Consider the following 72,089-nt stretch of genomic DNA (forward strand, 5'->3'; position numbering starts at 1 on the left):
ATAGTAGGCAATTTCAGGGACCCTAAGGCTTCTACTCACAATGATGCAGCTAGTGTCATCTGATAAGACCGTAATGGCAACATTGAGTCCTGAAAATGTGTCTCCATTTGTGAAGAAAGCCTTTGATAATCTGGAGAATGGGCAAATTGACCAGTGTAACCTCTAACAACATCCCATAAATATGACCTTCACCAAGAGAATAAAAGAGCCCACTTGCAGCAGGAGAATTGTGTCTGGACAGCAGTGGTGTTTCCTACAACAGAAACATCAAGTTTTTAAGTTTGTCAGCTCAAATCTGATTGTGGCTATGTTGTTGCTTACATTAGCAGTCTGGGGTTCAGATGGGCTGGTTCAGCAGCTTGTTTCCAGCTCTCTTATCACACAGTGGGTCTTACCGTGATCATCTTAACAAGGTTCTATACTGATAAGTCAAAAGCTACAGTTTACTTTCAAAATTAGAAATTCTAAGGAAGAATATTATTTGTTTGTCCATCTGTAGTTTTCTACCTGGGAAAAGCTAGACTATTGGCAAAAGTACAAAAGTTGGCTGATGCTTTGAAAATTATACTCTGAGCTCTGCCCACTGAATTCTTCCCACTAAATACTACAAATCTCTCTATCACTGTGTGTGTGTGTGTGAAGATGGATTGTTAAGCAGTAACTACGTTTGTCTTAGTTGAGTTATCAGTGAATTTTTCCTCTGCACCTGTCAGAATGTCTGTGAATTAAGAGTTTCATTGAGCCACCAGATTTTCTTCAGATTAGGGAGAGGTAGATTATATTTTTCCCTGTATACTAATTGTTACCTGTTCATTGAATCCAGAGCTGATGCAAGGGCCAAGCCACTGAATCCTTGAATTGGACTGAGGCATATACATTCTGCAGTCCCCAGAGCCCAGCACTGGACTGTGTCTTCTTTTTAATTTAAACTTATGTCTAAGTTTTTTTCTTTTAATTCTCATTGTTGACACAACTTACTTTGGCTTTGAACACCCGTTGACTAATTTATAGGGACTGGAACACTGACTTATTCCCGTTCACCTTGAAATTGCAATAAACTTTTTTCTTTGTATTACCTGGAATAGAGTGAGCATAGTCATCATTTTGAGAGCAGTCCTCAGTCCTAATAATGCAGAAATTTGCACTTCTTTGCCAGCACTTGAGCAAGAATATTTGTTGTGTATCTGAGGGATTATCCTCACATACCCTAATGCAACCATGAGAAAACACCACATTGTTATTGAAAATCAAAACTTTGTCAGTATTGCATTCCCATTGCAAAACAGTTAAGAATTGTAGGAGTTATGAGATTTAACCATGCTGAGATTTTTTGCAACCTAGCGTGTTCATTTCCTACAGATGCTGTCGGGGAGTTGAGACCATTGGTCACAGACATTGAACTTTATCACTCACAACAAGAGCAGCCAGTTTTAAATTTGTATCCATTCCCTAATCTCAGATGAATACACAGAGTGAAATTTTGATGCCTACAGAAGCAGTGGGCTAAGATGAAGAAAACTTAAAGCATGGTAAGACCCTAATTTTATTAGTATCTTTATGTATAATTTATTTGAATCATTTATTTATTAGTATATTTACCTATGATAAGTATATCTTGACTCAAGTTTTCTTGCTGCAAAACAAATCATGAAAAATGACATGGGAAACCATGATCATTAAATTTCCATTTTTACTAACGCTTTTATTGACATATAATTGGCATAAAAGATTGTGTGAGTTTAGGTGCACAGGATAGGGATTTGATTTATAAGTATTAAGAAATAAATATCATAGCAAGTTTAGGGAGAATTCATTATCTAATTTAGATACAATTTTAAAGAAATACAATTTGTCTTTTGGTTGTGATGAGAAATCTTATGGTCTATCCCCTTAACAACATTCATATAGAACATAAAGCAGTAATAATTGTAATTTTCATGTTTTTACAGGGCATCCCTAGAACAGGTTTATTTTACTGCTGGAGGTTTGTAGCTTTTGAGTGCATTAATCAAATTCTCCTTTCCCAACCACTGCCTCTGTTATGTACAAATCAAATTATTTTTTCTATAAGTGTGTTTGTTTGTTTTTGAAGTGCACTTTAATCTATAACTCTGTGTTAGTTTCTCTTACATAACATAATGTTTGCTATTTTTAATACATGTCAAACTGATCACAACAATAAATATAGTTTTGATAGTTGCTATTTAAAGATAATTCATAGTTATTGACTATTCCCCACATAGTAAATTTCTTGTCCCTGATCTTTTAATTTGCAACTGGATAATTTTCTCTCTTAATTTTCCTCAACTATTTGTTTTTCTTCACCACATTTCCCTCCTTCATGTGAGCAACCTTTTATTTTCTATATATATAACTTCTTTTCTGTTTTGTTATGTTCATTTCTTTAAATTCCAAATATGAGTAAAACTATTCTAAATTTGTCATTCTCTGTCTGACATTTTTCACCTAACATATTACCCTCTTGTTCTACCCATTTTTTGCAAATGACAAAAACTTATTCTTTTTATAGCTGAGTGATAACCCATTGTATTTTTATGTGTGTGTGTGCATATATAAATATATATATATATATATGTTTAGTGTGCATATATATATATAAATATAGATAAATCTGTAGTTAATAGATGGGTAGATATATATACTATAAACACACATTTCTTTATCCATCATCTATTGAAAAGCAATTAATTTGCTTCTATAGCCTGGCTATTTTAAATAATGCCACAGTGAATATAGGGGTGAATTTATCTTTTCAAATTTGTGTTTATGTTTTCTTGGGATAAGTATTTAGTTATGGAAATGTTGGTTCATTTTTAATTTTTAGATAAAACTCCATACTCTTTTCCACAGAAGCAGCACAAATTTACATTCACTCAAGCAGTGCAGCAGGGTGCTTTTTCTTACATCCTCAACAATATTTATATTTGTTTCATTTTTGATCATAGGCATTCTGACAGGAGTGACATAATATCTCATTGAGTTATGGTCTTGCTTTTTTCTCATGATTAGTCATGTTGACCATTTTCATGTGTCTTTTGATTACCTTTCCCCCACTGTATATTCATTTTTTTGTAATGGGCTAAATGACCACAACTGTCTGATTTCATTTTTAGGCATTCTGTTGTGTTCCATTATTCTGTTTGTTTTATGCCACTACCATATTCATTATTGTATCTTTGTATTAAAGTTAAAAATCAGGGAAAGTGTTACATCCTGTTTGTTCTTTGTCAAAGTTGTTTGTGTTTTTAGTTTGTTTGTTATCTTTACTTTTGTTTTTTTTGTGATTTCAACTCTTTTGTGTTTACATGTAAATGTAATAATTATTTTTTAAAAGTGTCTGAAAATGCCATTTTTATTTTGAAAAGCACTGAATTTAATTTGTGTATTTTCTTGGCTAGTATTGTCATTTAAACAATATTTTTCTCCTAATCTATGAACACTGTATATCCTTTCATCTGTTTTCATTATCTTCAATTTCTGTTATAAATATATTATAGTTTTTTGAGTACAGGTTTTTTACCTCCTTTTTTGTATACATTTCTTGATTTTTTTTTGTAATGCAACTGTAAATGAGACAGTTCCCTCACTTTCTGTATCTGTTAACTAGTTGTTAGTGTGTAGAAATGCAAGATTTCTGTATGTTAATTTTACATTCTGAAATTTTACCAAATGCATTGAAAAGCACTCATAGCATTGTGGTGTCTTTTTTACGATTTCTGTTTAAGTATTTCATCTGCAAACAGATTCTTATACTCCTTTTCAGAAATACCTATATTTTATTCACTTTTATTTTGGATAGCTATGGCTAGAATTTCCAATACTATACTGAATAACAGTGGCAAGTGTGAACATTCTTGTCTTCTTCCTGCTATTACAGTAGATGCTTTCAGCTTTTAATCAGTGAGTGTCATGTTAGCTGAGTTCTTGTCATATGCGACCTTAAATGTGTTGAGGTATGTTTCCTCATACCCTTTTTGAGGAGAAATATAATCATAAATAGATACTGAATTTGTCAAAACATTTTATGAGACTTTTGAGGTTACCATATAATTTTTATTTTTCAATTTGTTAGTTTGGTGTATCATATTGATTAATTTCTGGGTGATGAATCACTTTTGCATCAGTGGGATAAAAGGGACTTAATCATACTATATAATTCTTTTAATGTTTTGTTTGCTTTGCTAATATTTATTGATTTTTTTTCATGTATGCTTATCAGTAGTATTTAAACTGTAATTTTATGAGATATTTGTTCCTGTTTTAGTAATAGTGTGATACAGAAAGGTGGGGTAGGAAACCTTCTTTCCTTTGCAAATTTTTTGAATTCTCTGAGAAGTAAAGGTGATAACTCTTCTGTATATGTTTGGCAGAAGTCACCTGTGAAACTGTCAAGTCCTGGAATTTTGTTTCTTGGGAGATTTTGTTTAATTACTTATTCAATTTCATTAGTGATAATCAGTTAATATTTTCTATTTCTCATTCCATTTTGGAGATTAGATCTTTCTAGGAAATTGTCCATTTCTTCTAGGGATTCCATTTTAATTGGCATATAATTTGTTGTATCATCTTATGATGCTTTCTTTTCCGTTGACATAAGCTGTAACTTCTCATATATTTTGCAGCTTTTTAACCTGCATTCTCTTTTTTGCTCATGAGTCTCATTAAAGTTTATCAGTTTTATTTATCTTTCAAAGGCCATTATGTAGTTTCTTTAGATATTTCTACTTTTAATCTTTATTTTATGTATTTATGTTCCAAACTATCAGCTTTCTTTCTTTCTACTAACAAGTTTGTTTATTATTTTGCTTCATCTTTTGTTTGTAAGATTATGTTATAAGAGATAGATATTTCTTATTTGTATAAGTGGGATTGTTTTCCTATAAGCATCCCTATTAATACTGCTTTTGCTATATCTCAAGGTCTTTGTTTTTGTTGTTATATTTCTTTTTGTATTTTTTTATTTATGCAGCAATCCATTGCTTGTTTAATGTTGCATGATTTATCCTCCACACTTTACAATTTTTCTCATGTTTTTCTTTTTAGTAAATTGCTATTCTCACAGAATCCATATGTTTCTTCACAAAACAAGGAGAAAAATAATAAAATTTACACTAAATTCTGAAAGGCACAAATTTTCAAAAATTATCCTTGAAAAATGAACAAAGCTGTGAGTATTATCCTCCCTGACTTTAGAACATACTACAAAGCTACAGTAATCAAAACATCAAAATATGTCACTAATAGAGTCACAAAGATCAATGGAACAAAATAAAGAGCCCTAAAATAAACACACACACATATGGTCAATTAGTCTACAATGAAGGAGGCAAGAGTATACAGTGGAAAAAAGGCAGTCTCTTCAACAAGTAGTTTTGGGAAAACTGGAAATTACATGTAAAAGGTAAATGGAAGAGCCCTTCTTTCCATAGAATACAAAATAAAATAGAAATGGATTAAGTTCCTAAATGTAAAACTTGAAACTGTACAATCTCTGAAAAAAACAGGAGCAGAAGTGCCTTTGTGATAAATCTTTGCAATATGTATTTTTGATCTATCTACTAAGTAAAAAAAAAGGAAAACTAACAATAACTTTTTAATTATACTGAGGAAAAAATAGATGTGATATGGGATACAGTGATTCCACTTCTTGTATAATTGTGAAATGCAAAACCATTTGCAGAGCAAAGGAAACCTTCAGCAGGACTTACGACAATACACAGAATAGAAGGAAGTTTCATACTATGAAACCAACAAGGTGTTAATATCCATTATGTATATATAGCATATTAAACTCATTATTAAAAAAAAAAGACCACAACTTAAAAACAGTTGAAGGATCTTCATGGAAACTTTTCAAAAACAGACATGTGGATGATTTTCATGTACATAAAAAGAAACATAATGTTGCTATTAATTAAGAAACCATAAATCAATACCAGAATGAATTATAATCTCACAGCAACCAAAATGGCTATTAAAAAAAGTCTTCAAATGACAAACATTAATATGAATGTCAATAAAAGGGAACCGAGGTACACTGTTGGTGGAAATATAAATTGATGCATCCACTATTAAAAAACTGTGGACAGTGCTAAGGAAACTAGAAATAGGAACATTATATGTAGCCACAATTCCAGTTTTTGTTATAAATCTGATAAAAATGAAAACATAAAATTTAAAGGATATATTATCCCCAATGTTCTTAACATCTTTATTTATAATAGCCAAGGATAGAAGCACAAATCAACTGCCCATCAACAGATGATTGACAGAGATAGATGTGAGATATAGATAACATAATAAAAACTTAGTCATTGTCATATCAAAAAATAAAATTCTGCCATTTGGAACAATGTGACTGGACCCAGATAGTGTTGCATATAGCAAAATAAGTCATACAGAGAAAAACACTCTATGTTACCACTTTCATGAGGAAACTAAATGTATAAGAGAAATTATCATAAAAAAACAGAAACAGAATCATATATATATGTGTAGTGTACCAAGTAGTGATTTACACTGGGGACAGGGAAGAAGGATGGGGAATACAGAAATATGCAAGCTACTAATAATAAGTTAGAGAACCAACAGGGTTATATTTACAGCACAGAGAAATATTTTAATAATTTAACTGATTTTAAAGAGATTATAGGCATATATTATACTAAAATGTGCATGCATGTGGGAAAATATTGAAGAAAAAACCCAGGAAAAACAAAGTATTTTGTAGTACTCTGATATTAAGGGAGGTGATTAGTTCACTTTCTTTGCTCTTCTTATAATGTCCTTATTAGAATTTAAGATTTTAAACGTAAAAGTATATTCTTTGAGAAGAGTGTCATAAGTTTCAACTATTTCTGTCTCTCCCCTTAAATCTACAGTCAGTGAAACGATCACATCTCAAGAAAAATAACTACAACACAAAACAATACTCCAGAACACATGTGTACAGCTGACGTTTGGTGGGCTAAAACACATAAAGGTGGCTGAACTGAGGGAAGAGCAGAGTTTGTGCCTGCAACCATGGTCCACTTACTAGGGTTTCTGAGCCCAGAGTTTCAGAGTTCTCAGTAGAATCAGGGTCTCATTGGTTCACACAGCATCAGCCTCCAACTGCACCAGTACTCATGGTCACAGGTAACTTGGAGGGAGCCAAAATGGAGACAGAATTTCCAACCTTTTGACACTCAGACATTCATGACACTCTGTCTACTTCCCATTCACAGTGGTGGAGACAATGTACCTTGCAACATTGGACATGGGAAAGGCAGTTGCCTGAGTTCAACTACCCATCTGTCTTTACACCTTTCCTCAATGTGTGCACTGTGTCTTAAGGGATATCAGATAAAAGGAAGGGTTCACCGGCCAAGTGACAACGGTGGCATTAACTACCAGAGAAGTCTAAGAAGTGACAATGTAAACAATCTTTTATCCAGACAGTAGCGACTAGAATGTGCCATTTTGAAATATTTTCAGAGGTAGCTCAGTTAAGCAAAACCAAAAATTGTGCAATATTGCAAACTACCAGAAAACAAAAGCAAGGACTCCAAATACCAATCTGCTTTTCAGTGTCATCAGAGCAATAATTTACCAGGACCATGACCAATCACAGTAACATTATAGGGCACGCACACCCACAGATACACACACACAGACACTGACACAGACAAAGACACACATGCACAGGCAAATGCATACACACACACACACACACACACACAAACATCAACACTGCAGCAAACAAATTTAAAGTCATGGAATATTGCCGTATAACTAATAGAGAATCCAAAGAGATGCCATACAAAAACTCAATACAAAAAACAAAACTCAGAAAGCAGTTTAGTGAGCTCAGGAATAAAATAAATGTTGATAATGTATACATTACCTAAGAGACTGAAACTATGAAAAACCAAACATTATTGGAGGACCACATGAACTTAATAAGTGATATGAAGAATGCAACAGAAAGTATTGGATGAAGACTCTCTTGTGGAAGAGAGATTAGCAAACTCACCAATACAAAACAAGAAATGATAGGAGAGGGCAGAGATTCAAGATATTAAAAAGTGAGGATATTCTACAATAGCCATCAGACTTCTTCAGGAAGTGCATATTAGAGTGAAATCCTGGAGGGGGAAGAAAGTTAGAAGGCAGTTGATGGTTTATTTAAAGTTGATATAGTTGATAACTTCTTTAACCTGGGTAAGGAACTGATATACAAGTCCGTGAGCCAACAAAACACCAATAACTTTAAGACAATGGGACCTTCTTCAAGATACGTCATATGCAAATTGGCAAGTCAATGACAGAGTAAAATTTTAAAAGCAGCCAAGAAAAGTTATGTTAATCTACATAGAAACCCCCATTAGGCTATCAGCAGTTTGCTGAGCAGAAAACATACGCCAAGGGTAATTATAAAGACATTTTCAAACTACTGAAATAAGAAATCTCCCACCCAAAAATACTCTAAATTGCACAGTTATCACTTATTTGTAAAGTGAAAATAAAGACTTTACCAGACAAAGAAACCTGAATGAGATGTAAAAAACAAAACCTAGACACCTTACAAGAGGTTCAGGAAAGAGCTATTCTAAGAAAAATAAAATGGCAAATATACGCAAAATATTGAACAAAATACTAAGCAAAGACCATGACAATGTTGCAACTGTTTCCTTAGGTATGTTTTTAAATGCTTCTATTTTATATGATTTAAAAAGAGAAAAATAGTAATTCACTTGCAATAAATATAGGTACATCAATCTGGTAACATGTTCAAAACAGAAATAGAAATAATTTGAGTCAGTATTCATAAAAGGTAAAGACTAAAATTGAAACAATATTAAAGGAAGATGCTATCAGCAGAAAAAGGACTAAATTATACATGAGATGTTTTATTTTTAATTGAAGAACAGTAGATGTACTATATTGTGTAGTTTCTGATGTACAGTATAGTGACTCCAACCACTTTTTAGATTAGATTGCATTATAAATTATTACAATAATTGTAACATACAATTATTTTAAGTTATTGCTTGTAATTCCCTGATCTATACAGATTATCCTTGATGCTTATCTCCTTTTTGTATACTACTTTTTATCTCTCAATGTCCTACCATTAAATTGTCTTTCCCTTCCCCTTTGGTAAATATAAATTATTTCCCATATCTTTCAGTCTTGCCTATCTAATCTCTCTATCGCTCTACGATGTCTCTATCTATCTATCTATCTATCTATCTATCTATCTATCTATCTATCAATCTAACTGTCTAGCTATATGTCTATCTATCATGTGTCTATGTATCTATCCTTCTATGTATCTACTTATCTGTCATCTATCAACAGATATCTATATATAGATGTACACATATATTTGTTATTCTTTAGATTCCACATATACATCATATTATATACTTTTGTCTTTGTCTAAGTTACTTCACTAAGAACAATATTTACTAGGTCCAATCATGATGCTGAAATAGCCATGTGTTATACTTTTTCATGGCTGAGTAATATTCCATTGCATATTTCCAGAATCATCATATCTTCTTAAGTCCATAGTCTACTGTGGACACTTGGATTGCTTCCCTGTCTTGCATATTATAAACAGTACAGTTGTGAACATTGGTTTTACTCATTTAGGGTTTCTTCTCTAGATATTTCCAAGGAGAGGTGTTAGTGTTTCAAATGGTAGTTCTGTTTTAGGTGTTAAAAAAATCTGAATATTGTTTTAAAAAATAGTTGTACAAATTTACATTCCTACCAAGTGTATACAAGTGATTTGTTTCTTCAAAGTCATCTCCAATAGTTTCTATTTTACGACTTTTTGATAATAGCCATTTGACCAGTGTGAAGTGATACCTCATTGTGGTTTTGAACTGCTATTAACTAATAATTAGTAATGTTGAGCATTTTTATCACTAGCATGTTACTTATCTGTAGGTTTGCTTTGGAAAAATATTAACTCAGGTACTCTGCTCTTTTTTTGATTGGGTTTTTCTTTTTCACATTAAGTTGTGTAACCTAAATCCATGTTACATCTATTAACTTGCATCTATTATCCCCTGGTCACTTGCATTATTTGCAAATATGTTCTCCAATTACACAGGCAGTGTTTTCATTTCATTCAAATTTTCCTTATCTGTGCAGAAGTTTTCAAGTTTATTTAGGTCTCACTTGCTTATTTTTGCTTTTATTTCTTTTGCCTTAGGAGACTGAAACAAGAAAATATTCCTGTGATATATATCCTATAGTGTATCACCTATATCCCCTTCTAGAAGTTTTATAGTATCAAGTCTTACATTTAGGTCCTTAATACACTTGGAGTTTATTTTTATATATGATGTCAGGGAATGCTCTCATTTCACTGTTTTACATGTAGACGTCCAGGTTTCCAAACACCATCCATTGACAAGACTGTCTTTTCTCCATTGTGTACTCTTGCCTCATTTATCATTTATTCAGTGCTCATAGGTGTGTGGAATTATTTCTAGGATCTCTATCTGATTTTATTGATTATACCTCTGTGCCAATGCCATGCAGTTTTTATTACTGTAGCTTTGTACTATAGTAAGGAATCTGGGAGGTTTATTCCTCCAGATTTGTTGTCTTTACTCAAGATCACTTTGACAATTTTTAATGGTTTCATGTAAAACTTAGAGTTATTTATTTTCTGGTTCTGTGGGAAATACTACAGCTTCATAAGAGGAATTGCACTAAATCTGTAGGTTTCTTTGTGCAGTTCGGCCATGTTAACAATATTAACTCTTTCAATCCAAGAGCACAAGACATCATTCCATTTTATTGAAACATTTTTAATTTCTTTGTCAATGTTTTTTAATTTTCAGTGTTTAGATCTTTCATATATGTGGTTACATTTATTCCAAGATATTCGGGAGACTGGGATTTTAAATAGTATTGCTTTCAACGTCCATTTTAGGGTATCTCATGATTAACGTGTAGAAATGCAAGAGACAACTTTACATTAATATTGTACCCTGCTCCCTTGTTGAAATAACTTATTGTTGATATTAGTCTGTGTGGAGAACTTAGGACTCAATGTAAATTGTTATGTCATCAGTACTAGTGCCAACTTTGCTCTTTCTTTCCATTTTGCATTTCTTTTTCTTCCCTTTTCCTTTCTTCTTTTACTATGGAACAAAAGTGCTGAGAGTAGGAATCCTTGTCTTATTTCCGAATTTACCCAGAAGGCTTTCAGCTTTTCCCCTAAGTATTATAAATTGTTATCAGTGACCTATAGTATGTTGAGAGATGTTCCCATTATACTCTCTTTCATGAGAGTTCTGATTATGAATGTATGTTGAATTTTGTCTAATGCTTTTTCTGTGTGTATTGACATGGTCCTGTTAATTTTGTACTTCCTTTATAAAATATGTGTCATGCTGATTTACTTGTGTATGTTGAAACATCCCTGTGACTCTGGACGGAGTCCAACTAATCATCGTGTATAATAAATTCTATGTATTGCTGGATTAATTTGTTGATGTTTTGTTGAGAATTTTTTAATGTATATTCATCAAGGATATTGGCTTTACATTTTCATTTCTTTTATTTGGTAGTGTCTTTGACTGGTTTTGTTATCATGTTATTAGTGGCCTCATAGAATAAATTTGGGAATTTTCCTTCCTAATACATTTTTTGAAATAGTTTAGAGGAAAGAGGTTTTAGTGAAGACATCCAGGCATTTTGTTCAAAGGATGTTTTTAAAACTATAGATTTTATTTAAATTATGCTGATTGCTCTTTTCAAGTTTTCAGTTTTCTTTTTATTCAGTGTTGACAGGCTGTACTTTTAAAGAAATTTGTCCATTTCTTTAAGGTCATCCAGTTAGTTGTCACGTAACTGCTCAGAGTGATTTCATAATCTTTGTTTGCATTTCTGTACTATCAGAAATTATTTCTAACATTTCATTTCTTATTTTGTTTGGGTTGACTCTGTATTTCTTTATAATCCTGGCTAAATGCTTATCAATTTGTTAATATTTTTAAGAAAAAAACTGTTGATTTTATGAATTTTTATTTAATTTTTAATTTTTATTTTATTTATTTTCAACCTAATCATTAAACTTTACTCACTCTACTGTCTTTGTGTTTTGTTTATTCTTATATCTATTTATTTTGGCTGGTTAACATTTTCCTTTGTGTGAGGTTTTTCTTTTTCTTGTAGAAGCCCTCAATTTTTCTAAACTTCCTTCTTAGATTTGCTTTGCTGCATCCCATATATTTGATAAAGCTGTGTTTTCATTGTAATTTGTCTTCAGGTATGATTTTATTACCTCTTTGTTTTCATCATTGACCTTGTTTTATTTTATTTTTTAAAGGATGAGGTTTAATCTCATATTTGTGCTTATCTTGTTCTTCTTTCTAGAGTTGATGCATATTTCCATAATTTTATGTATGGAGAAATATTTGCTGTAATCTGTATTTGCTTAAAGTTCCTGAGGCTCAATTTATGACATAATATGTGGTTAATTCCTTAGATAACATCCTGAGCACACTTGAGAAGTTTATGTGTTCTCCTTTTCTGATGCAATGTCCAATACCTGAGTTAGGTTCAAATGATCTAATATGCCATTAATACCTTTGTTTCCTTACAGATATTCTTTTGTGATGATATGGCCATCAGAATAGTGAGTTGTTCAACACATCTACTATTATTGTTTTATAATAAATTAATTCCTTCATGTCTAATATTTCTTTTTATTCTTAGGATCTACGGTGTTGGGTCCATATATAATTTAATGAGTGTAATACTGTATTTTTATATTGATCTCTTTTTTTATATAATCTCATATTTCACTTTCACTGGGGCCCTTATTTTAAAACGTATTTTGTGAGTTGAGCACTGCAAACTGCACTTTCTTGTCATTTCCATGAAACATCTTTTCCATCTATTTACTGATTGTGTTTAACTTCCACCATAAAGTGAGAATTTTTGGGGGGATGCGAAGATGGTTGAGAAGAATGATGCTTGTAGCTCACCCTTTCCAACAAATTCATCAAGACTCACATCCACAGACCTACTCAACTAACCAGAGAACCTGCAGAACTATGATAGAACATTGTCCTCTTCAAAGATAAAGATGCAAAAAATCTGGTAAAAAAAAATGAATTAAGAAGAAAAGGCAAAACAGATTGGGACAGGTCGCAAAAGGTAAAGATGCAAAAAATCTGGAAGAAGACAATGAAGAAAGAAAGAAGAAAAGGCAAAACAGATTGGGACAGGTCCCACAGTGAGGGAGCAGCAAAGAAGGACTGGTGCTCATTCACTGAGTTTCCCCTCTCCAACTGAGAGGTCGGCAGGATGGAGGAGGAGCCTCCAAGAATTGAACCTCTATATGTTATAAGTTGACTGACAGTACTAAGTTAAACAGGCACAGAGGATCCCTATGACACCAAGCCCAAGAGGCAACCTGGCAGCTGGGGGCAGGGCCATGCTGCCCGACCTGGGTGGAAGATGATGATGGTTGCACTGAGGCAGCCCAGGGGAATGGAGGGGGCTGTGTGCCATTTCTGTGGTTGCAAAGGGAAAACAACCTGGGCCCTCCATTAAACAACAAGGAAGACTAGCCCTGTGAGGGGAAAGGTGCATTCCAAATCTCTGAAAATCCACAAAAGTATCTAGGACAAGAGACCTGGGGTTCAGACACAGCCACCATAGCCTCTGGTGCTTTGCACCCTGGCAGCAGCGAGAGCAAAACCTCCATTCACTCCTAAGGACTTAGCAGCCTTAAGCGCCTAATGGGGACTTGTCAACAGTCTGAGACATATAAGATATTACTGTCCTATTCCCTCAGAGAACTTGCTCTGACAATGCAAACAAGGAGCTGGGTTTTGACCCAGACCAGTGACAGGGCACATAGCTGTGGAGAGACTGGCACCCTGAGGGGGCTGATGGCCCGCCAAATTTTGGGCTGTAATGCAGCCCCTGACCATGTGGCTGGGAGAGGGCTTGATGCCCACTACTGCCTGATCTGTCTGAAACATGTGACTGAGGTATCAGTCAGGGCAGTGACAAGACAGCCCAGAGTAAAGAGAGCTGCTCCGGAACCAGTGTTGGGAGTAGGAGTGTTCTGCTTGTTGACAGACCCTGGAGCTGCACAGATGTGGGCTCCAATGGAGGGCTTATGGAAAAAGCAAGCTGAGCTTCCAAACCAGGATGAATACAGAAAGAGTTCACATTTACAGTACACAGTATCCAGGACACTCTGACCACCCCCTTGTTTTAATCTGTTTTTACCTATTCCATTTTTTATTATCCTATTAATTATTATTTCTTGGGCACTTGTATATACCCCCCCTTTTAAATCCCAGTTAAATTTATAAAAATAATTTTATTATTATTATCATTTTTCAAAACTCTGTTTCAGCTTGTTCTTCTATTATGTATTATACAATGTTCTCAAACATTTATTACCACTTCTTTAAAATTCTTTGCCTCTCTCTCTCTCTTTTCTCTTTCTTAGTTGTATTACTACATAGGCATTAGGTAGATAAACTCCTTTAGGACCACAGTAGTTAACATATACTCCATAAACCACAGTGTCAGAGAGGTAGGAGCAAGATATAGAAGCAGACAAACCATTCCCAATTAAAAGAACAAGAGAAATCCCCTGAAAGTGTGATCAGTGAAATAGACATCAATATCATACTAGATCAAGATTTCAAAAGAGGAGTGATCAAATTACTGGAGGAAATAAAAGATAGTGTTTAGAGATGTAAAATATGTTAAAAATGAAATGGAAGCTATAAAGAAGAGCCGAGTAGAATAGGAAAACCCGTTGACTGAGATGAGGAATGATCTAAAGATGTTGCAAAGCTGACTAGATAATGCAGAGGAATGAATTAGTGATCTAGAAGGCAGGAAAATAGAAAGCACCCAATCAGAACAGCTACATGAGAAACAACAAGAATCAAATTAAAAAAGCACAAGAGACCTATGGGATAATAGAAAGCATGCCAAACTTGGCGTGGTAGAAGTCCCAGAAGAGGAGGGAAGATCAAAGTAGATTGCAAAGGTGTTTGAAAAAATCATGACTGAGAACTTCCCAAACTTAAAGAAGGAATCAGATATCCACGTACAGGAAGCTCAGAGTGTCCCAGACAGGAAGAACTCAAACCCACAGCAAGACATATAATAAAGATGGCCAGATTCAAGGATAAATAAATGATTCTAAAGGCAGCAAGTGAATCTCAAACAGAGAGTTACAAGGAAATCCCCATAAGGCTCACAGCTGATTTCACAAAACAAATACTACAGAACAGAAGGGAGTGGCAAGATAAATTCAAAGTCCTGAATGAAAACAATTATATACATTAGGATACTTTAACCATCAAGGCTATACTCTATGATAGAAGAAGACATAAAAGATTTCACAGATAAAAAAAGCTACAAGAGTTTAGCAACACTAAACCCATGCTAAAAGATATATTGAAAGTTCTACTCTAAAAAGAAAAGCAGCAGGATGCTACAGAAATGTGAAACTCACAGCTGGAAAAGAGATAACTCATAAGCTACTAATAAAATAAACACAAAATTTTAAAACAAGACATAGAAATCATTGAGAGTGGGAGAGGAAGGCAGGAAAATAGAGAATTTTTCTGGGGGTCTTTCATTTTAAAATATTTTGTTCTTGGTAGGATGGTTTTGAGATCATGTTACTATCAGTTTAATAAAATCAGTTATAGTAATGGTCTAATAGACTGTATAAAAGGGCAAAAACAAGACAAAAACATATTCAGGGAGTCACTAAAACTAAATAAAATTCATGATAATACAAAGGAAAATGACCAAACCAGAAAAGGAAGATTAAACGAACAAAGAGGAAACAACAAATCAACTGGAAAGATAAGGTCAAAATGGCAATAAACACAAACATATCATCGATTATTATAAATGTTAATGGACTAAATGCTCCAGTCAATGTCATTGAGTTGCAGGCTGGATAATAAAGCAAGAACCTTCAATATGCTGCATACAAGGGACCCACTTCAGCGAGAAGGGAACATATGGATTGAGAGTGAAAGGATGGATAAGGGTATTCCATACAAATGGAAAAGCCAAAAAGCAGGTGTTGCAGTACTGAATTCAGACAAAACATTCTAAAACAAAGGTCATAAAGAAAGATAAAGAAGGACATTTTATAATAATTGATGGAGTGATACAAGATGAGGCTAGCACACTCGTTAATACATAGGCAACAAATAGAAGACTACCTAAGTACATGAAATAATTAATGACAGATATAAAGGGGGATAGTGATGGGATTCTAATTATTGTTGGAGATTTCAACACTGCATTAACATCACTGGACAGATCATCGAGATCAAAAATAACTTAAGCAACAATGAAGTTAAATGATACAATAGAAATATTACACTTGGTGGATATTTTCAGAGCATTGTACCCCCAACAAAATAGTACAAACATTCTTTTCAAGTGCACGTGGAACTTTTCCATGATTCATCATATACTTGGGCATAAAAGAAACCTCAGCAACTTTAAGAAGATAGAAATTACCTCAAGCATCTTTACTGACCAGAATGCCATGAAGCTAGAAATCAACAACAGAGAAACAAAGGAGAACAAAAGGAAAACATGGGGATTAAACAATATGTTATTAAAAAATTATGGGTCAAAAAAGAAATCAAAGCTGAAATGAAAATTTACCATGGGACAAAAGAAAATGAAAGCAAAACCACACAAAATTTATGGGACACAGCAAAAGTAGTGTTGAGAGGGGAGTTTATAGCAATAAGGACCTCAGAAATGAAGAACAACCACAAATAAACAATTTAACCTATCAGGAGAATGAACTAGAAAAAGAAGAAAAAAATACCCAAAGGCAGCAGAAGGAAGGAAATCATAAATATTGGGGAGGAAATTAATAAAATAGAGTTTAAAATGACCATAGGAAAAATTCAACCAATCCAAAGGCTGGTTTGTCTAAAAAGTAAGTAAAAAGGACAAACCTCAGGCCAAACTCAAAAACAAGAAAAGAGAGACAGCACAAATTGCCAAAATATGAAAGGAGAATGTAGAATTTACAACTAATAAAATAGAAATACAGAATATCATATGAGAATATTATGAAAAGTATATTGAACCAAACTTTATAACCTAGAGGAGATGGACAAGTTTCTGGAAACATACTGTGCACCAAGACTGAATCAAGAAGAAACTGACCCCTTGAACAAGCAGAGCACTAGAAATGAAATCAAAATAGCAATATAAAACCTCCCTACAAATAACAATCCAGGACCGGACGGCTTCACTACGGAATTCTACCAAACATGCATAGAAGAACTCATACCTGTCCTTCTCAAACTCTTCCAGAAAATTGAAAAAGAAGGAATACTCCCAAAGTCATTCTATGAAGCCACAATCACCCTGATACCACAACCAGGCAAACACAATACCAAACAAGACAATTATTAGCCAATATCACTGATGAATACAGACGCCAATATCCTCACCAAAATAGTAGCGAAAAGAACCCAAAAACACAGAAAAAATTATACATTATGACCAAGTGGGGATCATGCCAGGGACACAAGGGTGGTCCAACATAGGCAAATTAATCAATGTAATACAGCACGTCAACAAGAGAAAGGACCAAAACTGCATGATCATCTCAATAGATGCAGGAAAAGCATTTGATAAAATTCAACACACACTTATGATAAAAAATCTCACCAAATTGGGCATAGAGGCAACATATCTCTGCATCATAAAAGCTATAGATTACAAACCTACAGCCAGCATTGTACTGAATGGTGAGAAAGTCAAAATCTTCACACTAAAATCTAGGACAGTAAAAGGATGCACACTATCACCATTCTGACTCAAATAGTCTGGGAAGACCTAGCCACAGTAATCAAACAAGAGAAACAGTTAAAATGATTGCAAATTTGAAAGTAAGTGGTAAAAGTCTCACTATATGCAGAAAATATGTTACTATATATAGAAAACCGTACAAGATCCAGGCAAAAACTACTACAGCTGATCGAAGAATTCAGCAATGTAGCAGGTTACAAGATTAAGTTTCAAAAATCAGTGGCATTTCTTAACGCTAATGATTCAGATAATACTACAGAACTACAGTCAACATGACAGCATTGTATTGGTAGGAAATGATACATACAGTCCAACGGAACAGAATTGAGAACCAGAAATAATCCCACAAACTTTTGGTCAATTAATCTTTGACAAAGGAGACAAGAAAATACAATGGAAGAGAGACAATCCCTTCAGCAACTGATGTTGGGAAAACTGGACAGCAGCATGTAAATCAATGAACGTAGAACACTCCCAATGAAGCTAGAACACCATACACAAAAATAAACTCAAAATGGATCAAAGACTTATACATAAGACAAGATACAATAAACTTCCTATTGGAAAATATAGGCAAAACAGTATCTGACATACGTCTCATAAATTTTCTTCTAGAAAAAATAAAAGCAAGGATAAACAAATGAGACCTAATGAAACTTACAATCTTCTGCACAGCAAAGAAACTGGAAGTAAAACAAAAATACAAATTAAGGAATGGGAAAATATCTGAACATGAAACCGACAAAGGCTTGATCTCCAGAGTATATAAGCAGCACATCCAACTGAATAAGAAAACATAAATCACCCAATGCAAAAATTGGCAGAAGACCTAAACAAGCAATTTTCCAAGGAAGACATACAAATGATCAAAAGACACATCAGAAAATGCTCAATATCACTGATTATCAGAGAAATACAAATCAAAACTACAAAGAGGTATCACCTCACACCAATCAGAATGGCCATCATTCTTAAATCACAATGACAAATGCTGGAGTTTCTGTGGAGAATAGGGAATCTTCCTTCACTGCTGGTGGCAATGCAGATTGGTGCAGCCACTGTGGAAAACAGGATGAAGATTCCTCAAAAACCTAGGAATAGGCTTACCATATGACCCAGGAAACCTACTCCTGGCCATAAATCATGATGGAACCCTAGTTCTGGATGACACCTGTACCCCAATATTTATAGCCAGCACTATTTACAATAGCCAAGACATAGAAACAGCCTAAATATCCATCGACAGTTGACTAGATAAAGAAGAGGTGGTATATTTATACAATGGAATACTGGTCAGCCATATAAAGTGAAAACATTACGCCATTTTCAGCAACATGGATGGTCCAGGAGAAAATCAGTCTAAGTGAAGTAAGCCAGAAAGAGAAAGTAATATACCATATGATATGGCTCATCAGTGGAATCAAAAAAACAAACAAAACAAAACAAAAAAAGCACAAATACAGAACAGAAATAGACATGCAGACGTAGAATACAAGCTTTTGTTAGCCAAGGGGGCGGGGTGTGGGAAGGGATAGACTAGGAGGTCTAAATTTTATAATAGATAAACAGGATTGTACTGTATAGCACAGGGAAATATATAAAAGTTCTTATGGAAGCCCACAGTGGAAAAAATGGGACAAAAAATGTATTTTTGTTCATTGCAACTGCAAAACTGTGCTCTACACTGGGATTGGAGACAATTTTGTAAAATGACAGTAAATCGATGAAAATTTAAAAAAATTAAAAAAAATGATCCTAAATATTACAGGTGTAAATATACATTAGAGACAAAAAGAAAACTATGCAAAAGAGCAGTAAAACCAAAGATTATTTTTGTTTTTTTTAAGATAAGCAAAATAAAAAAAACCTCTAGGTAGGTGCATCATGAAGAATAAAGAGATACCCCAAAGAAATTAAGTAAGGAATAAAAGAAGAGAAATAACAATTGTTACCTCAGATATACAAAAAAGGGATCATTTTGTCAACACTTACATTCGAATAATCTTGACAACTTTGAAGAAATAGACAAATGTCTAGAAAGAGACAGAAATAAGGAGAAACAAATAATTTGAACAAACTATTTTCTAGAAGAAAGTATCTGCATTTAAAAAATCGTTAAATAGAAGTGCAGATTTAAACAAATTGTGTGGAGAACAAAAATACAAAGCATAACTTATACTCTTCAAATTATTCAAAAATAGTGAAGATGTGGGAAACTCCCAAATTAATCCTATGAAGAATTTATCACCCTGATAGCAAAGCCAACAAACAAACTACAGGCAAAGGGAACTTCAAGCCAATAAATTTGACAGATTTTGATGCAAAAATTCTACAAAATATTATTAGCAAACTAAATCCAGCAATGCCAAAAATCAATCATACACCATGATCAACTTGGACTCATGGCAGGGTCACAAGAGAGGTTCAACATGCACAAATCAATCAGTTTGATACACCACGCTAACAAAAGGAAAAGAGAAAATGATGTGGTCATCTCAAAAAATACATAAAAAGTATTTCAGAAAATTGAACATTTTATTCATTAAAACAGCAACAACAGCAACAACAACAACAACAACAATAGGAACAACAGAAGCCTCTTACCAAAGTAGGATTCAGGAAACATATCTCAACATAACTAAAGTCATTACTTACAAACCCACAGACAATATAGTATACAAAAGTGAATAACTGAAAGCCAAATTAAGGAATAAGACAAGGATGCCCAATCTCACCATTTCTATTATACACAGTATGGGAAGTCCTAGTAACAGCAATAGGACAAGAAAAAAAGTTATTCAAGTTGAATTGAATGCAGTAAAACTGTTATTATTTTAGATGACATGATAATCTATATAGAGATCCCTAAAGATTCTCCACACCAGAACAACTAAAACTAATAAAGACATTTAGCAAAGTAGCATGATTCATGATTAATATAAAAAACTGTCACATTTCTTTACACTAACAATAAAATATTCCATTATTTTAAAAAATCCATATGAAATCAGGTCAAAACATGAAAAACCTCAGGAAAATCCAACATAATAAAATCTATAGGACACTTATAAAGAAATTTGAAGATGATGCAAAGAAATGGAAAGAAATCTCAAGGTCTTCGTTTAGAGGAATTAATATTGTTAAAATATACATACTACAAAATATGTCTACAGATACAAATTGATTCAGATCGAACTACATGATATTTTCCACAGAACTAAAAACAGTCCTATGATTTGAATGGATCTTAAAAAGGACCAGAACTGCAAAAGAAACAATGAGGAAAAAGAACAAAGTTGGATTCATAACCCATAACCCTTCCAGATCTCAGACTATATTACAAAAATTCAGCAATCAAAACAGCACAATACTGGAAAAGAAACAAACATCTATATCACTGGAAAAGAACACAGATGCAGGAATAAAACATCACAACTATGGTCAACTAAAATATGACAAAGGAAACAAAAATATACAATGCCTTAAAGACAGTCTCCAGCAAGTGATGTTGAGAAAGCTAGACAGCCACATGAAAATCAATGAAATGAGAACAATCCCTCACACTGTACAAGAATAAATTAAAAATGTTTTAAATATATGAATCTAATGTGTGACACAATAAAACTTCTGGAATCAAACATAGGTTAAACAAAACAAAAATTGTAGCAAAATTTACTTATGTCACACTCCCAAGCTGAAAACAATAAAGTTAAAATAAACAAGTAGGTCCTAATTAAACTTAAAACATCTACACAGAAAAATAAACAGAATCAATAGATGAGCTTCCAAATGGGAGAAAACATTAGGAAACATTGCAATCAACAAGAGGCTAATTTCTAAAATACACAGAATGTTCATGCAACACCATTTTGAAAATCTACAAACAACTCAGCCAGAAAATGAGCAGAAGACAATTCTCAAAAAGAGACACACAGATGACAAACAGGAATATAAAAACGTGCTCACAATGCAAATCATTATACAAAGACAAGACAAAAATAAAATAATGTTTTACCTCACACTAGCGAGAAGGGCTGTCATTAAAATGTCTACAAATAATAAAGACTGGGGAAGGTTGTGGAGAAACAGGGACTCTCCAATGCTGTTGTTGGGAAATAAAATTGGTGAAACAACTTTGGAAACAGTATGGAAGTTCCTTTGAATAATAAAAATAGACCTATCATATGACACAGCAATCCCATTCATGGGCACATAAAGCATAAAACATGAAATTAAAGAATCCTAGGGTAAAACATAAGAAGTACACTCTGATATTGGACTTAATTTGATTCTGCATATGCCTCCTCTGTCAAGGAAAGCAGAAATAAAACTAACAAAATATGATTGTGTCACACTAAACAGATTTACACTGCAGAAGAAATGATCAATAAAATTAAGTCAACCAACACAATGGTAGAATATATTTTTAAGTGATAATTTACAATCAAGTGTTAATATCCAAAATATATGGCAAACTCTTACCCCAAAACAACATAAAAAAGAGCAAACAATCCAATTTAAAAAAAGTCCATAGGAACTAAATAGATAGATCTGAATCAATTTTCTGTAGAAAACATAGAGTAGGCTTTATGACACATAAAAATGTGTTCAGAGTTACAAATTATTAGGAAAGTCATAAACCTAATATGAGACAAGACCTCACACTTTTCAGAAGGCTCTCATCAAAAAGAAAACAAATAGATGTTGGTGAGATTGTGGAGAAAAAGCAACAGCGTGTACACTGTTGATAGGAATGCAAAGTATTGATTCCATTGCATATATACATCAAATTTTCTTCATCCAGTTTTCTGTCAAGGGATGTTGGGTTTGTAGGCCCCTGTCTGAAGGCTCTAGAAAATAAGCCCTTGGGCTGAACTGATAAACAAGCTGTGAGGAATGTCACGTATCCAGGCTGGATAAGTAATGGCCTACTCAATGTATCCAGTATGGAAAGCTGGATAGCCTATGCTGGGTAAGATCGTCAGAGGAGGACAACCTAAGACAGGCAAAGCCAGCTGGATAAGAGATGGCCTACTTAATGAAGATCCGTGGTGAACTTTAAAACAATTCTTGATCATTTAACATCCTGCGCTTACTGCAGGAGCATGGGAACATAAATAGCTTAAGATTATTAACATTGTTATAACCTAGATTATATGTGTGGCATTGTGCATGTCCTATATAAACCCTTCTTCTAAGAATCAAAAAACAGAGAACTGCTTCGCTTCTATCCACACAGTGTTTGTGTGTAAATTATATCGTGCCACTGACAGGGTTAATTTAATTTGTTGGAAGTATCTTAAAAGGATGTTGTATTATATACAATGCTCTTTCCGCACTTATTGTGATGATTGTGTGAGTTTTATTTCTCATTCAATTAGTGTGGCATGTCATCTTTATCGATTTGAATATTTTGAAGTATCCTTAAACCCAGGGATATATACCTTTACTCATGTATGTTTATGATACATTAAATGTGTTGTTGAATTCATTTTGCTTGTGTTTTGTTGAGAATTTTGGCACATATGTACATCAGGGATAATATTCTATTTATTGCATATAATGTCCTTTCTAGTTTTGTTAAGCAAATAAAGCTCGCATCATAAAATATGTTTGGAACCTTTCACCCCCTTCAAACTCTTGGAAGATTTGGGGAAGAATTCGTGAAAAATTGTCTTCAAATGTATGACAGAATTCACCAGTAAAGTCGTTTTGTAAATTTTTTCTGGCTTTGGAAGTTAGAATTATTGACTTACTCAAACACATTTTTGCTCTATTATCTTTCTAATTACTTCTTGATTCAGTATTGGAAGACATATGTTTCTGGGTATTTGTCTTTAGTTCTAGGTCATTCAAATCATTGGCTAGTGGTAATTTCTTATGATGCTTTGCATCTCTACAACATCAGTGGTAATATCTTATCTTTTATTTCTAATTTTATTTGAGTCTGTATTTTATTAGCCAACCTAAACATTTGTCCAGTTTATGTTTAAAAGAAACAGACTTAGGTATATTTTTTTCTAGCTTTCCAATTGCATCTCTTGTTATTTGCCATAATCTCATTCATTCAATTTTCTTTTTATTCTTTCTGATTTCTCCTAAATCCATAAGGTGTAAAGTTAAGTAGTGTGAATCTTTGTATTTGATTTATTATTAAATATTTTTTATTTAGTTATTATTTATTTATTTATTTATTTATTTATTTATTTATTTATTTACATGTTTATTCATTTACTTATCATTGAATTATTGTCATTTACAATGTGTCAATCTGTGGTGTATAGCACAGTGTCCCCCTACATGCATATATTTATGTGCCTATTAAACATTACTTCACAATATTTAACTTACTGCCCTGTGTCATAAAGAGAAATTTTGAAAAAATTTACTTTTATATATAGAGGAAAAAATTTATGAATCTACAGCTCCCAAATATATCCTCTCACAGCCCCTTTCCGTTGTAATCATATAATTGCTTAGTAGATCTGTGAGTTTCTTTCAATTTTGTAGATGAAATCATAGTGTTCTCATCCAAATTTTTTTTTAAGGTTCCCCATATGTCATGTCATGTATTATTTTTCTTTATTTTTCTGGCTTACTTCAATTAGATGACACTTTTTGGGGACATCCATTTTGCTGCATATGTCATTGTTTTATCATTTTTTATTGCAGAAATGTATTCCATTGTGTAAATACGGGATAACTTCTGAATACTGTTATCTGTTGTTGGACAATTAGGTTGCTTCCATGTCGTGGCTGTTGTATATAGCACTGCAAAGAACATTGGGGTACAGGTGTCTTTTTGAATTTGGGTTCACTTTGGTTTATACCCAGAAGTGTGATTGCTGGATCGTATGTTAAGCCTATTTTTATTCTTTTGAGGAATCCCCACCCTGGTTTTCACAATGACTGCACCAAACTACATTCTTTCCAACAGTGAAAGAGGGTCATCTTTCTCCACAGATACCCCAGGATTTAATGTTTGTGGAATTTTGAATGATGACCATTGTGTCTATTGTGAGGTGATACTTCATTAGAGTTTCGAATTGCCCTTCTCTGATAATGATAGTGAGCAATTTTTTTTTCATATATCTATGTGGCATTTGTATGTCTCTATTGGAGAATTGCTTGTTCAGGGCTTCTGCCCATTTTCAATTTGGGTTTCTTGTTTTTTTTAAGTATTATTATTAGTTTGTATGAACTCTTTATATTTTGGAAATTAAGCCTTTGTCAGTTGCACACTTCTACATATTTTCTTTAATACTGCAGGTTGTCATTTTGCTTTGTTTATGGTTCCCTTTGCTGTGCAAAAGCTTATAAGTTTTATTAGGTCCCATTTATTAATTTTATTCTTACATTCATTACCTGGGTAGTCTGTTCTAAGAGATCATTCCTGAGATTTATTTCAAAGTGTTTTGCCAATATTTTCTTCTAGGAGATTTACTGTGTCTTGCCTTACATTTAAGTCTTCAAGCCATTTTGAGTTTATTCTTGTGTATGGAGTGAAGGAGTGTTCTAACTCCATTGCTCTGCATGCTGCTATCCAGATTCCCAAAACCAGTTGGTGAAGAGATGGTCTTTTCTCTGTCATATTCCTGGCTACTCTGTCAAAGATTAATAGAACGTAGGCCTGTAAATTTATTCCTAGGCCTTCTATTCTGTTCTTTTGGTCCATATGCCTCTTTCTGTATGAATATCTTGTCATTTTGTTCATTGTGGCTCTGCAATAGTGTATGGAGAACAGGTAGTTTATTCCTCCAGCCTCTTTCTTTTTCATTAATATTGCTTTGGAAATTATGGATCTTTTATGACTCTATGTAAATCTTAGAATCAGTTGTTTCAGTCCCAAAAAGAAAATTTTGGCATAATTTGATAGGAAATCACATTAAGTCTGGGGATTGCCTTGGGCAATATGACCATTTTAACAATTTTGTTTCTTCCATTACGAGACCATTGGGCATCTTTCCTATTCTTCATTCTTTTTTGATTTCCTCAATCAATGTTTTCTAGTTCTCCATGTATATTTCATCACCTCCTTGGTCAGAATTTTTCTTAAGCATTTTTTTGCTTTGGGTGCAGTTATAAAAGCGGTTGTCTCTATAATTTGTTTTCCTGTTGATTCAATGGTAGTGTAAAGAAATGTAATTGGTTTTTTTACATTGCTCTGGGTACCATGCCCAGTTCCTTTTTCAGCCTAAGTAATATTTTGTGAAGCTTTTACAGTTTTCTATATATAGTGTCATGTCTTCCTATCATGACAATTTTACCTCTTCTATTCCAGTCTGAATCCTTTTATATATTTTCCTTGCCTGATCATTGTGGCTAGGAATTCCAAGACTATATTGTATTGAAATTGTGAGAATGGGCAACCTTGTCTTGTCTCAGGTTTTTGTGGGAAGGGTTTCAGTTTTTCACCATTGAGTATTTTGCTGGCTATATGTTTGTCATAAATAGTTTTCATTATGTTGAGATATGGTCCCTCTATGCACACTGTTACAAGAACTTTTACTGCAAATAGGTGTTAATTTTTCTCAAATGTTATTTCTGCATATACTGAGATGATCATGTGTTATTTTGTCCTCTCAGTTATTGATATGGTGTATTACAATTGATTTATTTGCATAAGTTAAACCATCCTTGTTTTCCTGGAATGAAGTAACATTACCATGGTGCATAATCTTTTTTTACATGCTGTTGGATTCTGTTTGTTAATACTTTCTTAAGGACATTTACATCTATATTTATCAATGATACTGGACTATAGTGTTCTCTTGGGGTAGTGTCTTTGTCTGGTTTTTGTATCAGGTTGATGTTGGCCTCACAGTGTGAGTTTGGGTGTACTCTTTCCATATCAATCTTTTGGAAGAGTTTGAGGAGGACTGGTATGTATTTTTCTCTGTATGTTTGGTATAATTCCCCAGTGAAGCTAGTTGGGTTTCAATTTTGTTTGCAGATATTTTTTATTTTATTGATAATTCTATTCAATTTCTGGTGATCTGACTGTTCAAATGGTTAATTTCTTCTTGATGCAATATTGGTGGGCTGAATGTTTTCAAAAACTTCTCCATTTATTCCTGGTTATCCATTTTGTTTCCATACTGTTGCTCATGTTACTCACTTATGATAATATGCAAATTTGTTGTACTCTTTTTAGTTTCTCCATTTTCATTTCTTATATTATTTGTGTTCTCTCTCTTTTCTTGTTGGTGAGCCTGTCCAGAGTTTTGTCAATTATGTTTACTATTTCAAACAAGACTTTGATTTTTTTTTTCTATTTTTTAATGTGTATTTCAATTCTTTCTTCCTTGATCATTCTTATTTCTCTCTTTCTGCTGAGTTTTGGTTTTGTTTGCTCTTCTTTTCATGATTAGTGTACATAGAACCTTTGATTAGTTTTTTGAAATTGCTCTTCTACTTTGAGGAGTGTTGTCACAATAAACTTACCTCTTAAGCCTGCTTTAAATGTATTCAATAGATTTTGTGTAGTATTTTGACATATTTCTGAAGATATTTTTTAATTTATTCTTTTACATCTTCACCTCCCCTACTTGTTATAGTACCATGGTGTTTAAATTTCATGCTGTCATTTTTTCACAATGTTTTTCTGTGAAGGATTACTATTTTCATAGTATAATACTCAGAAAAGATGCTTCAAATTAGTTTTATTTTCTTAAATTTGTTGAGGCTTCTTCTGTGCCTGAGGACATAATCTTTTCTAGAAAATATTCCAGGTGAACTGGAAAAGAATGTATATTCTGTTTTGGGGAAGAGTACTGTTTTGAAAATATCACCAACTCTAATTATTTTATCGTATCTTTTTGTATCTTTCTTCCCTTAATAATTTTCTGCCTGAAACACCAGTCTAGTGATGGTAAAGGGGAGATATAGTCTCCGAATGTGATTGTGTTCCCATCCATTTCTCCCTTTTCATCTATTAGTATTTGCTATATGTATTTAGGTGCTCCTATATTGAGTACATATATATTAATGAGTTTAATACCCTCATTTTTTATTGCTCCTTTAATCATTATTTCATGTCCTTGTTTATCTTTCTCTATGACCTTTCTTGTAAAGTCTATTTTGTGTGAAGTCAGTACTGCTAGTCCTGCTTTCTTGTCATGTCCAGTTGCATGCAATATATTTTTCATCTTCTGAGTTTCAATTAATTTGTGTTCCTCTTACAAATGTGGGACTCTTTTATGCTTCATAATGTAGGGTCTCATTATATTATCCCATCTGACAATATATATCTTTTGATTGAAGCACTAAGTCCATTAACATTTATGATAATTATTGATAGACTGGTGTTTATTTCCATTTTGAACTTCATTTTCCAGTTGATTTGGTATTTCCTTTTTGTTCATTTCATTTTCTTTCTGTTGCTTGATAAGTTTTCTTTTATTATCTTGGTTTCTTTTTGGCTTTGTTACTTCATTGTAAGTTTTGACTTATGGCCACCCTGTCTTGTATGTATATTGACACATTACTATATCTTTTTCTTTTAACTGATAAGAATAGAAATTCTAACCCCTCCTATAGAGAACAGAAACAAGAAGAAAATACTCTGTATTGTCCTGTTTCACTCACTGACTCTTAAAATTTTTGATGTACTGTACTGCAACATCATGTTTATTCTATTGTAAGACATTGTAGCTATTGCCTTTCTAATTATGCCTTTCTCCTTTCTATAGAATCCTGCTTCTTTTTTTTTTAGAGTCGATTTACATTATTTCTTTTTCTGTTGCTAAATTCTTTTAGTACTTGCTTTACTGGAAGTTATTTATCTCTCCTTCTATTCTAAAGAATAGCCTTGCTTGATAAATTATCTTAGATTACAGCTTTCTTTCCTTCAGAACTTTGAATATGTCATGCCACTGTCTTCTGACTGTTGTATTTGTGTAGGAAACATGTTTACAAATATAATACATATAATTACATATATATGAATAGAATACATAGAAATGAAGTTAGGAAATAAGGAGAAAACCTATACGTTAAATAATAGAAAACATTGATGAAGGAAATTAAAACTGATCCAAAGAAATGAAAATTTCTCTTATGTTAATGATGTGATACAATGTGGTTGAAACAAACATACTACACAAAGCAATCTACATTTAGTGTGATTCATGTCAAAGTAACCATGAGATTTTTCCATTTAATAGAACAGGTAATTTCAAAATCTTTATGTAACCACATAGACCATGAGTTGCAAAAATAATCTTGAAAAAGTGTATTAAATCTAATAGTGTATAGTTCTCTGAAGTTAAACAGTCCAACAAAGCTTTAGTAATTTAAACAACATGAAACTAGCTCAAAAACAGACACCAATCAACAGAAGAGGATAGAGCAACCAGATATAATCCCTCACACCTATGATCAATTAACCCATGAAAAAGGAAGCAAGAGTATAAAATGAAAAAGACATTCTCCTCAATAATTAGTGCAAGGGAGATTGAACATATAAAAGTTTGATTAGAATAGATCCTCACATTGTTTACAATCCATAAGCAGAGAATATCTTTCTATTTATTTGGTTTACTTTTATTTCTTGCACCTGTAATTTATAGATCTATATTTAGATCTTTTATTTCACTTATCAAATGTATTCCTAGTTTATTCTTTTTGGTATAAATATATACACAATTGTTATCCTAATTTCTCTTGCTGATAATTTGTTCTTAATATATAAAAATGCAACGGATATTTGTATATTGATTTTGTATTCTGCAAGTTTATTAAGTTTGTTCATTATTTCTAACAGTCACTGGAGGAGTCTATGGAGTTTTCTATCTATGCATAATTATGCCATTTCTAAAAATTTTACTGCTTTTTTACAAGTTATATGCCTTTTTTATTTTTTTCTTGACTAGTTGTTCTGGCTAGGTCTTCAAATAGTGTAATTTAGTACTTGTGAGAATGGGCTACCTTTTCTTATTAGTGGACCAGAGGAAAAGTTTCCTGTATGTTAACATTGAACTTGATGTTAGTCATGGGCTTTTCATATATGACTTTTATTATGTTTAGTTGAAATGTATTAAAAGTGAATTTGTTAAGAATATTTTTATAAAATGTAAAGATCAGATCGGTCAATAAATTTCCTACAATTTTTGAGATTGATGTTTTTGAATTCTCTGCTATTTAAGGGATTGTATCACATATATTGATTTGAATTTGATAAGTAATATTTATGAATCAGGACTAAATCCCTCTAAACTATAGTTTATAATACTTGTAATATGTAATGAATTCAGGTTGCTAGTGTTTATTTAGAATGGAATGTTCACATACTGAAAGAAAAATTTACATTACAGCTTGAGTTTACATTTATTTATTTAAAAAATTTATCCCTCATTTTGAATTTGGCTTATGTTTAATGGAATTTATTTTTAAAAAAAGAATATAATTTTGGTAGAACTGGATTTACTACAGTTTACTGATACAGAACATAGCTATTATTTACATTTAGTGAACAAAACACTTGCCTTAAAATGCCGTATTTTACCAACAATGTCAACTGTTTCAGGACTGAGATACATATTCCTTCCAAAAATGCATTACCTGGCCTTTTCCACCCCAAATCACATATAGTGTTATTTCTTTGTTTTTTGATTGTTTGTTTGTTTGACCCTTAATGGAGACACTGCTTATTGAACCCAGGATCTTGTGCATAATTGTACTTATCAACATCATTTTGGAACACTTAACAGAAGACACAAGTGAATGGATTATAAAGATGTAAAGAAAATTTATTGCTTCTAGGGAATGAAAAACCTCTGATTGAAAGAATGGCAAAAATAAACATTTGTAAATATACAATAAGATTTTCTCTTATGTAATTTTAGAGTAGATTATTAAATTAAATTTGTTTTACTTATAGAAATGAATTACAATTTAAAACAAAAATTCCGCCTTATGGGATTTCTTAATTTGATGCATTATTTTATCTTATTTTATTTCATAATTATTAAACATTTATTTATATACAAAACAAATAAACTGACATTTAATCTGCTCATGTTTTGAATATTGAATTACTTCTTATATAGTACACAGATAAATACGTATTTCAATTTCCTAATCAAATTATGTTTCACTTTAATTACAAATGATATAGAAATAGATATATATTCTCTGTACATGTTTTACACGAATTTCACTTTAAATTCCAAAACTTTAAAATTATTCTATATATTTTGTGCAATATTTATACTCTGTTCACAAATCTGGTATAAATTTTAATACAAAAGGATGGAGATTGGTTTTATTTCATAGACCCCAAAATTAAATTATTTAAAAAGATTTTGTTGGGATAATATTTGCAAATCACACTTTAAAAATAAGCATCATATATGTTTCATTTTAACTGGATGAATGACAAGTAAACACGGGCTGAATGTTACACTTGAGTTGCTAGGATACCAGTCGTTTTGTGATGTCACAGCTACTCAGGTTGAGAACCATTTTGAAGGCCTAGCAGTTTATCTATGCAGGCCTGCCAAAGCAGCATATGAAACTCAGTGGTCAAAATCATGCAGATTAGAAAAGGAGCTGTAGAAAAAGTTATTTGAGATGGCACATGTTTCTTCAGAAATTCAAGATGTGTCTCATAAAGATGGACCAAGTGGCTCAGGAAACTCCAGTAGATCTCTATTGTGTGATCAAACATTCTCTGGGGATTTGGACATGAGTTTTATGATTGAAGAAAATGCTTTCAGACTTTGTCTGAAGAATCCTTGATAAAAACACCATGTTACACATATTGTGTCTCTGAACCAGAAGAAGATAATGATTTTCGTTCTCTGACATTTCCAAGAAAACTCTGGAAAATAGATTGTAGTGACCAATTTAAATCCATCTGGTGGGGTGTTCATGGGGTCTTCCGTAGTGATTGATGAAGATGTCTTGAAGAAGGAAGTTTTGGAAAGAAAGGCCCCTTTCAGAATATTTGAAACTGGAAGCATGAAAAGTTTACTTAGACAGCTTAACTTTTATGGGTTTAGGAAAGTGAGGCAGAATTTTCAAATGTGTGCTTGTCTAGCTGACTTTCCAGCAGAAGAAAAAGACGTGTCTGTATTAAGAAAGATATAAAAAATTTTAGTTACCACTTGGTAACTTATATATAAAATTTTATTTTGCACATCAATCAATGGTAATATAAAAGTAAAGCAAGATTTTGAAAATTGTATTAAACTATTAAGTCTAAAATTCTTTATTTATTCTAAAAAATGAGGACAGTGACTTAAGTATTCAAGATTATGAGAAACTTTGCTTACAACTATGAATCATTCCAGAAATCCATATAAAGGTAATAAAGCTGCTTTTCAAAAGTGTCATTCACCGTTACCGCAAATGCTAACATTTAAATTTGATGACTGTAATATTTAAATGTGTATTTTCCAAATAAGGAACTTCAAAATATTGTTAGCAATGTTCATATTTTGATGATATTATCCTTACATAGTAAACGTGGAATCAGGTTTTATACTTTAGGCTTATTGTAGTCTTGTATTTTGGTATAAATATTACTAAAATGTTTCTCCTTTGGTTGTAGCTGCACTTTTATCATAATCCAAATTTTAAACGAGGCTGTCCCCAGCTTTTAGTGAGAATAAAAAAAAAAGTTGGGATTAAAAATGCCTCTCTGGTGTCTTCATTGGCTGAAGACTTCAAAGAGCAGCACTTTAAAGCAGGGTATAATGTGGATAATAATAATTCTGGATTTGTGGCTGACACTATTGGAGAAAGTCCATGATTACCTTCTGCAAATTTCTAAAAAGAAAGCCCTCTACTAGCCACATAATTGGTGATACAACTACCCCGATCAGAGGTGATTTTTCTCCTCCATCATCAATGTCAGACCACCAGAACAAATTGCAGTGGGTCAACGAGCTATTCTAAATAAGTTGACCACTCTCCACTGGCACTCTCAAAGCAGTTACAATGAAACAAGTGGCCGTGTTGTGAACTCCATTTAAACTACAACTTCTATTTCTCAGTAGAGTATCTTATCTCCCATACAGGGCAATTATTATGGACTGATGCTGGAGCCTTCTACTTTTCCAAATACATATCACAACATATCTGCAAATGAAGGTCGTTTTCCTAAACTTCAACCAGGGTGTAACCCACGCTTTCCAGTGCCAGTGATAGCTGATACATCAGCTAACTCTCTTTCAAGGCCAACTCATCAGCCATCTTCAGTTTATGAATGTCATCCTAATTACAACTGATCTACCAGAGAACTACCAGATTATGTAGGAAACAAAAATTATAAATGATGTTGGCAAATGTCGACAACTATCTGCTATTTTCTTATTTGAACAATAAACATAGATGTGTACCTGTATTTTCCTTAATATTTCTTAATAGAGTTAAGATTTAAACAGGAGACTAACTTGCCATTTAAAAAAAAGAGATATTTGATTGATAAAATCTTTTGATGGAACAATATGGGAGTAAATTTAAATAATTTCTTGTAAGGAAGAAGAAAAAAATGGAAGAATTTGGAAAAATAATAAAACATGGAGAGAGGGAAAAGTAATAAGTGGTTTTTGGTTCTTCCTGGAAAGTATTAAATGTGTTAAGTTAGGATAGTTTGGAACAGGAGATACATGCAGGAACCACCCAGGGATCATGTTCTCTAATATGTCATCCCTGGAATCAAAAAGGTCACATGATGTAGTCTCAGATGGCACATTCAGCATGTGGTAAAATTTAAGTAGTAATTTATCTATGGTCTTCTTTGTGCTGTTCTCAAAGCATTCCAGTTGGTGCTTTCATTTCCTGCCCTCAACAGTCTACACTATATTTTCTAGTTAATAATTTATGTTGCTATTATCTTCCAGCCAAAGAAAAGCTTACGTTCTCAGGATGGCACTTAATGCATTTCCAACTCTAATCACACAAAATTAACTCAATTTAGTTTAGTCATTTCTTTATAAATCTGGCATCTGACTACCTTGGCATATCTTTATGTTTCACTGTATCTGGATATATATCCAGCCAAATGTTTCTCAACAATGTTAGCTCCAAACTCAACAGTTTTATTCCAGCTCATCCTTGGACGTTGGGTGTCCTCCTTTTACCTACTTAGACTATCCTCCTCTCAGCACAGAAACCACCTCCTCCAGATGTTTTATGTCTATCCCGCTTTCCTTGTCGGCCTTGGATACCAGCACAGTAAGCACAGCACATGCCACAGGATGCATTTTAGTATTTAGTGAATGAAAAATACATGTTGACTTTAAGCAAAATCTACTTTCCTGAAAGATCAAAACTGTCATGGTTTTCAAACTATTTCGTTATGGACTTTACTCTATACCACAAACTAGCTCTTTTCACAGCGCAAGGACTAGTCACTCAAGACAGTAATTGGAGGTAGGTACAGAAGACAAAGTATCATTGTCTTCTCAATTCATACTTCCATAAGTCTAAATCATTCCTTTCTCATTTGCTGGATATTTTCCTGTCTTTTCATCACCCACCCATCCCAAAATAGCTGATTCTCTTCCCCATACCAATAACTATACTGACTCCAAATTAATTTACTTCTTAGAATCAGAGTTTTTTCCAGAAGAGACAGTGCCATTGCAAACATTTAATGTAGGTTTATATACCCCACATAACATTTGCCCCTTCTTACCTTCACACGGTAAATTTCTAAGATGTACTAGACCCTTGGATGGGGTGGTGGTATTCAGTAATCAAATTGCGATGTAAAATGTATGGACTAGAAGGAGGTGAGGGTAATAGAATTAAAAATTTGTCCAACTGCAAGAATACCAAATTTCTGCAGATATTAGGAAATTTAAAATATTCATGGAAGTCTTTGACTCTTTCCCATTAATTTAAAAAAAACACGAAGCATTTTCAGAATGTGAAATGCCCTGAATTACTGGAAAATTGTAGGTAAGGTCAGGGACCCTAAGACTTCTACTCACGATGATGCAGCCAGTGTCAGCTGATAAGTCTAGAATGGCAGAATTGTGTACTGAAAATTTGTCACCTGTTGTGAAGAAAGCTTTTGATATTCTGGAGAATGGGCAAATGGGCCAGGGTGAACTCTAGCAACATCTCACCAATATGACCTATACCAAGAGAACAATAGAGACCACTTGCAGCTGGAGAACTGTGTCTGGACAGCCGTGGTTCTTCCTACAACAGATACATCAAGCTTTTAAGTTTGTCTGCTGATCTCTGATGGTGGCTATGTTGTTGCTTACATTAGTCGTCTGGGGTTCAGATGGGCTGGTTGAGCAGCTAGTTTCCAGCTCACTTATAAGACAGTGGGTCTTACCGTGATCATCTTAACAAGGTTCTATACTGATAGGTTAAAAGCTACAGTATACATTCAAAATTAGATATCGTAAAGAAGAATATTGTTTGTTTGTCCATCTGTAGTTTTCTACCTGGGAAAATTAGAGTTTTGATCAAAGTACAAAAGTTTGCTGTTGCTATGAAATCTATTCTCTGAGCTCTGCCCATTGAATTCTTCCCACAAAATACTACAAATCTCTCAAACACTGTGTGTGTGTGTGAAGATGGATTGTTAAGCAGTAACTAAGTTTGTCTTAGTTGAGTCATCAGTGAATTTTTCCTCTGCATCTGTCAGAATCTCTCTGAATTAAGACTTTCATTGAGCCACCAGATTTTCTTCCGATCAGGGAGAGGTAGATTATATTTCTCCCAGTATACTAATTGTTATCTGCTCATTGAATCCCGAGCTGATGTTAGGGCCATGCCTCTGAACCCTTGAATGGGATTGAGGCATACGTATTCTCCAGTCCCCAGAGCCCAGCACAGGACTGTATCACCTTTTTAATTTAAGCTTATGTCTAACTTTTTTTCTTTTAATTCTCATTGTTTACACAACATATTTTGGCTTTGAACACACGTTGAATACTTTGTAGAGTCTCAACCACTGAATTATTCCCGTTCACACAGAAATTGCAATAACTTTTCTTCCCTTGGACTACCTGGAATAGAGTGAGCATAGTCATCATTTTGAAAGCAGTCCTCAGTCCTAATAATGCAGAAGTTTTACACTTCTTTGCCCAGCACTTGAGCAAGAATATTTGTTGTGGATCTCAGGGATTATCCTCACATTCCGTAATGCAACCATGAGAAAACACCACATTGTTATCCAAAATCAAGTCTTTGTCAGTATTGCATTCCCATTGCAAAACAGTTAAGAATTGTAGGAGTTCTGAGATTTAACCATGCTGAGATTTTTAGCAACCTAGCATGTTCATTTCTTACAGATGCTGTCGGGGAGATGAGACCATCGGTCAGAGACAGTGAACTTTATCACTCACAGCAAGAGCAGCCAGTTTAAAATTTGTATCCATTCCCTAATCTCAGATGAATACAAATTGAAATTTTGATGCCTACAGAAGCAGTGGGCTGTTAAAATGAAGAAAGTTTAGGCACAGTAAAACACTAATTTTATTACTATCTTTATTTATAACTTATTAGAATCACCTATTTATTAGTATCATTATCTAGGATAAGTATATCATGACATAAGTTTACTTGCTGCAAATACGAACATGAGAAATGACATGGGAAAAATTACCATTGAATTTCCATTTTTCCTTCTGCTTTTATTGAGATATAATTGGCATAAAAAATTGTGTAAGTTTAGGTGCACAGGATAGTGATTTGATATACAACTATCATGTAATAAATTTCATAGCAACTTTAGGGAGAATTCATTATCTCATTTAGATACAATTTTAAAGAAATATAATTTGTCTTCGGTTATGATGTGAAATCTTATGGTCTACTCTCTTAACAACATTTATATTGAACATAAATCAGTATTGCTTGTAATTTTCAAGTTAATATGGGGCATCCCTAGAACACGATTATTTTACGGCTGGAGGTTTGTAGCTTTTGAGTGCATTAATCAAATTCTCCTTTTCCAACCCCTGCCTTTGTTAATTAGAAATCTATTTTCATTTACCGTAAGCATGTTTGTTTGTTTTTGAAGTGTACTTTAATCTATAACACTGCGTTAGTTTCCCCTACACAACATACTGTTCACTATTTTTAATACATTTCAAACTGTTCTCCAGAATATATGTAGTTATGATTTGTTGCTATTTAAAGATATTTCATAGTTATTGACTATTCCCCATACAGTATATTTCTTGTCCGTGTTTCATTTAATTTGCAACTGGAAAAATTTCTCTCTTAATTTTCCTCAACTTTTTCTTTTCCTTACCCCATTTCCCTCCTTCTTGTGAACAAACTCTTTCTTTCTATATGTATAACTCCTTTTCTGTGTTGTTAAGTTCATTTGTTTAAAATTCCAAATGTGAATAACATCATTCAGTATTTGTAATTCTCTTTCTGACTTATTTCACTTAGCATATTACACTCTTGGTCTACCCATTTGCTGCAAATGACAAAAACTTAATCTATTTGGAGTTGAATAATAACCCATTGTATTTTTATGTGTGTGTGTATATATATATATATAGGTGTGTATATATATATATATATATATATATATATATAGGTAAATCTGTAGTTAAATGGATAGATACATATTTTATAAACTCATATCTTCTTTATCCATCATCTATTGAGCAATTAATTTGCTTGTATATCCTGTCTTTTGTGAATAATGCTGCAGTGAATATATGGTTGAATTAATCTCTTCTAATTAGTATCTTTATTTTCTTGGAATTAGTATCCAGATATTTAAATGTAGAATTATATTTCATTTTTTATTTTTAGATAAATCTCCATGTTGCTTTCCACAGTGGCAGCATATATTTCCATTCACTCCAGCAGTGCATCAGGGTTGTTTTTCTTAAATCCTCACCAATATTTACGTTTGTTATCTTTTTGATAATAGTCATTCTGACAGGAGTGACATAAAATCTCATTGGTTTTTGGACTTGCATTTTTCTGATGGTTAGTGATGTTGATCGGTTTCATGTGCCTGTTGGTTTCCTTTCCCCCACTGTATATTCATTTTTTGTAATGGGCTAAATAACCATAAGTGTCTGTTTCCAATTTCAGGCATTTTTGTGTTCTATTATTCTGTTTGTTCTGTGCCACTACCATATTCTTTTCATTACTGTAGCTTTGTATTATAGTTTAAAATGAGGGACAGTGATATATCCTCTTCGTTCTTTGTTAAAGTTGTTTCTGTTTTCAGTCTGTTTGTATTCTTTTCTTTCTTTTTTTTAGTGATTTCAATTCTTCTGTGTTTACATGTAAATTTTAGAATTATTTATTTTAAGTGTCTGAAAATGCCCTTGGTATTTTGATAGGCACTGAATTTAATTTGTGCATTTTCTTGGCTTATGCTGTCATTTAAAAACTATATTTTTCCTCATCTATGAACACACTATATCCTTTCATCTGTTTGCATTACCTTCAATTTCTGTTATAAATATTTTATAGTTTTCTGAGTACAGGTATTTACCTCCTTGGTTGGATACATTTTTTGATTTTTTTTGTAATGCAACTGTAAATGAGACAGTTCCCTCACTTTCTGTATCATTTAGCTTCTTGTTAGTGTGTAGAAATGCAAGATTTCTGTAAGTTAATTTTACATTTGAAAATTTTACCAAATGCATTGATAAGCCCTAGTAGTATTGTGGCACCCTTTTTAGGATTTCTGTTTAAAGTATGTCATCTTCAAACAGATACTTTTACTCCTTTTCTTAATTAGCTAAATTTTATTTACTTTTATTTTGGATAGCTATGGCTAGAATTTCCATACTATACTGAATAAAAGTGGTAAGAGTCAGCATTCTTGTCTTCCTCCTGCTCTTATTGGAGATGCTTTCTGCTTTTAATCAGTGAGTGTCATGTTAGATGAGTTCTTGTCATATAAGACCGTAACTGTGTTGAGGTATGTTTCCTCATGCCCACTTTGAAGAGAAATATAATCTTAAATAGATACTGAATTTGTCAAAACACTTTATGAGTCTATTGAGGTGACCATATAATTTTTATTCTTCAGGTTGTTTGTGTGGTGTATCATACTGATTAATTTTTGGGTATTCAATCACTTTTGCATCCCTGGAATAAAGTGGACTTAATCATAATGTATAATCTTCTTAATGTATTGTTTGATTTGCTAACAATTTAGTGGGGATTTTTGCTTCTATGCTTATCAGTAGTATTTAACCTGTAATTTTTTGAGGTATTTGTTCCAGCTGTAGTAGCAATGTGATACAGAAATGTCCGGTAGAAAGCCTCCCTTCCTCTCGAAATTTTTGGAATTCTCTGAGAAATATAGATGATAGCTCTTCTTTAAATGTTTGGGAGAAATCACCTGTGAAGCTGTTAGGCCTGGAATTTTGTTTCTTGGGAGATTTTGTTTAAATACTTATTCAATTTCATTAGTGATAATCTGTTCATATTTTATTTATCATTCCATTCTGGAGATTAAGTCTTTCTAAGAATTTGTCCATTTCTTCTAGGGTTTCCATTTTAGTGTCATATAATTTGTTGTATCATCTTATGATGCTTTGTATTTCTTTGATATAAGCTCTAACTCCTCATTTATTTCTCAGCTTATTTATCTGTAACTCTCTTTTTTGGTCATGTGTCTGGTTAAACTGTACCAACATTATTTATCTTTCAAAAGCCATTATTTAGATTGATCAAATATTTATATTTTTAATCCGTATTTTATTTAATTATGTTCTGTCCTTTCAGCTGTCTTTCCTTCTACTAACAAGTTTTTTTTTATTATTATGTGACATCTTTTGGTTGTAAGAATATAAGAGAGAAATTGTTCTTATTTGTATAAGTGGGATTATTTTGCTATAAGCATCCCTTCTAATACTGCTTTTGTTATACCCCATGAATTTTGTTTTTGTTGTCATTTTTCTTTATATATTTTCTTTGATTTATACAGCAATCCAGTTGTTGTTAATATTGAATAATTTATCCTCTACAATTTAGTATTTTTCTCAGGTTTTTTCTTTTAGTAAATTTCTATTCTCACAGAATCCATAAGTTTTTTCACCAAACAAGGAGAAAAATAATAAAATTTATACATATATCTGAAAGATCCAAATTTTCCAAAATTATTTTAAAAAATAAACAAAGCTGTGGGTAATACCCTCCCTGAATTTAGAACATAATACAAAGCTACAGTAATCAATACATCAAAATATGGCAATTAAAGAAACACATAGATCAATGGAACAAAATAAAGTGTCAGAAAATAAACCCACAAAAATATGGTGAATTAGTGTACAAAGAAGGAGGCAAGAGTATACAATGGAAAAAAGACAGTCTCTTCAAAAAGTCATTCTGAGATAACAGGACAGTACATGTAATTGGTAGATGTAAGAGCACTTCCTTCCATAGTATAAAAAGTGAGATAGAAATGGATTAATTTCCTAAATGTAAAGCCTGAAAATTTACAATTTTTGACCAAGAACATGAGCAAAACAGACTTTGAGATAAATCATAGCAATCTTTATTTTTGATCTGTCTCCAAATTAAAGAAAAAAACACTAATAGTTACAATTTTTAGTTTACTGAGGAAAAAATAGATGTACTATGCGATACAGGGATTCTATTTCTTGTATTAGTGTGAAGCGCAAAATCTTTTGCAGAGCAAAGGAAACCTTCAACAAGACATATAACAGACAGAATAGAAGGAAGAATTTCACACAATGGGACCAACAAGATGTTAATATCAATAATATATATATATATATAGCATATTAGACTCGATATTTAAAAATAAAGACCCCAAAGTAAAAACAGTTAAACAATCTTTATGGAAACTTTACAAAAACAGACATGTGGATGATTTTCATGCTCATAAAAAGAAACACAACATTGCTATTAATTAGGAAACATAAATCCAAACCAGAATGAAACATAATTTTACAGCAACCTAAATGGAAATTAACAAAATGTCTACAAATGACAAACATTAATAAGAATGTCGATAAGAGGGAACCCAGGTACACTGATTGTGAAAACATAAATTGATGCATTCACTATTATAAAACTGTGGACAGTGCTCAGAAAACTAGAAATATAAGCATTGTCTGTTGCAGCAATTCCTGTTTTCAATATAAATCTGTGAAAAAAATGAAAAGATTATCTTAAAAGGTATATTACCCCAAATGTTTTAACATCATCATTTATAGTAGCCAAGGGTAGAAGCACAACTCAACTGCCCATCAACAGATGATAGACTGAAATAGATGTGAGATATTGATAACATAATAAATACTTCATAATTGTATATTAAAAAGTAAAATTCTGCCATTTGAAACAATGTGACTGGACCCAGAAATTGTTGCATATAGGAAAATAAGTCATACAGAGGAAAACACTCTATGTTGTCACTTAAATGAGGAAAATAAAGATATAAGAGAAATAATCATAAAAAAACAGAAAAAGAATGACATATATATGTGTAGTGTAACAAATAGTGGTTTCATGTGGGGAAAGGGAAGAAGGATGGAGAAGACAGAAATGTGCAAGGTACAAATAATAAATTAGAGAACCAAAAGGGCTATATTTGCAGCACAGAGAATTATTTTAATAATTTAATTGATTTTAAAGAGATTATAGGGATATATTTTAGTAAAATGTGCATGTAGGTGGGAAAAACATTGAAGAAAAAACCCAGGAAAATCAAAATATTTTGTAGTACTATGATATTAAGGGAGGTGTTTTGTTCACTTTATTTAGTGTTCTTATAATGTACTAATTAGAATTTAAGCTTTTAATTGAAAAGGTATATACTTTTAAAACTGACATAAGTTTAAACTATTTTTGACTCTCCCCTTACATCTACAGTCAGTAAAACATTGACATCTGAACAAAAATAACTACAACACAAAAAAATACTCCACAACGCATGTGAACAGGTGAAGTTTGGTGGACTAAAACACACATTGGAAGCTGAAATGAGGAAAGATCAGTGTTGGTGTCTGCAACCAAGGCCACCAGAGCAGGATATCTGAGTCCACAAGTTCATAGAACCCAGTAGAAACAGAGTCTCAGTGGCTCACAGAGTTTCGGCCTCCAACTGTACCAGTATCATGATCACTGGTAACTAGGAGGGAGCCACATTGGAGACAGAATTTCCATCCTTCAGACACTCAGACATTCATGAAACTGTCCCTACTCCCCATTCACAGTGGTGGAGACAAGTTATCTTGCAACACTGGACATGGCAAAGGCACTTGTCTGATTCCAAATACCCACCTGTTTTTACACATTTCCTCAATGTGTACACTGATTCTCAAGGGATATCAGATAAAAGGAAGGGTTCACAGGCCCCGTGACAACAGAGGCATTAACTACCAGAGAATTCTAAGAAGTGACAATGGAAGCACATCTTTTATCCAGACAGTAGCGACTGGAAAGTGCCATTTTGAAATATTATCAGAGGTAGCTCAGGTAAATAAAACGAAAAAGTGTGCAAGCTACCAGAAAACATAACCAAGGACTCCAACTCCCAATCTGTTATTAAGTGCCATCAGAGCAATAATTTATCAAGATCATGACCAATCACAGTAACATTATAGGGCATGCTAACACACAGATAGACACACACAGACACTGAGACAGACACAGACACACATGAACACACACACACACCTGCACACACACACACACAATGACAACCCTGCAGCAAACAAACTTAAAGCCATGGTATATTGCCATAAAACTAGTAGAGAATCCAAATAGATGTCATACAGAAACTCAATACAAAATACATAACTGAGAAAGCAGTTTAGTGAGCTCAGGAATAAATGAAATGATGATAAGGAATACATTACCTAAGAGACTGAAACTATAAAATAACCAAACATTACTGGAGGACAAGGAGAACTTAATAAATGAGATGAAGTGTACAACAGAAAGCATTGGATGTAGACTGTCTTTGTGGAAGAGAGATTAGCAAACTCACCATTACAAAACTAGAAATTATAGGAGAGGGCAGAGATTCAAGATATTAAAAAGTGAGGAAATTCTACAGTAGCCATCAGACTTCCTCAGGCAGTGCACTTTAGACTGTAACCCTAGAGGGAGAAGACAGTTAGAAGGCAGCTGATGGTTTATTTAAAGAAGTAATTGTCGATAACTTCCTGAACCTGTGTAAGGAACTGATATACAAGTCTGTGAGCCAAAAAACACCAATAACTTTAAGACAAAGGGACCTCCTTCAAGATACGTCATATGCAAATTGGCAAGTCAATGAAAGAGTAAAATTTTAAAGGCATCCAGGAAAAGATATGATAATCTACAAAGGAACCACCATTAGATTTTCGGCAGAATTCTGAGCAGAAAACATATGCCAAGGGTAAATAAAATTGTATTTTCAAACTACAGAAATAAGAAATCACTCACACAATAATACTTACACAGTTATCTCTTAGATATAAAGTGAAAGTAAAGACTTTAACAGACAAACAAAACCTGAATGAGATGGAAAAACAAAACCGAGACACCCTATAAGAGGTGTAGAAAAGAAGTCTTCTAAGAAATATAAAATGGCAGAAATATGCAAAACATTGACCAAAATTCTAAGAAGAGACCATGAGAAAGTTGCAACTTTTTCTTTGGTTATGTTATTAAATGCTACTATACTATATGGATTAAAGAGAGAAAAATAAGAATTAGGGGCAATAAATATAGATACTTCAAACTGGTATCATGTTTAGAAGTTTAAAAGAAATAATTTGAAACAGTAATCATTAAAAGCAAAGAGTGAAATAAAACAATATTAAAGGAAGATTCTATCAATGGAGAAAGGACTAAATTATATATGATATGTTTTATTTTTTATTGAAGTACAGTAGATGTATAATATTGCATAGTTTCAGATGTATAGCATAATGATTCCAGCCAATTTGTAGATTATATTGCAATATGAATTATTACAATAATTGTAACATAAAATTATTTTAAGCTATTGTGTATAATTCCCTAATCTATACAGATTATCGTTGTTGCTTCTCTACTTAATATATACTACTTTGCATCTGTCAATCTCCTACCATTAAATTCTCTTTCCCTTCCACTTTGGTAAATATAAATTCTTCCCATATCTTAGAGTCTGCTTAAGTCTTGTCTATCTAATCTCTTTACCTCTCCATCATGTCTCTATCTATCTCTCTATAGCTCTATCTACCTATCTATCTATCTATCTACCTATCTATCTATCTATTTATCATTTATCTATATATCTATCTATCATGTATGTATATATCTATACTTCTAACTATTTATCTGTCATATATCAATAAATAGCTATAGATAGATGTACACAGATATTTGTTATTCTTTAGATTCCACAGATAAATTAAATTATACACTTTTGTCTTTGTCTAAGTTAATTCACTAAGCACAATATTTACTAAGTCCTTTCATGATGCTGAAATAGCAATGTGTTATATTTTTTCATGGCTGGGTATTATTCCATCATTTATTTATAGAAACATCATATCTTCTTAAGTCCATAGTCTACAGTACACTTTTGGATTGCTTCCCTGTCTTGCATATTATAAACAGTGCAGTTGTGAACATTGGTTCTTCTCAATTTAGGGGGTTTTCCCCAGATTTTTCCTAGGAGAGTTATTACTGGATCATATGGTAGTAAACATTTTAGTTTTTACACAAATCTGAATACTGTTTTCCTTAGAAGTTGTACAAATTTACATTCCTACCAAGAGTATACAAGAGATTTCTTACCTCCACATCGTCTCCAACACTTACTATTTGTAGACTTTTTGATAATAGCCGTTTGACCAGAGTGAAGTGATACCTCATTGTTGTTTTGATATGCAATTATGTAATAATTTGTAATGTGAAATTTTATCACTTTCCTGTTACTCATCTGAATGTTTTCTTTGGAAAAATATTAACTCAGGTACTCTACTTTGGTTTTTGATTGGGTTTTTGTTTTTCATCTTGAGCTGTGTAACCTAAATCCATGTTATATCTATTAACCTACATTTATTAACCCCTGGTCACTTGCATTGTTTGCAAATATGTTCTCCAATTACATAGGCAGTGTTTTCATTTCATTGATAGTGTCCTTAGCTGTGCAGAAATTTTCTAGTTTGTTTAGGTTCCACTTGCTTATTTTTGCTTTTATTTCTTTTACCTTAGGAGACTGATATAAGAAAATATTCCTATGATGTATATCCTAAAGTGTATCACCTATACTCCCTTCTAGCAGTTTTATAGTATCAGGTCTTACATGTAGGTCCTTAATACACTTGGAGTTTATTTTTGTATATGATGTCAGGGAAAGCTTTCATTTCACTGTTTTACATGTAAATGTCCAGATTTCCCAACACCATCCATTGACGAGACTTGTCTTTTCTCCATTGTGAACTCTTGCCTCTTTTATCATAGATTCATTGCTCATAGGAATTTGGAATTATTTCTAGGGTCTCTATCTGTTTTTACTGATTATATCTCTGTGCCAATGCCATAGTGTTTTTATTACTGTAAGTTTTTAGTAGGGTAATGTATCCAGGAGGTTTATACCTCGAGATTTGTTGTTTATTCTCAAGATCATTTTGGCAATTTTTAATGGTTTCATGTAAAACTTAGAGGTATTTATTTTCTTCTTATGTGGAAAATACAGCTTCATAACAATAATTGCACTAAATCCTTATGTTTCTTTGTGTAGTACTGTCTTGTTAACAATATGAACTCTTTCAATCCAAGAGCACAAGACATCTTTCCATTTCTTTGAATCATTTTTAATTTCTTTGTCAATGTTTAATAATTTTCAGTGTGTAGATCTTTCACATATGTGATTACATTTATTTTAAGATATTCAGGGGAATGGGGTTTTAAATGTTTTTGCTTTCAAAGTCCAATTTATGGTATCTCATGATTAATGTGGACAAATGCAAGAGACGTCTTTACATTAATCTTGTACTCTGCTCCCTTGATGAAATTATTTTTTGTTCATAATAGTCAGTGTGGAGCCCTTAGGACTCTCTGTGTAGATTTTTATGACTTCAGTACTGGTGACGATTTTACCTCTTTCATTCAATTTTGTGTTTCTGTTACTTCTTTTTCTTTCCCTTTTCCTTTCTTCTATTACAATTGAACAGATGTGGTGAGAGTAGGAATCCTTGTCTTGTTCCCGAATTTACACAGAAGGCTTTCTGCCTTTCCCCTGAATATTATAAATTGTTATAAATGTCCTTTAGTATGTTGAGAAATGTTCCCATTGTACACATTTTCATGAGAGTTCTGATGATTAATGTATGTTGAATTTTGTCAAATGCTTTTTCTTTGTGTATTGACATGGTTTTGTGAATTTTGTCCTTCTTTTATTAGATATGTGTCATGCTGCTTGACTTGTGTATGTTGAACCGTCCTTGTGAATCTGGAAGGAATCCATCTGATCATCATGTATAATCCTTTATATGAATTGCTGGATTAATTTGTTGAAATTTTTCGAGGATTTTTGAATCTCTATTCATCAATGGTATTGGATTTTCATTTTCATTTTTATTTTTGGGGGGATTGTCTTTGAGTTGTTTTGTTATAAGGGTAATGGTGGCCTCATGGAATAACATTGGGAAATGTCCTTACTCCTTCATTTGTTAAACTAGTTAGGGGGAAAGGGGTTTTAGTGAAGGAATCCAGGCATTTTGTTCAAAGGGTGTTTTTAAAGTTATAAATTTTATTTAACTTATACTGATTGCTCTACTCAAGTTCTCAGTTTTCTCTATTCAGTCTTGGCAGGCTGTACGTTTTTATAAATTTGTCCATTTCTTTTAGGTCATCCAGTTGGTTGTCATGTAACAGCTTATAGTGCTTTCATAATCTTTTTTTGTATTTCTATAATATCAGATATTATTTCTACTGTTTAATTACTCATTTTGTTTGGGTGCAGTCTCTGTATTTCTTGATAAGCCTGGCTAAATGCTTTCCTGTATGTTAACATTTTAAGAAAAATTAAAGCTGTTGGTTTTATGATTTGTAATTTATTTTTCAACTTTTTATTTATTTTCAACCTAATCATTAAAGATTTCTCATTCTACTGCCTTTGGGTTTTGTTTGTTCTTATTTCTTGTGGTTTTGGGTGGTATGCTTGGACTTTTGTATGGGGTTTTTCTTATTCCTTGTAGAAGGCTTGATTTGTTCTCAGCTTACCTCTTAGATTTGTCTTTGATGCATCCCAAATGTTTTATGTAGCTGTGTTTTCATTGTAATTTGTCTCCAGGTATGAATTTATTTCCCCTTTGATTTCACCATTGAACTTGTTTTATTGTATTTTTTTAAAAGATGTGGTTTTACCTCATGTTTGTGTTTTCCTATTCTTCTTTCTAGAGTTGATGCATAGCTTCATACTTTTGTGTATGGAAAAATACTTGATATAATCTATAATTGCTTAAAATTTCTGAGGCTTATATCATGTCCTAATATGTGGTTAATTCCTTAGATAAAATCCTGTGCTTACTTGAAAAGTTTATATGTTCTGCTTTTCTGATGCAGTGTCCAATAGCTCAGTTAGGTTCAAATGATTTAATATGCAATTAAGACCTCTGTTTTCTAACAGATATTCTTTCTGAATGATCTGATCATCAGAAGAGTGAGGTGTTAAACTCATCTACTATTATTGTTTTATAATGAATTAATTCTTTCATGTCTACTAAAATTTCTTTTTATATTTAGGATCTATGCTGTTGGGCCATATATAATTTACTGAACGTAATTCCCAAATTTTTTTCTTGATGTAAATTTCTTTATATTATCTCATATCTCTTTCATTTTGGCCCTTATTTTAAAATGTATTTTGTATGATTTGAGCATTGCTATCTGCACTTTCTTGTCAATTCCATGGTATACCTTTTCCATTTATTTCCAGACTATGTTTATCTTCCACCATAAAGTGAGAATTTTTTGGGGGGAGGCAAAGATGGTGGAGCAAAAAGATGCTCTTAGCTCACCCTTTCCCACAAATGCACCAAGACTCACATCCACAGACCCACTAAGCTAACAAGAGAACCTGCAGAACTCTGACAGTACATTGTCCTCTTCAATAGATAAAGATGCAAAAAATCTGGCAGTAGAAAAGTAAGAAAGAAAGAAGAAAAGGCAAAACAGAGTGGGACAGGTACCTCGGGGAGGGAGAAGCAAAGAAGGACTGGTGCTCATTCACTAAGTCTCCTCTCTAGAACTGAGATTTCGGTAGGATGGAGGGGGAGCATTCAAGTCTTGGACCTGTACAAAGTATAAGTTGACTAACAGAACTATGATAAACAGTCACAGAGGATCCCTGTGAGGCCCAGCAAATGATGTAGCCTGGAAACTGAGGACAGGGCCATGCTGCCCGAGCTGGGTGGTAGATGGGGATGGCTGCACTGTGGCAGCCTGGGGGAATGGTGTGGGCTTTGTGCCATGGTTGTGGGTGCACAGGGCAGAACAACCTGGGCCGTCCATAAAACAACAGCACAGATGTGCCCTGTGGGGGGAAGGTTGCATTCCCCATCTCTGAAAATCCACAAACGTTTCTAGGTGAAGAGAGCTGGGGCTCAGACACAGTCTCCATAGCCTCTGGTGCTTTGCGCCCAGGCAGCAGTGTGGCAAAAACTGCATCTACACCTAAGGAATTAGAAGCCGCAAGTGTCAGAAGGAGATTTGTCTATACCATGAGGCACATAGGATCCTACTGTAATGGTTCCTCAGGGAACTTGTCTGCCAAGAAAACAAGGAGCTGGATTTTGGCCCAGACCATGGACAGGGCAGTCCCTCAGTCTTCCCTCAGCCCACTTCTGTTGTGCAAACCCAAGGCAGAGCGTACAGTGTCACAGAGCTTCAGAGTGGTTGGCACACTGAGGGGGCGGGTGGCCCCCACATTTTCTGCTGGAATGCAGCCTCTGATGATGGTGCTGGGAGAGGGCGTGATGCCCAATCCTTACTGGTCAGTGTGCAACATCTGACTGCAGCATCAGGCAGGGCAGTGACAAGACAGCCCAGAGTAAAGAGAGCTGCACCTGACCCAGTGTTGGGTTTAGGAGCGACCTGCTTGCCAACATGCCCTGGGAGCAGCACAGATAAGGGCTCCAATGGAGGGCCTCTGGAACAGGAAGATGAGCTTCCAAAACAGGATGAATACAGAAAGACTTCACATTAAAAGTACACAGTCACCAGGAGGACACTGACAACCCTCTTGTTTTAATCAGTTTTTACAGGTTCCATTTTCTATTACTCTCCTAATTTCTAATTCTTATACAATTATATATATCCCCATTATAATCCTATGAAATAATTAAAAATATTTTAATTATTAATATTTTTCAAATCTCTGTTTCAGCTTGCTTTTCTATTATTCATTATACAATGTCTTCAAACATTTATTTATCCCTTCTTTAAAATTCTTTATCTCTCTCTCTCTCTTTTCTCTTTTCTAACATGTATTATTACATAGGCATTAGGTAGATAAACTCCTTTAGGACCACACTAGTTAACTGATACTCCAAAAACCACATTGCCAGAGAGGTAGGAGCAAGATGAAGGAGCAGAGAAACCATTCCCAATTAAAAGAACAGTAGAAATCCCAAGAAAGTATGATCAGTAAATAGACACTGATATCCTAGTAGATCAATATTTCAAAAAAGAAGTGATCAAAGTACTGAAGGAAATAAAAGAGATAGTGTTTAGAGATAAAAATATGTCAAAAATGAAATGGAAGCAATAAGGAAGAGCCGAGTAGAATAGATAAACTCGTTCACTGAGATGAGGAATGCTCTAAAGGAGTCACAAAGCTGACTAGATAACACAGAGGAATGAATTAGTGACTAAGAAGACAGGACAATATAAAGCACCCAATTAGAAGATCTACAAGAGAAACAAAGAGAAACAAATGAAAAAAGCACAAGAGACCTATGGGATAATAGAAAGCATGCCAAACTTGGTGTGGTAGAAGTCCCAGAAGGGGAGGGGAGATCAAAGGGGATTGTAAAGGTGTTTGAAAAATTCATGACTGAGAACTTTCCAAACTTAAAGAAGGAATCAGATATACAAGTACAGGAAGCTCAGTGTCCCAAACAAGAAGAACCCAAGCACACCCACAGGAAGACATATAATTAAGATGGCCAGAGTCAAGGATAAAGAAATGATCCTAAAGGCAACAAGGTCATATCAAATAGTGAGTTACAAGGAAATGCTCAGAAGGCTTCCAGCTGATTTCACTACACAATTTCTACAGGTCAGAAGGGAGTGACAAGATATACTCAAAATCCTGAATGAAAAAAATGATACACCATAGGATACTTTAACCAGCAAGGCTATCCTTTATGGTAGAAGGAGACATAAAGAATTTCACAGACAAGAAAAAGCTACAAGAGATTAGCAACACTAGACCCATGCTAAAGGAAATATTGAAAGGTCTCCTCTAAAAAGAAAAGAAGCAGAATGCTACAGAAATGTGAAACTCACAGCTAGAAAGGTGACAACTCATGAATTACAAATAAAATAAACACAAAATTTTAAAACAAGACATACAAATCATTGAGAGTGGGAGAGGGAGGAAGGAAAATAGAGAATTTTTTTTCTTTCTTTTTAAAATTTTTTGTTCTTGGTAAGATGGGTTTGAGATCATGTTACTATCAGTTTAATAAAAGCAGTTATAATAATGGTCTAAAAGACTTATAAAAAAGAGTAACAAGAAAGCAAAACTTATCAGGGAGTCACTAAAACTAAATAAAATTCATGATAATACAAAGGAAAATTACCTAACCATAAAAGGAAGATGAAAGAACAAAGAGGAAATACTAAATCACCTGGAAAATAAGTTGAAAATGGCAATAAACTCAAACCTATCATCAACTAAAATAAATGTTAATGGACTAAAGGCTCCAGTTGAAAGTCATAGAGTGGCATGTTGGATAAGAAAGCAAAAAACTTCAATATGCTGCATACAGGAGACCCACTTCAGAGAGAAGGACACATATAGATTGAGAGTGAAATGATGGAAAAGTGTATTCCATAAAATTGGAAAAGCCATACAAGCAGGTGTTGCAGTACTGATTGCAGACAAAATACTCTTTAAAACAAAGGCCATAAAGTAAGATAAAGAAGGACATTTTATAGTGATTGAAGGAGTGATACAATATGACGATAGCACACTCGTTAATACATATGCACCAAATAGAGGAGCAAATAAGTACATAAAATAATTACTAACAGATTTAATTATTAATTAACAGATTATTAATATTATATGGACATAAACTGGATAACCTACAGGAGATGGACAACTTTCTGGAAACATACTGTCCACCAAGACTGAATCAAGAAGAAACTGACCCCTTGAACAAGCATTGCACTAGAAATGAAATCAAAATAGTAATGTAAAACCTCCCTAAAAATAGCAGTCCAGGACCGCACGGATTCACTGAAGAATTCTACAAAACTTACAAAGAAGAACTCATACCATTCCTTCTCAAACTCTTCCAGAAGATTGAAAAGGAAGGAACACTCCCAAAGTCATTCTATGAAGCCACAATCACCCAGATACCACAACCAGGCAAAGACACTACCAAAAAAGGGGATTATAGGCCAATATCACTGATGAGCACAGACGCCAATATCCTCACCAAAATAGTAGCAAGTAGAATCCAACAACACAGATAAAAGATTATACTTCATGACCAATTGGGGATTATGCCAGGGACAGAGGGGTGGTTCAACATATAGAAATTAAGCAGTGTAATACATCACATCAACAAGAGAAAGGACCAAAATCACATGATCCTCTCAATATAAGCAGGAAAAGCATTTGGTAAAATTCAACACCCACATATGATAAAAAATCTCACCAAACAAGGCATAGAGGGAACTTATTTCAGCATCATGAAAGCAATAGAAAACAGAACTACAGCCAACATAGTACTCAACGGTGAGAAAGTCAAAATTTTCCAACTAAAATCTGGGACAAGACAAGGATGCACAGTATCACCACTCCAACTCAATATAATCTTGGAAGTCCAAGGTCCAGCAATCAAACAAGGGAGAGAATTTATAGGAATGCAAATTGGAAAGAAGAGATAAAAGTCTCACTATATGCAGAAAATATGTTACTACATATAGAAAACCCGGCAAGATCCAGACAAAATCTACTACAGCTGATCAAAGAATTCAGCAAGGTAGCAGGTTACAAGATTAAGGTTCAAAAATCATTGGCATATAATTATGCTAATGATTCAGATAATACTATAGAGCTACAGTCACCATGACAGCACTTTATTGGTAGGAAAACCCACATATAATTCAATGGAACAGAATAGAGACACCAGAAATGAACCCACAAACTTTTGGTCAATTAATCTTTGATAAAGTAGGCAAGAAAACACAATGGAATTGAGACAGTCCCTTCAGCAAATTCTGTTGGGAAAACTGGACAGCAGCATGTAAATCAATGAAGCTAGAACACTCCCAATGAATCTAGAACACCATACACAAAAATAAACTCAGAATGGATCAAAGACTTAAACATAAGGCAAGATACAATAAACTTCCTTTAGGAAGATATAGGCAAAACGTTATCTGGCATAAGTCTCAAAAATCGTCTTGTAGAAGAAATAAAAGCCAGAATAAACAATTGAGACGTAATGAAACATACAAGCCTCTGCACAGTATAGAAATCAGAAGTAAAACAAAAAGACAACCTACGGAATGGGAAAATAATTTGCATATGAAACCAACAAAGGCTTGATCTTCAGAGTATATAAGCAGCTCATCCAACTGAATAAGAAAAAATAAACAACGCAATCCAAAAATGGGCAGAAAACCTAAACAAGCGATTCTCCTAGGAAGACATACAAATGATCAAAAGACACATCAGAAAGTGCTCAATATCACTGATTATCAGAGAAATGCAAATCAAAACTACAGTGAGGTATCACCTCACAGCAGTCAGAATGGCCATCATTCAAAAATCCACAAATGATAAATGCTGGAGAGGCTGTGGAGGAAAGGGAACCGTCTTCACTTCTGGTGGCAATGCAGTCTGGTGCAGCCACTGTGGAAAACAGAATGGAGATTCTTCAAAAGCCTAGGAATAGACATATCATAAGAAACAGGAATTCCACTCCTGGGCATAAATCCAGAAGGAACCCTATTTCAGGATGACACTTGAACCCCAATGTTCATAGCCAGCACAATTTACAATAGCCAAGACATGGAAACAGCCTAACTGTCCATCGACAGTTGACTGAATAAAGAATATGTGTTATATTTATACAATGGAATACAATTCAGCCATATACACCGACAACATAATGCCATTTTCAGCAACATGGATGCTCCTGGAAAAATCAGTCTAAGTGAAGTAAACCACAAATAGAAAGAAAAATACCATATGAGATGGCTTATCAGTGGAATCTAAAAACAAAACAAACAAATCAAAAAAAGCACATACTCAAAAAAGAAATAAACTCACAGACATAGAATACAATGTTTAGGTTGCCCAGGGGTCGGAGGGTGGGGAGAGATAGACTTGGAGGTCAAAATTATAGAATAGATAAACAGGATTGTAGTGTATAAGACAGGGAAATATATAAAAGATCTTGCGGCAGCTCACAGAAGAAAAAATGGGACAACAAATTTATCTATATTCATTGTAACTGAAAAATTGTGCTCTATGCTGGAATTGGTGACAACTTTGTAAAAAGACTTAAAACCAATAAAAAAAAAGTAAAAAAAAAGAAAAAAACATGATCCTAAATATTACAGGTGCATATATAAATTATAGAGGAAAAGTAACTCTGCAACGTGTAGTAAAACCAATCATTTTGTTTTATGTTTTCTTTTTAAGATGAACAAAATCATAAAACCTCTAGCCAGGTGCATCATGAACAAAAGAGAAAAGCACCAAAGAAATAAAGTCAGAAATAAAAGAAGAGAAATAACAATTGTTCCCTCAGATATACAAATAAGTGTTCATTTTGTCAACAATTATATGCCAATAACATATGCCAATGACAACTTAGAAGAAATAGACAAATGTCTAGAAAGAGACAGAGATAAGGAGAAACAAATAATTTGAACAAACTGTTTACTAGAAGAAAGAAATATTCTGCATTTAAAAAAATCATTAAATATTAGTTCAGATTTAAACAGCTCCCGTGGAGAACTGTACAAAAATACAAAGCAGGGCTTATACTCTTCAAACTATTCAAAAATATTGAAGATGTGGGAAACCCCCAAATTAATTCTATGAAGATTTCAACACCCTTATAGCAAAACCAACAAACGAAGTATGGGCAAAGACAAATTTAAGCCAATATATTTGATAGATTTAGATGCAAGTATTCTACAAAATATTACTAGCAAACTAAATCCAGCAATACCAAAAATGAATCATACACCATGATCAACTTGGATTTATTGCAGGGTTACAAGAGAAGTTCAACATTCACAAATCAATCAGTTTGATACACCACATTTACAAAACTAAAAGAGAAAATGACGTGGTTATTCCAATAAATCCATCAAAAGCATTTCACAAATTTCAAAATTTATTCATTAGAACAGCAACAACAGCAACAACAACAACAACAACAACAACAAAAACAGCAATACAAACTCTTAACATAGTAGGATTCAGAAAATATATCTCAACATATCTAAAGTCATTTATTACAGAACCACAGACAACATAATATGAAAACGTGAAAAAAATCAAGCCAAATTAAGAAATACTACCAGGATGCCATTCTCACCATTTCTATTAAACACAGTATGGGAAGTCCTAGCAACAGCAATCAGAAGAGAAAAAAATTATTCAAGTTGGATTGAATGAACTACAACTGTTATTATTTTAGAGGACATAAAAATCTATATAGAGAACCCTAAAGATTCTCCACAGCAAAACAACAAAAACAAATAAAGACATTTAACAGACTTGCATGATTCATGATTGATATACAAAAACTGTCACTTTTTTTACACTAACAATGAAATATTCCATAATTTAAAAAAATCCATATGAAATCAGATCAAAAAATGAAAAACCTATGAAAAAAACAAGATAATAAAATCGAAAGGGCACTGAAAAATAAATTTGAAGATGATGCAAAGAAATGGAAAGAAATCTCAAGATCTTAGTTTAGAGCAATTAATATTGTTAAACATACATACTACAAAAGATGTCTTCAGATATAAAGTGATTCAGAACGAAATACGTGATATTTTCCACAGAAATTAAAACAGTCCTAAGATTTGTAATTAAGTGCAAAAGATCCAGAACTGCAAAAGGAACAATCAAGAAAAAGAACAAAGTTGGAGGCATAATCCATAACCCTCCCAGATCTCAGATTTTATTACAATAATACAGTAATCAAAACAGCAAAGTTCTGGAAAACAAACAAACATTTATATCACTGGAACAGAACACAGAGGCAGAAATAAAACATCACACCTATGGTCAACTAAATAATGACAAAGGAAAAAATATACAATGATTAAAAGACAGCATTCAGCAAGTGATGTTGAGAAAGCAAGACATCTACATGTAAATCAATGAAATTAGAACACTCCTACACACTGTACAAAAATAAAGTCAAAATGTTTTAAAATCTGAATCTAATACATGACACAATAAAACTCCTGGAAACTAACATAGGAAAAAAATAGATAAATTGTAGTAAAACTTTCCTATGTCACTGTCCCAAGCTGAAAACAATAAAAGCAAAATGATCAAATAGGTCCTAATTAAACATAAATCCTTCTACACAACAAAATAAACAGAATGAGAAGATGAACTTCCAAATGGGAGAAAACATTAGGAAACAATGCAATCAAAAAGAGGATAATTTCTAAAATACCCACATCGTTCATACATCTCCATTTCAAAAATCTACAAACAGATCAGCCAGAAAATGAGCAGAAGACAGTTCTCTAAAAAAGACACACAGATGACAAACAAGAACATAAAAACAAGCTCACATTGCTAATCATTATACAAAGGCAAGATAAACATAAGATAATGTTTTACCTCACATTAGTTAGAAGGGTTGTCATCAAAATGTCTACAAATAATAAAGACTGTGGAGGTTGTTGAGAAAAAGGGACACTCCAACGCTGTTGTTGGGAATGAAAATTGGTGCAACCACTTTGGAAACAGTATGGAAGTTCCTTTAAATAATAAAAATAGACCTATCATATGACACAGCAATCCCACTCCTGGGCATATAAAACATAAAACCTGAAAACAAAGAATCTTAGGGTAAATATAAGAAGTACACTTGACTTAATTTGATTCTTCAAATGTCTCCTCTGGCAAAGGAAGCAGAAGCAAAACTAACAAAATATGATTGTATCAGTCTAAACAGATTTACACTGCAGAAGAAATGTTCAATAAAATGAAAAGTCAACCAACACAATGGGAGAATATATTTGCAAGTGATATTTTCCTATCAAGTGTTAATATCTAAATATATGTTAAACTCATACACAACAATGAAAAAGACCAAACAATCCAATTAAAAAAATGCCATAGGAACTAAATATATAGATCTGAATCAATTTTCTGTAGAAAACATACAGTTGGCTAAATGACACATGAAAATATGTTCAGAGTTATAAATTATTAGGAAAGTCATAAACCAAAAATGAGACAATACCTCACACAAGTCAGAAGGCTCTCATTAATAAGAAAACTAATAGATGTCAGTGAGATTGTGGGGAAAATGAAACACCGTGGACACTGTTGATAGGAATGCAAAGTATTGATTCCATTGCATATAAACATCAAATTTTCTTCATACATTTTTCTGTCAAGGGATGTTGTGTTTGTAGGACCCTGTCTGAATGCTCTAGAGAATAAGCCCATGGGCTGAATTGACAAACAAGCTCTGAGGAATGTCACATATCCAGGCTGGATAAGAAATGGCCTACTCAATGTATCAATTATGGATGGATGGAGAGCCTATGCTGAGTAAGATCCTCAGAGGACGACAACCTTAGACATGCACAGCCAGCTGGATAAGAGATGGCCTACTTAATGTAGTTCCGTGATGAACTTTAAAACAATCCTTGATCATCTAACATTCTGTGATTACTGTGGGAGCATGGGGACATAAATAGCTTAAGATTATTAACATAGTTGTAACTTAGATGATATGTGAGGCATTGTGCATGTGCCATATATACCCTTTTTCTAAGAATCAATAAACAGAGAACTGCTCCACTTCTGTCCACACAGTGTTTGTGTGTATATGATATCCTGCTACTGACTGTTAATTTAATTTGTTAGGATTATGTTAAAAGGATGTTGCATTATATACAATGCTCTTTCTGCACCTATTGAGATGATTATGTGAGTTTTATTTCTCATTCTATTAGTGTGGCATGTCACCTTTATTGATTTGAATATTTTGAAGTATCCTTAAACACAGGGAAAAATCCCTTTACTCATGTATGTGTATGATACATTAAATGTGTTGTTGAATTCATTTTGCTTGTATTTTGCTGAGAAATTTGGCACATACATCAGGAATAATATTCTATATTTTGCATATAATGTCCTTTATCGTATTGTTATGCAAATAAAGCTGGCATCATAAAACAAGTTTGGATACTTTCACACCCTTCAAATTCTTGGATGGTTTGGGGAAGAATTGTTGAGAAATTTTCTTCAAATGTATCACAGAATTCACCAGTGAAGTCATCTTGTAAATATTTTCTGGTTTGGGAGGTTTGGATTACTTATTTACTCATACACATTTTTGCTCTATTTAACTTTCTAATTTCTTCTTGATTCAGTATTGGAAGACATATGTTTCTGGGAATTTGTCTTTTGTTCTAGGTCATTCAAATTGTTGGCTTGTGGTTATTTCTTATGATGCTATGCATCTCTACATCAGTTGTAATATCTTCTCTTTTATTTATAATTTCATTTGAGTCTTTATTTTATTCACCAAACTATAAGTTTGTCCACATTATGTTTAAAACAAACAGACTTAGGAATTTTTTCTATCTTTTCAAATGTTTCTCTTGTTATTAGCCTTAATCTCATTCATTCAATTTTCATCTTTATTCTTTCTGTTTTCTCCTAGATTCTTGATGTTTAAAGTTAAGTAGTGTGAATATTTGTATTTCTAATATAATTAAACATTATTTATTTATTTATTTATTTACTTTCTTTCTTACTTTCTGATTTACTTATTTATTCATTTATTTATCATTGAATTACTGTCATTTACAATGTGTCAAACTGTGGTGTATAGCACAGTGTAAAACTTCATGCGTATACTTGTGTGCCTATTAAAGTTAACTTCACAATATTTAACATACTGCCATGTGTCATACAAAAGAAATTTTGAAAATATCTATTTTTATATATAGCGGAAAACATTTATAAATCTACAGCTCCCAAATATATCCTCTACTATCCCCTTTCAGAAGTAACCATAAGATTATTAATTAGATCTGCAAGTGTGTTTCAGTTTTGTAGATGAAATCATAGTGTTCTCATTCAAATTTTTTTTTAAGGTTCTACATATATCATGTCATGTATTATTTTTCTTTCTCTTTCTGGCTTACTTCAATTAGAATGACACTTATTGGGGACATTCATTTTGCTGCAAATATCATTGTTTTATCATTTTTTATGGCACAATATTTTTCCATTGCATAAATATGGCATAAATCCTGTATACTGTTATCTATTGTTGGACAATTAGGGTGCTTCCATGTCGTGGCTGTTGTATATAGCACTGCTAAGAACATTGGGGTGCAGATGACATTTTGAATTAGGGTTCTCTTTGATATATACCCAGAAGTGAGATTGCTGGATCATAAGTTAAGTCTATTTTTATTCTTTTGAGGAATCCCCATCCTGTTTTCCACAGTTACTGCACCAAACTACATTCCTAACAACAGTGTAGGAGGTTTCCCTTTCTCCACAGCTTCCCAAGCATTTATTGTCTGTGGACTTTTGAATGATGGCCATTGTGAATATTGTGAGGTGATACTTCATTATAGTTTTGAATTGCCCTTCTCTGATATTTATTGTGAACAATTTTTTCTTTCATATATCTGTGTGGCATTTGTATGTCTCTAACGGAGAATAGCTTGTTTAGGGCTTCTGCCCATTTTCAAATTGGGTTTCTTGTTTTTTTTATGTAATATTATTAGTTTGTATGAACTCTTTATATTTTGGAAATTTAGCCTTTGTCAGTTGCATCAATTCTAAATATTTTCTTTAATTCTGTAGGTTGTCATTTTGCTTTGTTTATGGTTCCCTTTGCTGTGCAAAAGCTTATAAGTTTAATTAGGTTCTATTTATTAATTTTGCTCTTACATCCACTACCTGGGTAGGCTGTTCTAGCGGATCATTGCTGCGATTTGTCTCAGAGTGTTTTGCGTATATTTTCTTCTAGGAGATTTACTTTGTCTTCTCTTACATTTAAGTCTTCAAGTCATTTTGAGTTTATTCTTGTGTATGGAGTGAAGGATTGTTCTAACTCCATTGCTCTGCATGCCGCTATCCAGCTTTCCCAACATCAGTTGGTGAAGAGATGGTCTTTTGTCTGTCATATTCTTGGCTACTCTGTCAAAGATTAATTCAACATAGACCTGTAGATTTATTCCTAGGCCCTCTATTCTGTTCCATTGGACCATATGCCTGTTTCTGTACGTGTATCATGACATTTTGATTATTGTAGCTCTGCAATAGTTTATGGAGACCAGGCAGGTTATTCCTCCAGCCTCTTAATTTGTCTTCAATACTCTTTTGGAAATTATGGATCTTTATTGTATCTATATAAATCTTATGGTCATTTGTTTCAGTCCTAAAAAGAAATGTTATGAATAATTTGATAGGAACTCAGATTTAATCTGTGGATTGCCTTGGGTAGTATGGCCATTTTAACAATATTATTTCTTCCATTACGAGACCATTGGGGATCTTTTCAATTCTTCAAATCTTTCTTGATTTCCTCAATCAGTGTTTTCTTTTTCTCCATGTACAAGTCATTCACCAACTTAGTCAGAGTTATTCTTAAGCATTTTAAAATTTTGGGTGCAGTTATAAAAGGGGTGGTTTCTATAATTTCTTTTCCCCTTGATTCAATGTTAGTGTAAAGAAATGTAATTGGTTTTTGTACATTAATCTGGCTACCTTGCCCAGTTCCTTTTTAGCCTAAGTATATTTTTGTGAAGCTTTTACAGTTTTCTATATATAGTGTCATGTTTGCATATTGTGACAATTTTACCTTTTCTTTTCCAGTCTGAATACTTTTATTCCTTTTTCTTACCTGATCGTTGTGGCTAGTAATTCCAAGACTATATAGAATTGTAATTGTGAGAACGGGCATCCTTGTCTTCTCTCAGGTTTTTGTGGGAAGATTTCCAGTTTTTCACCATTGAGTATTATGCTGTCTATATGTTTGTTGTAAATAGCTTTCATTATGTTGAGATATGGTTGTACTCTGCCTACTGTGATAAGAATTTTTATTGCAAATAGGTGTTAAATTTTATCAAATGCTTTTTCTGCATCTACTGAGATGATCATATCTTTTTTGTCTTCTCTTTTGTTGATACGGTGTATCACAATTGATAGATCGATTTGCATATGTTCAACCATCCGTGTGTTCCTGGGATGAACCTAACTTGTCCATGGTTCATGATCTTTTTTTACATGCTTTTGCATTCGGTTTGTTAATAATTTCTCAAGGACTTTTACTTCTTTGTTTATCAAAGATATTGGCCTATAGATTTCTTTTTGGGGTAGTGTGTTATTGTGGTTTTGGTATCAGGTTGATGTTGACCTTATGGTGAGACTTTGGGAGTACTCTCTCCATATCAATCTTTTGGAAAAGTTTGAGGAGGACTGGTATGGATTTTTCTTTGTAAGTTTGGTCAAATTCCCCAGTGAAGCTATTTGGTTTTGAAATTTTTTTGCAGAGGTTTTTTATTTTATTGATGATTCTATTCCATTTCTTGTGATCTGTCTGTTCAAATGGCTAATTTCTCCTTGATGCAATATTGGTGGGCTGAATGTTTCCAAAAACTCCATTTCTTCCTGGTTATCCAGTTTGTTTCCATACAGTTACTCATGGTATTCCCTTATGATATTTGGTAAATTTCTTGTACTCTTTGTAGTTTCTCCATTTTCATTTCTAATATTATTTGTGTTTTCACTTCTTGTTGGTGAGCCTGTCCAGAGATTTGTCAATTTTGTTTACAATTTCAAAAAAGAGATTGATTAATTTTTTTCTTTTTTTAATCTCTATTTTAATTATTTCTCCCTTGATCTTTATTTTTTCCCTCTTTCTGTGGACTTTTGGTTTTGTTCGCACTTCTTTTCTTTATTAGTTTACATTGAATGTTAGATTATATTTTGAAATTATTCTTCTACTTTGAGGAGGGCCTTGTCACTATGAACTTCCCTCTTAAGCCTGCTTTAACAGTATTCCATAGACTTTGTGTAGTGTTTTGTCATATTTCTCAAGATATTTTTTAATTTCTTCTTTTACTTCACCACCTCCACCCCTTGTTTTAGTACCATATTTTTTAATCTGGATGCTGTCTTTTTTTCTCCCAGTTTTTCTGTGATTGATTTCTAGTTTCATGGTATTATACTCAGAAAAGATGCTTAAAATAATTTTTATCTTCTTAAATTTTTTGAGGCTTCTTCTGTGCCTGATTACATAACCTTTCATAGAAAACATACCTTGTGCACAGGAAAAGAATTTATATTCTGTTTTGGGAATAAGCACTCTTTTGAATATATCAAGCATCTCCAATTATTTTATAATGTACTTTAGTATCTTTGTTCCCTTATTAATTTTCTCTGCGAAAGACCAGTCCAGTGATGGTAATGGGAAATTATAGTCTCCTACTTTGATTGTGTTCCCAGGGATTTCTCTTTTTTTAACTATTAGTGTTTGCTTTATATATTAAAGTGCTCCTATATTGAGGGAATATATCTTAATGAGTATAATACCCTCATTTTGATTTGCTTCTTTAATCATTTTATCATGTCCGCGTTTATCTTTTTCTTTGGCCTTTTTTGTAAAGTCTCTTTGAGTGAAGTCTATACTGCTAGTCCTGCTTTATTGTCATGTGCATTTGCATGGAATATATTTTTTCACCTTCTGACTTTCAATTGATGCGTGTTCCTCTTACTAAAGTGGGTCTCTTCTATGCTTCATAATATACGTTCTTGTTATATTATTCCATCTTATAATATATATCTTTTGATTATATTGATAAGTCATTAACATTTGCGATAATTATTGCTAGACTAGTGTTTATTTCCATATTGAACTTCATTCTCCAGTTGATTTGGTATATTCTTTTTGTTCATTTCTTTTTGTTTTTGTGGCTTGATCAGTTTTCTTTTATTATCTTGGTTTCTTTTTGGCTTTGTGACTTCATTGTATGCTTTTGACTTATGGTTACTTTGTTTTGTATGTATATTGACCCGTACTATATTTATTTATTTTATCTGATAAGAATACAAACTCAAACCCATCCTAAAGAGAACAGAAACAAGAGGAAAACACTCTGTATTTTCCTGCTTCACTCTGTGACTCTTAAAAATTTTGATGTCCTCTAATACAACATCATATTTATTCTGTTGTAAGTCAATGTAGATATTGCCTTTCTAATTATGCCTTTCTCTTTTCTATAGCATCCTGCTTCTGTTTATTTAGAGTATATCTTTCTATATTTCATCTTCTCTTGCTAAATTCTTAAGTATTTACTTGTGTGGAAGTTATTTATCTCTCCTACTCTTCTAAAAGTTAGCCTTGTTTGATAAAGTATATTAGATTACAGCTTTCTTTCCTTCAGGACTTTGAATATGTCTTGCCACTGCCTTCTGCCTGCTGTATTTATGTAGGAATCGAGTTTATGTGTATAATGTATATAATAATATATATATGTAAAGAACACATACAAATGAAGTTAACAAATATGGTGAAAACCTATACATTAAAAAACAGGAAACATTGATAAAGGAAATAAAAACTGATCCAAAGAAATTAAATGATCTCTTACATTGAAGATGTGAAACATTATGTTTGAAACAACCATACTACACAAAGGAATCTACATTTAGTGTGATTCATGTGAAAATACCCATGAAATTTTTCCAATAAATAGAACAAATAATTTTAAAATGTATATGTAGCCACAAAGAGCATGAGTTGCCAAAATAATCTTGAAAAGGGGTATTAAATGTAATGGTGTAAAGTTCTCTGGTGTTAAGCAGTCCTACAAAGCTTTACTAATTAAAACAACATGATACCGGCTTAAAAACAGACACCAATCAATGGAAGAGAATAGAGCAACCAGATATAATTCCTCACACATATGATCAATTAACCCATGAAAAAGGAAGCAAGAGTATAAAATTAAGAAAAGACATTCACCTCAATAATTACTGCTGGGGAGATTGAAAATGTAAAATATAGATTAGTTTATTTCCTCACATTGTTTACAATCCGTGAGCTCAGAATATCTTTCTATTTATTTCATTTACTTATATTTCTTGCACCTGTAATACATAGATCTATGTTTAGAACTTAAATTTCACTTATCAAATTTATTCCTATTGTATTCTATTTGGTATAAATTTACACACAATAGTTTTCATAATTTTTATTTCTGATAATGTGTTGTTATTATACAAAAATGCAATGGATATTTGTATATTGATTTTGTATTCTGCAAGCTTACTAAGTTTGTTCATTAATTGTAACAGCCACTGCAGGAGTCTATGGAGTTTTCTATCTATGCCTAATTATGTCATCTGTAAAAACTTCACTACTTTATTACAAGTTGGATGAATTTTATATTTTTTCTTGACTAGTTGTTCTGGCTAGGACTTCTAGTAGTGTAATTTAGGACTTGTGAAAATGAGCTACTTTTTCTTATTACTGGACCAGAGGAAAACCTTCCTGTATGTTAACATTGAGCTTGACGTAAGCCATGGGTTTTTCATATATGGCTTTTATTATGTTTTGTTACATTCTATCTAGAGCGAATTTAAGAATATTTTAATATTAAAGTTAAGATCAGATCTGTCAATAATTTTCCTACATATTTTGAGATTGTTATTTTTGTATATGTTAAATAATATTTATGAATCAGAACTAAGTCCAACTTAACTATAGTTTATAATACTTAAAATATGCCATGATTTCAGGTTGCTAATATTTATTTAAAATGGAAATTACAGATACTGAAGGAAAAATTTACATTGTAGATTGAGGGTACATTTATATATTTAAAAATTTTATCTCTTATTTTGAATTTGGCTTATGTTTAATGGATTTTATTTCTAAATAAATAATATAACTTTTGGTTGAACTGGATTTACTGCCGTTTACTGATACAGAACATAGCTATTATTTACAATTAGTGCACAAGACACTTGCCTTAAAATGCCATATTATACTAACAATGCCAACTGTTTCAGGACTGAGAAATGTATTGTTTCCTAAAATGCATTACCTGGTCTTTTCCACCCCAACTGACATAAACTGTTATATCTTTGTTTTTTGAATGTTTGTTTGTTTGCCCCTTAATGGAGGCACTGCTTATTGAACCCAGGATCTTGTGCATAAGTGTATTTATCAACATAATTTTGGAACATTTAACAGAAGCCCCAAGAGTATGGATTAGAAAGATGACAAGAAAATTTATTACTTCTAGGGACTGAAAAACCTCTGAGTGAAAGAATGGCAAAAATAAACATTTGTAAATATACAATAAGATTGTCTCTTTTGCAATTTTAATGTAGAATATTAAATTACATTAGTTTCAATTATAGCACTGAATTACAATTTAAAACAAAAATTCCCCCTTTCTGATTTCTTAAATTTGATTGATTACTTTAGTCTAATTTTATTTCATAAATATTAACAATTTATTTATAAACATACCAAATAAACTGATATTTATTCTACTCATATTTAGAATATAGTGCTAGTTATTGTAAAGTACACAGATAAATACCAACTTCCATTTCCAAATCAAATTATGTATCACTTTAATTACAAATGATGATGAAATAGTAATACCTATTCTGTACAGGTTTTATACAAATTTCACTTTAAATTCCTAAACTTTAAAATTATTTTATATATTTTCTGCAGTAATTTCTCCTCCACCATAAATGTCAGTTAGACAACCAGAAAATATTACAGTGGATCAACGTGCTATTTTAAGTCAGTTGACCACTCTCCACGGGCACTCTCAAAGCAGCAGCATTGAAGCAAATGGCCGTGTTGTGAACATTACAACTACAACATGTATTTCTCAGTACAGCAACTTGTCTCCCTTGCAGAGGAATTATTTTGGACAGATGGTGGAGACTTCTATTTTTCCAAATAGATATCTCAACATATCTGCCAATGAAGGTCGTTTTTCTAAACTTCAACCAGGGATCAACCCACGGTCTCCAGCGCCAGTGATAGCTGATGCAACAGCTATCTCTCTTTCAAGGCCAACTCATCAGATATCTTCAGTTTATGAAAGTCATCCTAATCAAAACTGATCTACCAGAGGACTACCAGATTATGCAGGATAACAAGATTAAAATTGATGTCGGCAAATGTCGACAAATATCTCCAATTTTCTTATTTGAACAATAAACATAGATGTGTACCTGTATTTACCTATTTTTATTTTAATTGAGTTAAGAGTTAAATGGGAGACTAAATTAACATTTAAACAAAAAATATATTTGTTTGATATGATCATTTGATAGAACAATATGGGAGTTAATATAAATAATGTTTTGTAAGGAATAAGAGAAAATGGAAGAATTTGGGGAAAGACTAAAACATGAAGAGACGGAAAAGTACTAAGTGGTTTCTGGTTCATCCTGGAAAGTATTCAAAGTGTTAAGTTAGGATAGGTTGGAACAGGAGTTAAAGGCAGGAACCGGCCCAGGGGTAATGGTCTCTACTATATCATTCCTAGTATCATAACAGTCCCATGATGTAGTCTCAGAAGGCACATTCAGCATGTGGTAGAATTTAAGAAGTAATTTTATCTATGGTGTTCTTTGTGCTGTTCTCAAAGCATTACAATTGGTGCTTTCATTTCCTGCCCTCAAGAGTCTACACTATATTTTCTAGTCGATACTTTATGTTGCTTTTATGTTCCAGCCAAAGACAAGCTTACGTCCTCAGGGTGGCACTTAATGCCTTTCCAACTCTAAGCACACAAACTCAACTTAGTTTAGTCATTTCTTTATAAATCTGGCATCTGACTACCTTGGCATATCTTTATGTTTCTCTGTATCTGGAGATACATCCAGGCAAATTCTGGTCAACTGTGTTAGATGAAACCTCACCAATTTTGCTCCAGCTCATCCTTGGATTTTGGGTGTCCTCCTTTTTCAAACTTAGACTTTCCCAGTCTCAGCACAGATACCACCTCATCCAGATGTTTTTGGTCTATCCCCCTTTCCTTGTCTAACTTGGATACCAACACAGTAAGCACAGCACATGCCACAGGATGCATTTTAGTATTTATTGAAAGAAAAATGCTTGTTGACTTTAAGCAAAATCTACTTTCCTGTAACAACAAAACTCTCATGGTTTTCAAACTATTTCGTTATTGTCTTTACTCTTCACAACAAACTAGCTCTTTTCATAACCCATGGACTAGCCACTCAAGACAGTAATTGGAGGTAGGTACAGAAGACAAAGTATTATTTTCTATTTAATTCACGCCTCCAGAGGCCTAAAGCATTTCATTCCCATTTGCTGGATTTTTTTCTGACACTTCATCCCCCACCCACCCCAAAATAGCTGATTCTCTTCCCCATACTAATAACTATACTGCCTTATTATTAATTTACTTATTAGAATCAGAGCCTTTACCAGAGGAGAGAGTGATATTGCAAATATTTAATGTAGGTTTATGCACACTACATAACTTCTGCCCCTTCTAACCTTCACACAGGAAGTATCAAAGAGGTAATAGCCCCTTGGTTGGGGTGGTCATATACAGTAACCGAATTGCAATCTAAATTGTGTGGACTAGAAGGAGGTGAGGGTGGTTGAATTAAAAATTTGTCCAACTGCATGAGTAACAATTTTCTGCAGATATTAGGAAATATAAAATATTCATGGAAGACTTTGACTATTTCCCATTATTTTAAAATAAAAGGTGAAGCATTTACAGAATGTGAAATGCCCTGAAATGCTGGAAAAATTGTAGGCAAGGTCAGGGTTTCTAAGGCTTCTGCTCATAATCATGCAGCCAGTGTCAGCTGATAAGACTGGAATGGCAAAATTGAGTCCTGAAATATGTCACCTGTTGTGAAGAGAGTCTTTGATAATCTGGAGAAAGAGCAAATGCGCCAGGGTAATCTTTTGCATATCCCACCAATATGACCATTACCAAGAGAAGAAAAGAGCCCACTTGCAGTAGGAGATCTGTGTCTGAACAACAGTGGTTTTTCCTACAACAGAAACATCAAGCTTTAAACTTGTCAGCTGAATTATGATGGTGACTATTTTGTTGCTTATATTAGCAGTCTGGGGTTGAGATCGGCTGCTTCAGCAGCTAATTTCCAGCTCCCTTATCAGACACTGGGTCTTACCGTGATCATCTTAACAAGGTTCTATACTGATTAGTCAAAAGCTTCAGTTTACTTTTAAAATCAGAAATCCTAAAGAAGAATATTGTTGGTTACTCCATCTCTAATTTTCTACCTGGGAAACCTCGACTATTGGCAAAAGTACAAAAGTTGGCTGGTGATTTGAATACTATTCTCTGAGCTCTGCCCACAGAACTCTTCCCACTAACTACTATAAATCTGTCTACCACTGTTTGTGTGTATGCAAATGCATTGTCAAGCAGTAACTAAGTTTGTCTTAGTTGGGTCATCAGTGAATTCTTCTTATACATCTGGCAGTATCTCTCTGAGTTAAGAGTTTCATTGAGCCACCAAATTTTCTTCTGATCAGGGAGAGGTAGATTATATTTCACCCAGTATACTAATTGTTAACTTTTCATTGAACCCCGAGCTGATGCTAGGGCCAAGCCACTGAACCCTTGAATTGGACTGAGGCATATTCATTCTCCAGTCCCTAGAGCCCAGCAAAGGACTGTGTCTCCTTTTTAATTTAAGCCTATGTCTAATTTCTTTTTCCTTCTAATTCTCATTGTTGACACAATTTATCTTGGCTTTGATCACCCCTTGACAAATTTATAGAGACTGAACCACTGACTTATTCCCGTTCACCTAGAAATTGCAAAAACATTTCTTTCCTTGGACTACCTGGAATAAAGTGAGAATAGTCATCATTTTGAAAGCAGTCCTCAGTACTAATAATGCAGAACCTTTACACTTCTTTGCCTAGCATTTGAGCAAGAATGTTTGTTGTGGATCTGAGGAATTATCCTCACAACCCCTAATGCAACCATGAGAAAACACCACATTGTTATGCAAAATCAAGTCTTTATCAATATTGCATTCCCATTGCAAAACAGTTAAGAATTGTAGGAGTTCTGAGATTTTACCATGCTGAGATTTTTAGCAACCTAACATGTCATTTCTTACAGAATCTGTTTTGGAGTTGAGACCATCGGTCAGAGACAGTGAACTTTATCACTCACAGCAAGAGCAGCCAGTTTTAAATTTGTATCCATTCCCTAATCTCAGATGAATACACAGAGTGAAATTTTGATGCCTACAGAAGCAGTGGGCTGTTAACATGAAGAAAGTTAAAGGCATGGTAAAGCACTAATTTTATTAGTATCTTTATGTATTATTTATTGGAATCACTCTATTAATATCTTTACCTTGGTTAAGTATATAATGGTTCAAGTTTACTTGCTGCAGAAACAATCATGAGAAATGACTTGGGAATAAGTGAATATTGACTTTCCATATTTCCTTCCACTTTTATTGAGATATAATTGGCATAAAACATTGTATAAGTTTAGGTGCACAGGAAACTGATTTGATATACAAGTATCATTAAATAAATATCATAACAACTTTACGGAGAATTCATTATCTCATTTAGATACAATATTAAAGAGATACAATTTGCCTTTTGGTTGTGATGAGAAAACTTAGGGTCTACTCCCTTAAGAACATTCATATATAACATAAAGCAGTATTAATTTTAATTTTCATGTTACTATGGGGCATCCCTAGGACACATTTATTTTACGGCTGGTGGTTTGTAGCTTTTAAGTGCATTAAACAAATCGTCCTTTCCCAACCCCTGCCTCTGTTAACTACAAATCTAATATTTTTCTATAAGTGTGTTTGTTTTTGAAATGTACTTTAATCCATAAACTGTGTTAGTTCCTCTTACACAACGTACTGTTTGATATTTTTAGTACATTTCAACCTGATCTCCAGAATATATCTAGTTATTATATGTTGCTATTTAAAGATATTTCATAGTTATTTACTATTCCCAATACAACACATTTCTTGCCCCTGACTCATTTAATTTGCAAGCGGAAAATTTTCTCTCTTTATTGTCAAATATTTCTTTTTCCTCACACAATTACCCTCCTTCTTCTGAACAAGCTGTTACTTTTTATACCTATATCTCATTTTGTGTTGTGTTATGCTCATTTCTTTTAAATTCCTAATATGAGTAAAATCATACAGCATTTGTCATTCTATTTGTGACTTTTTTCACTTAGCATATTACCCTCTTGGTCTAACTATTGTTTGCAAATGAAGAAGTTATTCTTTTTATAGCTGAGTAATAACCCATTGTATTTTTATCTGTTTGTGTACATATAGATAGATAGATAGATAGATAGATAGATAGATAGATAGATAAATCTATAAAATATAAAAATAAAAAATATAGATGGGTAGATATATATACTATAAACACACATTTTCTTTATCCATCATCTATTGTTGAACAATTAACTTGCTTCTATATCCTCTCTATTGTAAATAATGCTGCAGTGAATATAGGTTTGAATTTATCTTTTCTAGTTTATGTTTTTATTTTCTTGGAATAAGTATCCAGATATGGAAATGTTGGATTATATTTCATTTTTAATTTTTTAATAAAACTGCATACTGTTTTCCAAAGTGGCAGCACAAATTTACATTCACTCCAGCAGTGCATCAGTGTTGTTTCACTTACATCGTCACCAACAATTATATTTGATATCTTTTTGATAATATTCATTCTGACAGGACTGACATACAATCTTTTTGTGTTTTAGGCTTGCATTTTTTTGATGGTTAGTGATGCTGATCGGTTTCATATGCCTGTTGATTACCTTTCACCCACTGTATATTCATTTCTTTTGTAATGGGCTAAATGACCACAACTATCTGATTTCATTCTCAGGCATTCTTTGTGTTCAATTATTTTCTTTTTTCTGTGCCACAACCATATTATTTTTATTACTGAAGCTTTGAATTATAGTTTTAAATCAGGGAAAGTGATACCTCCTCTTTTTTCTTTGTCAAATATGTTTGTGTTTATTGTTTGTATCCTTTTCATTTTTTTTTAGTAATTTCAATTCTTTTGTGTTTACATGTAAATTTTAGTATTATTTATTGTAAATTCTGAAAATGCCCATGGTATTTTTATAGGCAATGAATTTATTTAATGTATTTTCTTGGCTAGTACCATCATTTAAACAATAATTTTTTCCTCATCAATGAACACAGTATATCCTTTTGTCTGTTTAATTTATCTTCAATTTCTGTTATAAATATTTTATAGTTTTCTGTGTACAGGTCTTTTACCTCCTTGGTTAGATATATTTCGTTTTTTTTTTTTAATGCAACTGTAAATGAGACTATTCCTTCACTTTCTCTATCTGTTAGCTTGTTGTTAGTGTGCAGAAATGCAATATTTCTGTATGTTAATTTTACATTCTGAAATTTTACCAAATGCATTCATAAGTCCTAGTAGTTTTGAGGTGCCATCTATAGGATTTCTGTTTAAAGTATGTCCTGTGCAAACAGATACTTTTACCCCTATTCTTAATTAGCTATAATATATTTCCATTTATTTTGGATAGCTATGGCTAGAATTTCCAATACTATACTAAATAAAAGCGGTAAGAGTGTTCATTCTTGTCTTCTCCCTGCTCTTACAGGAGATGCTTTCAGCTTTAAATCAGTGAGTGTCATGTTCGCTGAGTTCTTGTCATATATGACCTTAACTGTGTTGTATGATTCCTCATGTCCACTTTGAGGAGAAATATAATCTTAAATAGTTAATGAATTGTCAAAATATTTTATGACACTATTGATGCGACTATATAATTTTTATTCTTTAATTTCTTTCTGTGGTGTATCTTATTGATTAACTTGTAGGAACTGAATCACTTTTAATTTCTTACTGTGGTGTATCTTATTGATTAACTTGTAGGAAATGAATCACTTTTGTAGCCCTGGATTAAAATGGACTTAATGATAATATATAATCCTGTTAATGTATTTTTTGCTTTGCAAACATTTAGTGATGAGTTTTTCATCAATGTTTATCAGTAGTATTTAACCTGTAATTTTCTGAGGTATTTGTTCCAGTTTTAGTAGTAGTGTGATAAAGAAAGTTGGGGTAGGAAGCCTTTTCTCCACTGCAAATTTTTGGAATTCTTTGAGAAGAATAGGTGATAGCTCTTCTCAAAATGTTTGGCAGAATTTACCTGTGAAGATATCTAGGCCTGGAATTTTGTTTCATGGGAAATTTGTTTAATTACTTATTCAATTTCATTAGTGGTAATCTGTTCATATTTTCTGTTGCTCATTCCTGTATCTTCTTATGATGCTTTGTATTTCTTTGATATAAACTGTAACTTCTCATTTATTTCTGAGCATATTAATCTGTACTCTTTTTTTCTCATGAGTCTGGTTAACGTTTATCTATTTTATTTATCTTTCAAAAGCCATTATTTAGTTTGATTGAATGTTTCTATTTTTAATCTTCATTTTAATTATGTTCTGACCTTTCAGATTTCTTTTCTTCTACTAACAATTTATTTCTTATTTTGCTACATCTTTTGTTTGTAAGATTATATTATAAGAGAGAGATGTTTCTTATTTTTATAAGTGGGATTATTTTGCTATAAGTATCCCTATTAATTCTGCTTTTGCTAAACCCCATGGACGTTGTTTTTGTTGTCCTTTTTCTTTATATATATTTCCTTTGATTTTTACAGCAATCCACAGGTTGTTTAATATTGTATGATTTATCCTCCAAATTTTACTATTTTTCTTAAGTTTTTACTTTTAATAAATTTCTATT

The sequence above is a fragment of the Vicugna pacos genome, unplaced genomic scaffold (genome assembly GCF_048564905.1).
Source record: "Vicugna pacos unplaced genomic scaffold, VicPac4 scaffold_20, whole genome shotgun sequence".
Taxonomy (NCBI): Eukaryota; Metazoa; Chordata; class Mammalia; order Artiodactyla; family Camelidae; genus Vicugna; species Vicugna pacos.